Source organism: Emys orbicularis, chromosome 22, assembly GCF_028017835.1.
Source record: "Emys orbicularis isolate rEmyOrb1 chromosome 22, rEmyOrb1.hap1, whole genome shotgun sequence".
Taxonomy (NCBI): Eukaryota; Metazoa; Chordata; order Testudines; family Emydidae; genus Emys; species Emys orbicularis.
Genome location: NC_088704.1, coordinates 13678834 through 13750144, shown reverse-complemented (window position 1 = coordinate 13750144; position 71311 = coordinate 13678834). Strand labels below are relative to the sequence as shown.

Genomic DNA, 71311 nt, shown 5'->3' with positions numbered 1-71311 from the left:
ATTGCTGCAGATGAGTCTGGATGAGACTAAATGATGCATGCCTGCAGCCAGGCATATTTGTCACTTACAGATTATATAGGGTAATGCTAATATTCTGGCTCTTAAAAATATTAGATTTCAGAAGGCTACTGCTGAAACAGACTTTTTTTAAACAGTGAAGAGATTCTTAAACATCCAGCTTTTTAGGTAAGCATTTATTTTAAAATAAAGCTGCATCTGTTTAAGTGGTGTCATTCCTATCATACGTAGCTAATTTAAAAGTCTAAACACACCTGCACCTTAAGAGGGAAATCAGGTAATTGTTTAAAAAACCCACTTGTGGCAGCAATACACCACAATGTTCACAAGGGGGCATTGTCACACTCTCTGCATGGGTAAACAGTTTTCAGTAATAGGTATTTAAATGTGCTGAAATTGAGACTAGTAAAACAGTCATTAAAGAGAATTGGTAAGGAGATTTATCTCCCCCCTGCAAGCCAGCCATTAAGAAAAATAAAAGTTGCTCAGAGCAATCCCCCCTCCTTCCTGTACCACCTGGTATGTTTTTGCAGTCTGCTGGGAGGTTGAACAACATTGTAAAATCCTGCTCTGAGGGCACTGTGCAGAACCAGCCACATATAATTAAAGCATCTAGTTTTCACTTGCTAAACCTGGGAAGAAGGAAACCAAACCCCTTTTCCTCCCAGCAATAAATGTCCTGCCAGGAAGATAAAGCAGACACACATTTTGCTAATACTGCCATCATGTCTTCTCAGTGTCAAGAAGGCCAAGTCACCCTGTGCAGAAAACTACAGGGGCTTGAGAGTTTAAACAAATATTTACCAAACACTCTTCCTTGCAAGAAGATGAGAAACTACATGGATTGGTGGGAAGGGAGCCCTATGAGCTAGGGAAGTAATGCCTTGCATCAGTGCTAGGAGACACTGGGGAAAAGGACCAAGCAACTGCTATTACATGGCTAGTCCTGAAAGGTGATCCTTATAGTTTCAAACAAACAAAAAAATCAAACCAGCTGAAGGAAGGTGGCACACGAGGACTTATGGCCACATTACCAGGGGCCATGGTGGACTATACAAGTTAGATGCACCTGTGTTTCTGCTTAAAGCTCACTCTGCTCTCTCCAACCCCCTACATCTACAGCACCCAAATGCAAAACAAAATACGGAGGCACTGAAGAGGTTTCGGCATATGAAGCCTTATTGACCTTTGGGCATGTAAGCAGTTTGCACGGAATGCTGAAAGTAAACAAGCGAGTGTAATTCTTGTATCGGCTGTCAGGGATGGGAGAGCAAGAACGTCCACGGTAAGAGATGAGGCTGCGGCGGCAAGAGTTCAGAGAATGCCCCAAAGCTTTCTCCTCATGAGTGAGCTCTATTTTCAAGAGGGGCTAACTTGGCTAAGTGAACGCCCAGCAGCAGCACGGCACATCCCTAGATAGATCGATGTGAAGGGCAAAGGCAGCTAAGCCGCAGCTTTTTGTGGGGACAAACAAACACCAAGCATGCCACTAGCCAGGACCTGCAATAGGAGGGACTGGGGACAGGGAAGGGGTGCATGCCAGTGAGACGTCCCATGGAATAACTCCAGGCAACACTCACTGCTGGGTTGTTTGATGCTTTTATTTGCCTCACATAACAACACTACTATTTCTGTTTGCAGGAACCTCAGGTTGCACTGCAAGTTACACAGCTCCACACACTTAAAACAGGGGGAAGTATGTTTATGCCCACAGTCAACAAGGTCAAAGTGGGGACTTAAAACATGGTTCCAATTTTTTAATACACAAACCCCCCAGAGGGACTGTTCTACAAAAGCAGCAAAGCGCTTAAGAGCAACAGGTAGAGCTGGGGAACACTAGGTGAAATACAGTCTAGGGTGAGAGGCCCTGCAAACTGGTCTTGTTCCTTCAGCTGCCCTTCTTTCTAATACAGGTAAATAATGATCTAATCAGGTGACTAGTGCTTTAAACCAGAACAGGGGCTGTCTGACCCACACAGCTTAGTTGATACGGGGGTTCCTGAAGTTCCTGCCAGCAAAGCGGGCCTTGCTTCCGAGCTCCTCCTCAATTCTGTTTGGGAAAAGAGGGGGAACCAAAAAAAAGAAAGGAGTGTAAGCACAGAACATGGTACATCTATTTGTATGACTGCTTGACTGGACTGGCAGCAACAACACAGTGATGGAGCAAAACCCACCCAAGAGTAGTAATGTAGAGGACAGTGATCTCACCACACATGCTTGAAACCCTCCCTGTAGGGTTGACATTTCTGCCATAAAACCAAAGTTCAGCAGCCAACACAAGCTAGCATGCATTGGACTGTGCCACTGATCCTATGCTGCTTCCACATATGCAGCTGAATTTGGGCTTATTGTCTTTTGTGGGGCACAAGCACCTTGGTGAGAGACAGTATTTTCCTTCATGTCATACGCATGGAAGAGTCAAGAGTCTGCTTAGTAGCTGACCACATGCATTGCATGCTGCACCCCACCCAGCCAGGAACAAGACTTATTCTGCTGACCTTCACATGAACCGCTAACGTCTACACCTCATGCCAAGCAACGGTCTGGTATTGCAGGATACTTCCTAACTATGATCTCCCCATGGTGTATTCAGTGTTTAAGTGCAGTGCTGCCCATACCAAGGGCAGCCAACACAGCAAGCATCAGGCACTGACTAAAGTTGCTGTCAAGGCATAGCATAAGCACAGACGTTGGCTGAGTATTCATGTTTTCTGGGCTAGAAGGTGGTAGCATTTCACAGAACTAGGGTTGCCACAGGTCATGAGATAAGGGCTTCTTCATTTGGATAGAGGGACCAAGCTGTGGCTACACCACCTATGTTTATAAGCCCACAGGGGCAACATGGAAAGTTCTACAAGGGCCAGCTAGGGACCCCCCAATCTTTGAGCCACTTAGCCCTTGGTATTTGGTCAGTCCAGAATGCATGGCAGCACCCACTACAGTCTCCCTACAGTCAGCTAGGGAGATCTTAGCCAGCGTTAGCATGTGCCCTGGCATGGCAATGGAGACTGCTGTTTCCACTGGACTCTTGGAGAGTCAGCACAGCAGAGACCAAGTCATCAGATGCATTATACCCTGTTCTTAGAGCAAGCCTGCAGGCTAGACTTAGTCCCCCTCCTCCCCACTCCAATCCAGAGCAATCCTCACCTCAGGAGCTGATTGTACTTAGCTAGACGCTCAGATCTGCAAGGGGCACCAGTCTTGATCTGAAAGAAAGGTCAGGAAGTTAGTTACTTTGGGGTTAAAAACAGCTCTGCTCTCAAGAGCTGAAGGCGTGAAGACAAATGCCCCTCCTATGATAGGAGGTAAGAACAATCATGTCCTTAATAATAATGCATCGAGTTGAGCATGGTGGAAGGACGGAAGCGATCAGAAGTCTGATCGGCTAACCTGAACCTGAAGTAAGCTGGGTGGAAGTTGGATTCCAGCAGTGAATAGTGCACTCACTCATTTTATTGCTGGAAGTTACAATACCAGGAAATCCTGACACACCCACATGGATTGAGCTGAAAGATTCCTCCCTTGTTTTATTAGTGACATCACAAGGAAACAGCATCTCCACTTACTGAGGAGAAAAAGCGCCAGTATGTTTCACCATAGCTACTATTACAGACTAGCTGGATTCCTGTATAGCAATAGAGGGAAATCCTTGTGCCTCAGAGGTCATTAGGATCATCTGTTTCTTGCTACAGAATGGCTTCTGTGCTATGAAAGAAGGAAGCCAGGTGACTAGAGGGGGACCATTCCAGGTACAGATACTGACCTGTCCAGTGCAGAGACCAACCACCAGGTCAGCAATGAAGGTATCTTCAGTCTCTCCGGAACGGTGACTCACCATCACACCCCAGCCATTGGACTGGGCAAGCTTGCAGCTAAAGCAAGAGAAATAGGAGTAAGATTCTGCACCACTTGTACAAAGGATACCAAGTGCCAAGTATGGCTAATGACTGCACGATCCAGCTTCAGGTTCATTCAGTTAATGTTGATATTGGTGTTAAGGATGGAATGATGCACTGCCAAGAAGCGAAACACTCATCCAGCCCATCACTCCATGGGGACTTGTGGCAGGGAATGTTTTACGATGTTTCAGGCACAGCACTGAATACTGTTCCATCAGGAGACAGAGACAGAGAGAGAGTGTGTGCGCGGGGGGGGGGTGCGGCGATATTCAGGTGGTATTTGAAGGGAAAGTACTTAGCCACCCACTGATGTTATGAAGTTGGTCTGGGTCTATATCTGTAAGGTGACTTACGCCTGCAGGGACTCCGTAACAGAGCCAATCTGGTTCACTTTGAGCAACAGGCAGTTGCATGATTTCTCCTCCACAGCTTTAGCAATACGCTTAGGATTGGTCACGGTCAGGTCATCACCCACCACCTGAACACCCACGCTGGCAGTGAACTTCTTCCAAGCTGACCAGTCATCCTGGTCAAAGGGATCTTCAACGGACACCACTGAGAAGGTAAGCAGAAGGGGTATTTTAATTAGCAGCCTCAGCATCCAGGAAGAGTTCAAGCTAGTTCTAGCCAGGTGACGTTCAGGGTTATGACATCTACTAATGCACCTGACACCTCCCTGCTCAGGACTTTGCATTAGCAGCTTTGAAACGGCATCCTCTGTGGACCAAATCCAAAGCACAAGATTAAAGGCTTTTTAATGAAGTATTTAACCTCCCCCCAACCCCACTCAATGTCTTTAGTGCTACTCCTTTCTGTCCTCTTGCAGTGCACCACGAGGTGGTGGTGTTGGGGTGGGTGGGAGGAGGAAGACCTGCCAGGGAGTAAACCATCTGTTACTGGCTGCCTGTTAACTGAGCAGCATGTACCACTCACATGGGTAGCTCTTGATAAAGCTCTTGTACAGATCAGCCAGTTGGTCAGGAGTGATGTATCTGCTGGGGTCATCAGGAGACTTGAAGTCCAGGTCATACTTTCCATCACGATAGAACTCTGAGGCAGCCACATCCATCCCAATGACCACCTTGTCAGTGTAGCCGGCCTTGCTGATCGCAGTCTTCAGCAGCTCCAGAGCTGGAAGGTTAGATAGTGAGTTATAATGAATTCCTAGGTAACACTTAACACTTTTGTAGAAAATGCATGCTGTAGGCTTCAAGATGATCCATATTCTATTACTGACTTATCTAGGGGGTCTTGGGCAAGTCACTGACCTTTCCTCATCTGTAAAATGAGATTATTCCTTACCAGCCTTTTAGGGGTGTTACAAGGTCTTATTGACCAATGTCTGCACAGCACCTGATACTCCTGGAGCATTTTACCACTTCATTTATCTTTATGATACTTAAGAATCTTCACCCACCACTGACATGAAGCCACCTCTGAGGTGGAGTGCAGCAGCCCATATCAATCAGCGAACAATTAAAGGACAGGAAATGAATACCATTTCCAGTTTCAACTGTAGGGGGAATTTAGCTAGGCACGAAGTAATGACTTGGCCTGCTTGGATCCTGCCTAGTCTCAACTCCTGCAGAAGCACAGTCGGAGCTGGTATGGGGAAAGGCATTAACAGTCAAAGTAGTAAATTTAGCCTGATGTTGAGTGGGACAGAAGAGGACTGTTTCCCCCAGTGATCTGTCAGGGCTCCAGTTACACACTTTCCCTTGGAAATGAGAGGCTATTTCTGACAGGAGGCATGGCTGCTGAATCCTCTAAAACATGATACCACTTGGCTGTCTGAAGAGCAAAGCGCTGGGTGATCACCACAGAAATATGACCCCACCCCATGACCCCTCCCAGATTTAGAGCCAAGTAGCAGCTGGACCTGCCAGACGGTGTACAGTAACAACTTTGATCAGTACTTTTTAGAAAAGAAAACAGTTGATATTAGAGTAGGGCGAGCTGCAAAAGCAGCAGCTGGTACTAACACAAGTCTGTGAACTGACCTCAAAGAGTTCAGTTAATTGTTTGCTATTTATATTTAAACAGCAGCTTCATATTAAAAAATGCCAGTGTATAAAGCCAATAGACTGTCCATTCAGTATCATGAAGGGGAAGAACCTGCCTGTAGATTCAGAGACTCTAGTGTTTGCTCAAGTATCTCCAGTGTCGCTGAAGGGACTGCTATGTAGAGGTTGGACCGTTATGCACCATAGCGGTTACAGTGAAAACTGTCAGTTACACTCAAAACTGAAACAGCTTTCTGCTGCTGCAGAGGTGTTCAGTTCCCCTGTGGCTCAGAGGCTGCTCCCCTGCCACCCACTTGGCAGACACACAGCACTTGCTGTAGGCTCCTCGGTGACTATTTTCCATGTTGCTTGAAAGCAGGTCCCCTTTCCTGGAGGTTTGTGCTGTCTCAGGGACTGAGGAATTGGAACAGAGGTCACCTTTGTTCCACTTCCCCAGCAGCTTTTATTGCTCACTGACTATTACAGGGCAAGCTGTCCCTTCTCCCTGGAGCATTAGGAGACAGACCAGCCCCAGTGAAGTCTCTTCATTTATTTACTTTTGAGCAACAGCGACCTTAGGCATAAGAACTAGAAGAGTTTAACCACACCGCTAACTGGCACAGGGGTGTCCTCCACCCAGTGTACACGGCAAATGAAATTTATGGAAAAATCAAGTCACCTTGTTAATCCACGTGAATTCATGGAATGGAGCCACTAGTTCCTACCCGCACATGGCCAAGTTTGTCTCTGTCTCCCGTTGGCAATTTAACCTTCTGGAGTCAGGGATAGGGAGCATTCAGTACAGCAGCTTTGCATTGGAAAGCCCTATGGGACTGGACCGGGTCCTCTTGGGTGAATGGAAGGGGGATGGAGGAGTATTTCAGTGACCATTAAGAGTTAATAGAAAGGAAGAGATCCCTCCCCCAGAGATCAGCAAGACTTTTAGGCCAGTAGCGGACATATTTGGAGTCCATAATGGGCTGAAGCAGCTGAGCCAGTTACACAGCCTTGCACACCAACTGGTGGTAAAGTTCTAGTTTCTCCATCCATCTCTGCTTTGTACCTTCTTTGTTCTCCAAGATGTTGGGTGCAAAACCGCCCTCGTCACCCACATTGGTTGCATCCTTTCCGTACTTCTCCTTGATGACGTTCTTCAAGTTGTGGTAGACCTCAGCACCAATACGCATGGCTTCCTTGAAGCTCTCAGCACCAACCGGGAGGATCATGAACTCCTGCATGGCCAGCTTGTTACCAGCATGGGACCCACCATTGATCACATTGAAAGCCTTGACACAGGAGAACAGAGGCAGAGTTAGCTGCTGCACTTCCCCCTCAATCTTTACCCATGATCAATACAGTATAACTAAGCAGTGCAATGAGATATACCCATTTCCCTTTCCACCAAACAAGCTGTCCAGAACACCCACTCTTATCCTGGACCTGTGGAAGTCAATGGAAACACACCCACCGTGTCACAGGTTTGGATCAAACACTTGATTGTTTGGACCCCATGCACTCACCCTGGACACAGAATGCATTCTCATTCTTCATGAAACCTGTGCATGCTCTCCCTGAATAAGGAATCAAGGGAGAGTTGCACCTTAACTCTTGTGTCCCTTGAGTTTACAGTGAAGACCACCATGTATAGGTAGGTCTACTTCATCTGTGCTTTAAACCAAGGGTTACAATCCAGAAGGGTTCCATTAGAAGACCCTCAGACTCCTGAGGCCAAGAGATTACTCTTACTTGGGAGAACAGTGCCTGTGCTAATAGTCTTCCAAAGATAGGGAATGGGATTTTTAAAGCACACACGAGTTAGAAGCAAGAGGCCCTGTAAAAGTCAATGAGACTTCTGCTCCTAAATCACGTAGGAAAATGCCACCCAGGCAGATAAAGTCTCCAAATGTTCGACTCAGGAAACCTACAGGAACTGGCAGGATGACTTCTGGGTTTCCCGCAAGGTCAGCAATGTGACGATACAGGGGGACCCCCTTCTCAGCAGCACCAGCTTTGCACACAGCCAGAGACACACCCAGAATGGCATTAGCTCCGAACTTGGCTGAAACACAAAAGGGAAACATGTTTACATAGACAATGCAAATCCTCCTCAAAAAGCAACACCTCAGAAGCGCTATTGTGATAACCATTCTTAAATGCATGAGCCCCAAAGTAAGCTCATTGCAACTCCCCTTTCCTCCACTCCCACTCTAAGACTGCATGAAGTTCAGAGTATCTTACAATAGTTTAAACATGAAATTGTCACGAAAGCCTCCATGGGCACATGCACTGCCAGCATACATCCTAGTAGGTACACCATACCTACAATCACAGCAGCAGAACTGATGTGAAGTGGATGCCTCATTTCTTAACAGCTATCCCTTTACTCAATTAGAGATGGCCATCAACTACTTCAGCACCATGATGGAGTGCACTTCTCTTGGCCCCCCTCAAGCAACTTCAGTTACTCTGGACGACAAACCTGGTGCTGAAACGGTACATCTGTGTGTTGTGCAAAAAGACACTTACACTTGTTTTCTGATCCATCCATCTCCAGCATCAGTTTGTCAATCTTCTCTTGCTCCACAACATTTATGTTCTGCAAAGGGAAGAAGAGTGAAACCAAGAAATAAAGCCATGCTGTACAGTTCAAAGCAATCCCCCTTCTCCCGTGTCACCTACCTGTGGGTTCCCCCACAATTTCAGCTTCAAAAACTGTCACTAATTTGAGGTCAGAAGATATCTAGTGTGTATGTCTGGCAGACATGAAGAACTGCATGAGGGTAACTAAGAAATAGCCGAGCTAAGAGGCTAGACATGCATTGTGATTGTATGTGAATTTCAGTTTCTAGCTAATTATAGTAGGTCTTGAAGTTGAGTGGATACACCAAAGAGCCAATAGGAAACTCAAACCCTAGTGAATTCCAGCTGTCTTACTCCTGAACTCTGAAGGATATCCTTAAACATGCCTCATTGGAAGGAAACTGCCCTTGCCCTCATCCTGGCCTGACAAAGGGGCAACCAATGAAGGTTTATGCTCCTCCTCTAGCCTGTACAGAGATCCTAGCTCAGCAAGACCTCTACACTCAGAGTATGACTTCAGAATAGCTTTAATACAGACGGACTCTGTCAGTCAGACTGAAGCTACATATGAAACCAAACCCTGTGCAATAGCTGTCAGAATGAAGTGCCATTACATTTTCATTTTGAATGCTGGACACTAGGAATAAATATGCACTGAGTTCACCATTTAGACGGTTGTATGCAGCAACACATGCAACGTTACCCCAGACTAAGTTGCAGATGACCAGAACAAGTGATGCTATTCTGGCTAAGGTAGGGTTACATTTGCACTCATTAATGGGAGCAGTTACTGGATTCAGAAGGGAGTTATTTTAGATCAGTTTGTTCTCATGCACTCACACACAGGCCAGCTACACATCAGGAGATATTCTCCAGCTCCTTGATTTTTTTTTTTTTTAAAGGGACAAAAAAAATAGAGCTAGAAAACGTACTTGCATTAAATAAGGTTAGTTAAATAATGAATGCTCCTACCTTGCTAATCAGTGCAGGTGCAATTGTTTTATTGATGTGCCCAACAGCTTTTGAGACACCTGGAAGGAACAAGCAAATCAATCACCGATCTAATCAAACACAGGCTAAGCAGGCATTAGTAGACGATCACTTGAAAAAAAATCCAACCCCAATCACCTCTCATCCAGCTTCTCCCCCTAACCAAACCTTAGCTTTCACTACCAAGGCTAAGTTCTTTCAGAAGGTGATCTCAGGTGAGTGGCAAGTTATATCATGGAAATAGCCATCCTCTAGGAATGCCTGCTGAAAGGTTAGTTTGCAAGACCATGCACTGGAGGAGTCTGTCCAAGTGACAGGTTGCAATAAACACACATGACCATTACCTGAGTACAACACGCTGGAGCCAGGAACTCGTTAACATATTTAACAGCTCTGGATACACCTGACAGAAGTGAAATGGACAAGAGAGTAAAGGAAGAGATGAAGGCCCACAGAAGAACACAAAAGCAGACTGTGCAAATGAAGGAAGGACGAGGTCACAGGAGTGCAGAGAAAGTGTCGCAGTAGTTTCAAAGATGAGCAAAATGCTGCATATTAAGCAATAGAACAGAAGCCAGCGGGTTCACAAGATAGTGCAAGTTGCTGCATCTCCAGCCAATCAAGGTGGATTGTTTCCCCAGCAACGTCTCAATTCTAGAGTCCAGCCTTGAATTTGCAACCCTTCAGGTTCCTATTGGCTGAACATGCCAACTTCTGGATAAGGAGGCCATTAGGACACTTAAGGAAAAGGGCTGCTCCTGTAAGTGCATGTGGGGTGCCAGAGGAGGGGAGGATTTTTTCTTTGAGGGTTTAAACAGACAACTGGGTGTTTAATATCTGCAACCCTGTCTTGTTTGACTATTGGAGCATCATCGTAATCCAGGTCTAGCTGAGGCAGAACCACTTTGCCTTTACATTAGAGTCCCCAGTTGGAAGAGTGGATAATGTTACACTGAACATCACAGCCTACGTGCAGATATTAAAGCTTTGTCTTTTGCTGAAGCAGTTGGTGCCTGTACAAAATGCTGCATGTCAGCCAACATTAAAAAAAAAAAGAGGATGAAAGAGAAATGGGGGTTCTGAACACAACGCCACACCAATTCTGTACATAACACTGCGCATCCCAGCTGTTCAACCTGCAGTCAAACACTCCACTGAGTCTATTGTACCTGCCAAGTACACAATGACAGAAGACCAATCCACTCCCAAATCCAGGTAGGTTCTGCTTCTTTCCTCCATCAGCCAAGACCATAGTAATTAACCAGTCAACCAACACCAGCCTAGTGACACTGATAGCCTCCCCTGTGATGAGTGTTCTCAAAGATGATCTGAGCAGACAAGGGCTTCAAAGGTTCCTTTGTTCAGAACACATGGAGCAGGTGAGGTAAAAGGCTGCTAAGCCTAGCAAAGCCCGATTAAATCTGCATTATTAAACAGCCTCTGATGACTTACAGAAGGCTTTCCAAAGCAATCTGTTTGGAAATATTTCTATTGTATTTCCTACATTCCACTCCTCTTTGTTCTTTATTAATATCTTGGAGTGTCTGTTGGCTCCTGCTGCTTATTCCCTACCTGACACAAATAATGAAGCAGAGGGCTAGGATTCCAGATGCAGAATACACAGCAGGAGCAGATAAGCCCTTAAAATTCTATTTGAACAAGGAAACTCCTAGCCACATGAAGTGTTTATGGGACTGCTTCCCAACACTATATAGGCTGTTCTGTTAAGTTGTAGACAGCACAAGCTCTTCAATTCTCCTAGGAGGCTTTTCTTAACCATCCTGCCCAGATCAAGCTCTGCTTTGGTAATCTGGGCATATCTGAAGTTAATGTCATCTGAGTAGTGAGATAGTAAGGACAAACAGTTCCATCTCGCCAGACCAGAATCGAAGAAATCTTTACTGCAATGGAGTTTGACGCACCATAGAGGCCTCCAACCTTTCAATTTAAAAATACCAGCCCCTCAAGAGTCACGGGAATATCTTCAGTGTTATTTGATCACACTCCCATATAACCAGTCAATTTCCCTAGTGATTTACACAATGAGAGGAAAAAGGGAGCTAAATCTAGCCACTCTGATGAACCTTGAAAGCAATACACTGAGAAGCAAGATGTTTTAGGATTACAAAAATGTGAAATTGCTCAAGAACTGTATTACCTAAATGCACAGGCTTTCTATACTATTTGATAGGTTCCCTTGGCACATTGGCCTTCACAGTGGTCGTGTACGGATGTACTTTTGCAGACCTTTCCCAAAGGTCAGTTTAAAAAGGCAACTATGCTTTCTCTGAAAACTGAATTTGATCTTCTGCCCCAAACAGGTCACTGCAGCCACGAACAGTTGCATTTAACATCGGACAGCATCTGCAGACAATCTAAAGCTCACATGCAAGCTCTTCTGAGCTCGGCTCAGGACTGCTCTACCAGATGCTCTTAATTTTAGATTCCATACATCATCCTCATTCTAACAGATTTCCTCCTAAGCCTGGCAGTACATTACACCAATTGTTACCAAATGGTTCAGGGAAGAGCATGCTTCAACCACTCACCCTACAAGCAGTCTTCCATCCCTATGAAGGATCTTTGTGATTAACTGGCAAATAAGGATAATGGGCTATTGGGGGTGGGTTGTTTAGATGCCCATTAGCCTGAATACATTACGATCTAGCACAGAACGAGCGCCCTGAGGTGTGTCAATATTCAGTGCAGCAGCAAAGTGGGGTAATGAAATAGCCTACTGCATATTGTACTAGAATGCCATGACCAGCTAACAAAAATGACTGAACTCTATATACTCAGGCAAATACAAGCATCTCCGTCTCTTATTATGGCTAATTTTCTGAGGAAATAGGCATCCACTGCTCCCATTGTTTTCAAGAGGAGCTGTGTGGGTATACTACACTTTTGAACAGCGCTTCTGTGCAATGGGTCAACTGACTTGCTGTTAAGGGATTGCAAGTTAGCCTGTAACAATGAAACATGTGCTCAGTGAAGGGGGATGGGATGGAAATATAAAGATGCCAGCGTACTACCTCTTGCAATAGCACTGGTGAATGAGTGTTTGCAGCAACACCTCCCGCAGAACCTGGACACTGGAAAGGAAAGACTGGATTTACCTTTTCCCAGGAAGCGAGTCTTGTCATTGTCACGAAGCTCCAGGGCCTCATAGATTCCAGTGGAGGCGCCACTAGGTACGGCAGCTCTGAACAGACCTGAGTATAGCAGGAGAGAAGAGAGAACAATCTCAGCATGGCAGGATCCAGGGAGGTTCTGCCTGTTCTTCATCCCAACCTAAAACTATTAATATTGCAAGCACAGGGAATGCTGCGCCTGCCACACTTTGAGGTCTCTCTCCTGGATCAGGAAGAGAGTTACTCTTCCGAGTCATGCTTGGGCAACACAATAAGCCAACGCAGACTGCTCAACGTGCAGATGGGCTGAATATCAAGACTGACAGCTTGCTTCCTTCATACATATAGAAGGCATGAGTCAGGAAAAGCCCATCAGTCATCTGAATCAGCCACCCTTTCCAAGATGAGCTAGGAGTTGGAGGTATCTAGCTTAACAGTGGTATTATTTCCTAAGTCCCCCCCCCCCTCAAAAAAGAAACCCAAAACTAAAAAAAATCCACTGAATTCCCATCAAAAAGCACCATTGCCAGGGCTGGCCCACTAGTTCTATGCAGAGAATCTAAGTTGGATCACTTGCTCTTGGGCAGGCAGGTGTTTGGAGTGGGGCTGTGGGGGGAAGAGGGCACCGGGAAGATAGTTTGAGATAGCAGAACAGAACACAGAGCACTAGAATTCATGCAGTCTTTATTGTGAGTGAGGTTCCAGCTTTGATCTCTCTAGCCTTCCTCTCTCAAGCAGAAGTCTGGTATGGAATGTCATTAAGAGAAGGAATTGATCTTTCCAGGCCCAGAGCTAAGCTGTTTGGTTAGTGCATTTCAGCTATTCTGATTGCTCATTCCAAGCCACGCTCGTATGGGTTTGGACAATTGAAGTGTCTGATCTCGTAAGATACGGAGCAATAAGTAACAAAAACCCAATGAGTAAGGGTGGAGGGAAAAGGCCTTGCAGCAACCAAAACAGATGAAGGATGTTAGATATACAACCACAATTACAGCTAAGCAGCTGTCTAGTCATGTCTGTGTCCACATTAAACAGCTACACAAAGTTACAGCAAAGGGAAGGGTGTTGGCAGATGTCATTAGGCAGGCAGTGCAGCAAGGGACCTGGAGCAGAGCTAACTTCAGCGGATGAGAGACAGCCACAACTTCCTGTAATTAAGCAGAGCTTCTAGAGGGAAAACAAGAATGTACAGGCATAGAGCTGAGTTTGCCAAAGCCCAATGTTGTGGGAGTTGAGAGAGCACAGAGGAGCAAGGGACACTGGTAGTTGTTAAAGTGGGGGGATAAGATCCCTGCTTACACTGGGATTTTGCTCCAGCGACACCATCAGTGAAGCTTATCCTAGTTTCAAGCAGAAAGCCCCATTGATGCAAACGCTAGAGGTTTGAATTACTGAAGTACCAACTGCTGGACTATTGATACATCTTGTCCTGGGGCTCCTACTCATCGGTGGTTGGGAAGCCTTACACAGAGAGGGAAGGTCCCAGCTCTGTTCACAAGACATGACCATGAGTACATTTGAAGGAAACTCCTCACTGTCCATGCTCAGGTTAATTATGCCACTGAATCCATACAGATAAAATAGGATAAAGATCTTTCTTGTAGCTTCAGTCATCACTGCAGCTTAATGTATTCGGTACAGAGTTAGATGAAGGGAAATAGAGAATTTCACTCTCAGTTTGGGTTTGCACTTTCGTATCAGTGCTAGCTTAGGAAACGTTCCGATTCTGAGACCCATTCACCTGCCATTTGTTTCTCAGGCTGAAAGATTACTAGTTATGTTTAAAGTAGAGCTTCTCTCCACCACCATCAGCTCTTCCAGCAGCTGAACCTCAATGCGGCACTTCACAGTAACTCCTATGGCTATAGATACTCACATCAAATACATGATTACAGGAGCATGCAGAAGAGGCTGGGAGAGGGAACCCCTGAAGTGCACACGTTGAGTGCCAGAGAGAAAACAAGTGTATTGACAGGTCATGTAAGGTTTGTATGGTTCTCCCATGCCTCAGTGCGGCTTAAATGCAAAAGTTTCTGGCCCTAATCTGGGGGTTAAAGTTCCTCCCTGGAGTTGCACTAGAGATGAATTTATCCCCTATTATTCATGAAGCCTGACTCAAGCAGACCACTATTGGTCAAGTAATTTGCGGTTTAAATCATGCTGGTGTACATCAGGTTTCTAACAAAGCCACCAAGACCAATAGCTAAAGATAGGAGACTTCCCTTGGCAGAGACATACTGGACTGAGATGTGTTCCTTTCTATCACAATATGGCAAACCTGGAAATTTCAGCTTTTCCCATTTAATTATCTCATCCATCCTAGGAGACCGAGCAGACTGAAATATATAGGGCTTTAAAGCACCACTTTTCACAGACGTTTTGGCTGCTATCATAGTTTGTTTGCATCCCTCTCCTCTAAATAGCCTCCCATATAAGTCAGCCTCAGACCCCGCCAGCAAGCAGGAGCCCCATGAAGAGTGAAAGGAGAGTTCACCATAGCACGTGCGCAACACTGAACTCATTGTTGGCTGTGAGGTTCTGTACCAATCGTCTTCCTACTTCAGACTGATGTAGGCAGCCCATACTGATATGTGGCAGGAGTAGAGGGACCTAGGCAGAAACAAGACTCACCTTTGCTGGTATAGAGGTCTACCTCCACAGTAGGGTTCCCACGTGAGTCAAAGATTTCACGAGCAAAGATCTTGAGTATGGACATTTTGAATATCTGCCAAGAAAAAGAAAAGAAAAAGATTTAATATACTGAAAGACAGACACATGGAACAGGAACCCTTAGTACCACTAAAGGTCACGTACGCAGTTCCATCAATATTGCTAGTCACTTTTTTTTTTTAAGTTCCTGTTGGCACAGGAGAAAGCCACCATCAAATCTCTTCCCTCTGCTAAGGTATCAGTTATGAGTTTCAGGTAGTATAACCTGTTCATTGAGGCTGGGATTTTCCAAGGAGCCTAAGGGAGTGAGATGCGCAATTCCTTTAGGCTCAATTCCCTTAGACTCCTTAAAAGATACCAGCCTTAGATAATAATGGAGCAACCTTGACGACTTTTGTTGAGAGAGACTTCAGTGCAGGAGCTCCCATTTAGCACATGTAAGAGCAGATTCTGGGAGCTGGATGTAACCAAATCCTGAAATGGAAAGAGGCAGCTATGTGTGTTAATTAGTTATGTTTCCAGTCAAGGGCAAGTTACTGTATGGCTAGTTTCCTCTGCATTTGATATGACGCATGTTAATGTTCTCCTCCATTTGGAGGAAGAACTTTTGTTTCACATCTAGTTTTCTGCATACACTTTTTTTCCTTGTAAAACAACACACCACCCAAAACACACCCAGCAGGAAGTGATCCTTCAGTCAAGGACCTACTAAATTCTTACTGAGCGATACTGTGCCTTTACAGTGAAGCTTGGAGCAATAGTTCACTAAGCAGATCAAGGGTTCAGGATCAGTTTTTATAAATACCACTCTCACTTCAATTACCAGAGAAGCCATAATACACTCTGAAATCAGTTTCCATTTCAAGCTTTTTTGGTACCCAGCCATTCAGCTAAAGCCAGCAGCACAGATTAACTAGGGCAGACTACAGAGAAAACACCCTTCATATCTACCTCTGCTGCATTTCCAAGGTGAACATCCAAGAAGGATATGCTGGCATGTCATTTCCTTGCATGTTGTTGCCTATTATAGGCCTAAGCTACCTGCTTTGTAACACTAACATTGCTCTAGCTGTGATGCTAAAACCTTTGCAAAGGAGATCATTTTTTGGGAAATAAATGTTTTTCCATTTTCAAGGTTAAAATTTTTTTCAAATGTCCATTGTGCTCCCTATCACTCCACTGACTGGCGGTACTGTCAAACTGGCGGTGTTCCTATTAGCTACTCCCCTCAGCCCATTTGTTCGAGAACAGGCATTATTTACTGCAGTTATAGAAGCTTGGCAATGTTTTAAAGCAACTCATGCAAGTGCCTGTATGCCATGATTTAGCAGTGAGGTTAGTTTCTTTAAAGAGAGCAGGGCTTAGTCTCAAATAAAAAAAATTGCATTACAGGGAAATAATTGCAAGCTTGTTTGTTTAGCAAATCAGTCATACAGGATACAGGAGTGGTCATGAATCTGCCTTTGAGATGACATAAAAGGCTCATGGGACAGGTGTTAAAATGCTGTGATTACAGGTATGAGATTGATTTTGCCTTCCTCTCTTTCAGGAGCTACCCCTCTTCCCAAAATTATGTCCTTAATCTCTCCCCACTACAAGGTAAGACAGCAGCTTTGTTTAGTCCCTTAACTTTCAGCCCTCTCTGGTTCATTTGGCAGTGAGGTAGTAGAAAACCTGGAGATGAAAGGATTTTAAATCTATTTTTCTGCTCTATCGTAAGAGCCTTAAACTGAGACATCGATTTTCATAAACAGGTTTGTATGAAGAGTCCTGGAGTATTAGAACCCTGACCTCTAGCCCACCCTAGCAAGTATCCAGGTAATTAACATTCCCCCTTTTCCTTGCTGTTTTCCAGTGCACAGACCTCCTCGATGCTGTTTAGTGGCTAACATGAATTATTGCCCTTCCTTGATGCAGGAATCCCTCCTTTATCCTAGAAAGGCTGCTTTTAATGCAAAACTGATTAGGCTCTTGCATACGCTGCCTCTTACTTTCATTTTCAGGGCTGCATCTTGATCAGAACGCATCAGATCAGATGCCCCACCCTTGGCAGGATATGCCAGTTTACAGGGGAATCTAGTTGCATAACATATAAACTGTTCCTTTTTTTAAAAAAGGAGACATGCTACCCCAGGAAATACTCATTTCCCACAGTTGCAATGATAATCAGGCATTAATATTACTCTATTACTCAAATGTCCTTGAGAAGTGACCTCCCCAGAAGCCCCTCCCCTTCCTTAGCAGCTATACTCAGTTTACAGCACTGCAGTATTTCAGACCTGCACCAAACCAGTTTTATTTTAACCCTTGTTGAGCCTCTTCACTCCTGTCTTCAAAGAGTCATTTTGCCCAGGGATGGTTAGTAGGAAACAGCATCTGTCTACAAGATACAGTCTAACTCATCATGAGTTCAGCATAAATCATTTGCTTCCATGAACTGCCTGCTTGGACAACCATGATTCAATCAACCACAGCTATAGAGGGAAAAAGGAGAACAAGCACGAGCATGTCACAGCTGTGCTTAGGTCTGCTTCTGTTCATTTCATTGGTTACATAAGTGGGGAGACAGGGCTGTAAAAACAGGAAGCCTCCCCTGAGAGAGCATTCTGGAAAGCAGTAAGCTCACATTTACCATTCCAAGCCTCCAATGCTTCATGACAGAACTAACCAGAAATGAGTCAAACCTGTGGAGTGGCTGTCTTATAAGTGATTTTCAAGTTACATATATTCCCCCATTTATTTCTGTGATCGACTCAGTCAGTGGTCCCCTGTAAGATATGGGGATATCTGCACCCATTTAGAGAGGTGTGGTCTAGCATCTGGAAATTAAGGAGTCCCAAATTCTAATCCCATTGACAAACCAAATCCCTCTATCCCTCATCCCATACTGTATATGGGGACAACAAACCTACCAGACGGATAACAAGTATTATATGAATGCCTGGTGTACTTTAACTATATGATTACACTGATTGAGAGAGAGATTATTGGGCCAGCTCTTCAAAGGTGGTGTTTTTAAGCAAGATGACTTTAACTACTTACATAGAGATTAAAAATAAAACACTGTCTCTCACCTCCACTAGGCTATTACAGCAAGATATCTCACTGGAGTTCACTATCTTGCTGTAAAAACTCCCTTTTTTTGGCAGTGATATCAGCCTAAAGGTAACGGACAGCCTTTGCAGATGCACATAAAAGGCTATGGGACAATGAGATAATCCAAATCAGGGGGGGTACCCACTGCAGAACCTCGCATGCCTTGCCACTGAAGATGCAACTGTACAGAATGAGGGTTGCAAGCTATTTGCTGCAAGTTCCATTTGGTGCTGAAAAGCACATCCTGGTGAATTCTGCAGACTCGCAAGGCTCCCCAACCTTATCTTCCTCTCTGGATAAGACTGACAACATCACATCCAATTATGAACAGTTCCAGTAAGATTAGGCTCTGACCTATTACTTCCACTCTTTAGCATTCCAGAGAGGATAGATATGGGTCACCAAGGAAGGTGGTACCGTCAGACCAACAAGGGTACCGTCAGATTCCATCCCATGTATTCCTCATTCATCCCTATGCCCTAACTGTGATGCAACTATAAGAATGCTGCTTGGCATCTATCATAGCAGGGAATGCAGGAAGTCAGGAAATAACAGACTATTCAGAATAAGTTTTTTAATAAAATGGAGATCAAGGACTGAATTGCCTCAATTCGTGGTTTTGGAAATGAAATATCAGTACTTTCCGTACAGCTCAAAACCCATATCCCTGCCCTGTGACTCAGCATGTTAAGTAACGGAAAGAAATCTCTGAAGTCTGGATGACTAAGAACTTCTCCTGACCATCTGCACAAACCCCATGAAAGTCAAAAGGAGATTTTTCACACTCAGATGAAGACTGTGGTAACCCCTGGCAAGTATTAGGCAGCCACCTTTCTTGCAGAACTGTTCTACAGATAAAAGCAACGTTTAATTATTTTCACTGTTAAGATTTCATAGAAACATAAGAATGGCCATACTGGGTTAGACCAACAGTCCATCTGGGAACATATATTGGTCAAGAATGGTGATCTAGAAATAAATTAAATATTTGAAAAGCAGAGCTGAAGGACAGCTACTGTTACAAAAGAGGGAAAGGTTCAAAGCTGTAGCATACTACACTGCCGCTGTTAATAATTAAAGCCTGCTGCAAAATACTCACTAGTTTGTACCCATCATCTTAACAAACGGTTACTGAACTAAGAAACCACTCCTTTGCATTGTGACTCACCTTTCTCAGTAACACTCCTACTAAAAGTCTTATAAGCATCACGAAAAAAGGGAGTAATAGGTAAGCACATAGATTAGAATACTCTTGTGAGTCATAAGAAGCAGGTTGGAAAAGGCACCATTCCCACTGTGAAACCACAGGCTGATTGGCCTGCAAGAGTCCTGCAACCATCAGCATGGCCCAGAGGCCTACAGGCCTTGTAAATCAATACATCCTCCTGCAACATAAACCTGCGCAGAAGGGGACTTGGTATGTGAGGCATGAAAGCTGCTGCTATGCCAGCTGCTTAACCCTAATATTTCAGCAGTACTGGCTTTCCCTGGGCTCCACATGGCTTTGAACATTTGTCTGTAGACACTGTTAATAAAACCCACACAACCAAGTGAAGTTGGGGCGTTTTTTTGGGCGGGGTGGTGGTGGACAAGAGAAAGATGCAGCAAGGGGTGGAAGGTGCAAAGAGGAAGAGGGAAATCTCTTACCCAGAGAATATTTATTTGTAAACTGGTCAGTTTCACTGCCCCCCAGCAAGAGATCCCTCAGATTAACCCAGGGCAAAATACACACAAAATCTGATATAACTGCGGATTGAATCAAGTGCCTTGTGGGGGGCCAGGGGGTTTAACATGCACAAATGTGGAAACCAGGGCAGGGGCACGTGTGTAGCCTCTGGGGGCCTGCAAAACGTAGCAGCAAGGATCCCGTTTGAAAGAGAGAACGGACCATTTCTGCCCATCCCGCCTCTTACACGAGTCACTGGGGTCGAGTTATTTTCCCCGATTAGAGGGTACCCGCGGGGCTGGCAGCAGACTCAGGCGGGGGCTGTAAGGAGGCCTGGTGCCCCGGCAGCAGCAGGGGCAGCTGGCAGCGGAGCCGCCCGTCCTTTTGCAGGCGCAGACGGCTCCAGCCCGCAGGCCTGGGCTGCAGGAGGCCGCGAGCGGCGGGGCGGGGGGGAGCCGAGCCGAGGAGCCGGAGGAAGCGGTTGCAGCAGCGCCGCGGCGAGCAAGGCCTCTGCAATGGGCACCAATGCGGCGCCCGGAGCCGGCAGCATTTAACAGGCGGCGCCGGCCGTGCATCCCCCCCGATGCACCCTGGCTTTGCACGGGCCGGCTCTGCCGCACCCTGTGTGGGTTTTTTGGGGGGGGAGGGGGAGAAAGAGATATTCCCTTTCACCTCCCCCCCACTGGGCGACACAGCCCCTGTTGGTGCCACGCACCCCGTCCCCTGGCCAGCGCAGCCTGTTGAGATGGAGGGAGACCAGGGGGCAGCAGCATCCCCCCCGCGGACACCCCCCGGCCTACGGGCATCCTCCCCCTCGCTCGATGCGCCCCCGCCCGGGGGTGGGGGTTGCAGCCAAACCGCCCCCCCTCGCTCAATGCGCCCCCGCCCGGGGATGGGGGGGTGCAGCCAGACCGCCCCCCCTCGCTCGATGCACCCCCGCCCGGGGATGGGGGGGTGCAGCCAGGCCGCCTCCCCTCGCTCGATGCACCCCCCGCCCGGGGATGGGGGGTGCACCCAGACCGCCCCCCCCCCGCTCGATGCGCCCCCGCCCGGGGATGGGGGGGTGCAGCCAGGCCGCCCCGCTTACCTGAGCCGCAGTGGCGTTAGCAGCGGAGGAGAAGGAGGAGAGTCACGCTCAGCTCGCGCTCTAAGGCAACTGGGGAAAATGCGGCCGGCTCGCACTGGGCTATAGTCCATCCCATGCAGATTAGGAGCTGCCAGCCGGCTCCGCATTGGCTGGCCCTGCCCACTCGCCCGTCTCTGATTGGCCGCGCGGGGGCTCGCGCCAGCCCCAGCCCTTAGGCACGAGCGCTACGTGCCGGCCTAGCCCCGGCTGGGCTTTTAGTCATGGAAAATCCCATCGCGAGGCGCGGGGTGCAGGCCTTGCGCTCTCCGCCCGACGCTGCGGTGGCGCTAGGCAGGAGCAGAGTGAGCAGTTGCATCGACCCCCAAGCTGCTCAAGGGGCCCCCGCTTTACTGTTCCACCCAAATACCATTCATCTCATTGAGCGTGGGGTTTTGAACAAGGGCATTCGTGTGTGTCGTGTTGGTCCATTTTTTTGGTTTGTGGAAATAATGCAATTAGTCCTGGATAAAGGGGGAGCCCTCAAAAGATTCCTGTTTAGGGGCCCGCATGGATGGATGGACGGACGGACGGACTAGCACCGCTTTTGACCAAATGCACCAGGCAGCAGCTTGCAGGCACCGTGCAACCCAGTCACAGGCTAAGCACAAGCATTTAAGGAGTACACAGCTCGGGAGGAGAATAATCAAGGAAGGTGGAATGAGTAGGCCAGTTTGCACCACAGTTTTTGGTAGCACATTATTATCCACTCAGAAAGCTACGGTCTCAGCTTTAGCAAAGCCAAAATAGGTACCAGACAGTGGGAAAGTGCAGCTCAGGGGAACAATTGGGGGCAATTGCAATGACTTTGACAGTACTAGGTTATATTTTGAAAAATAACTATTTTCCGTTCATAAAGCTGAAGTCAGCTCTAGCAATATGATTTATCCTGGCTGAACCAAAGGAACAGGACCTGGGGAAGAGCAGCTAAGGGTAAGATAACTTATGGAGTATGCAATATGTTTGCCAGTTCCTAGCAAGAATTTTCATTCATCCTCGCCCCCGCAACATTTTTATCCATTCCAAGCTCTAGGAAAGCCAAAGGATCAACCATAGGAGAAGCCACATACAAAAAGTTGGGGGAAACGAAGGCAGGTGGAAGAATCCATGAACCCAGCAGACACATTGATGGGGGACAGCAAGACAACTACCAAAAATGTCATGTCTTCCTGTTAGTGCTTGTTCCAGTAGGACTGAGTACTGGAGAAGTGTAGCTAGAGGTAATGCTAACCATGGAGAGCATTCAGTTAGGGTAGCAGTTCACAGCAAGGCATTTTGTATTTTATTAACCATTCAGAAACTCAGGCCCTAAAATCTGGGAAGGCCAAAGAATCAGAGATTGGAAAATGTAGCTAACATATTTCATTTGCCACTTTGCAACAAGATTTCTGTGGCTGGAAAGCAGTGGTGATACTGAAAGGGAAAGGGGATTTCCTTGCCTCTCTGGAGGTTTCACCCCTCATCCCTACCTCTAGATTCAGCTAAACCACCCCTCTGGGGATGACTTGCAGCCCTGTCTTATAAAGAGATTTGAAAAGCAATTTTCCATTTTTACATAGAGAACAAACCAGAACATAGCCCCTCTTGGTGTGGCATCCAGGCTCTGTTATACCAAATATTTTAAAAATACAAATAATACAAAGCTACCCTCTGTAGGTAGCACAGAAACTGTCACCCATGCTTTAATTAGTTCCCCTTCCCCCCTCCCCAAAAAAAAATCTCTGGAAGAGGATGTCCCTGTACAGTTATATCCCCTTTCTACAGATGGCTGGGAGAACTGTTCCTTGTTAACAACGTAGGTCCCAATCCTGCAAACGGTTATGGGCGTGAGCTCATTGGGACTACTTGTGTGCATAAGGGTCTGCAGGATCAGAGCCACCATTGTTAACAACAGGCGTTTTGGTGTCTAAAGAATCCCGGATCCATGCAAAGGGGAGTTTTTTGTTCTGTGGCAAAGCTCTCAGGACTAGATCCACAAAAGGGACTCAATGCCTAATGCTGAGGCGCCCTGCCGCCAAGTGGAATCCACAGCCATGAGTTAGGTGCCCAGGCTCCCTATACAATGCACGTGGAGAGTTAGGTGCCTTTAAGAATGGGATTCACAAAAGCCAGCATATCAAGCGGGGAGCCGCTTAAGCTGGCCAATAGCAAGTGCTGAGGAGGAGAGGGATGTCCTAAGCCCCGCCCCTCAAAGGGCTTTATTTCATGATAATGACTGTGCAGCAGTGTAAGTCGAAGGATTTAGGTGCCTACATCTGGGCTGGAGGGAGGCGCCTCCCTCCACTTAGAATTCACAATCATGTACCTGCTCCTGGCGTTAGGTGCCTAAGCCCTTTCTCACAAAAAAATGAGGTGACGCCCCACCCCTTTAAACTTTCAGCCCAGTGGTTAGACCACCCACCCTGCATTGTTTTGTGTGGAGTCCAATCCGGTAGGCAGCTTCTGAGAATGCCTAGGGGATCGGGCCGCACAAGCAAGATAGGTGGGTGATGCCTAGATTGAGGCTTCTGCTGGGGCTTAGGTATGAGCTAGGCACCCAAGTGCCTAGACTGAGGCAGCTGTGCATATGCTCACTGGCAGATTTTTAGGGGGATTTTCCAGTGGAAATTTAGGTGCCTAGGGACTTTAGGCACCTACACAGTTAGGCAGCACCTGAGCAGAGGTTTTGAGAATCTACGGTTTAGATTTAGATGCCTAACGAGGCTCTGCTCCAAAGGCCATTGAAGTCCATGGGAATATTTCTGTTGTTTTTAATGGGCTTTGGATCAGGACCTGAGTGGCTTTATATTTGAGAAAAAGGCCATAGATCTGTTGGTTTCAATATATATATAGGAGGGAGGGATTTAAAATGTTTACTGATGTTAAAATCCAAGCTAGGGCCCTGATCCTGCAAAGGTTTATGCATGTATGTAAGTTTACTCAGGTGAGTAGTCCCACTGAAATCATGTGAAGCCTCACCAGAGTAAACTTACATACATGCATAAGTGTTTGCAAGTTAGGGGCTGGTAGCAATGCATAAAATAGGAATCATGGCTACAATGCATACACAAAGGGAAAATACATTAATACAAGTATCAGGGGGTAGCCGTGTTAGTCTGTATCCACAAAAACAACAAGGAGTCCGGTGGCACCTTAAAGACTAACAGATTTATTTGGGCATAAGCTTTCATGGGTAAAAAAACTCACTTCTTCAGATGCATGGAGTGAAAGTTACAGATGCAGGCATTATATACATTAATACACACACCTAGCAAAGGCACCAAGAAATTGTACGGGAAACAATTTTAAAGTATTGAAATTGAGATTTGGAAACGGAACAGTTCAGACAATTATATTCATTGCATTTGGTCACATAGTACCTCTTATGCACAGATCTCGGCGTGCTGCACTGTCATTAAAATGAAATAAAGCACAAGAAAGAGGGTATGTCTACACTCGGCAGCTATGTGGGCATAATTCCATAGTGCAGATACAGCCTATACCGACAGAAGGGGCTTTTCCATCGGTGTAAGAATACCACCTCCCGAACAAGCACAGCTGACAGGGGGTTAGGTCACCATAGCTACATCGATCAGGAGTCCGGATTTTTCAGCCCTTGACCACTGTAGCTATGTTGACCTAAATTTTAAGTGTAGGCCAGGTCTTAGTTAAGATGCCAGGCCAAATACAGACTTTGAAAGTCAGCCAAAGTCAGAAAAACAAATATGAGTGGGAAGATAACGGATCCCATTGGTGAGAAAATGAGTCTTAACTTTATTATTCGAGGTAGGTGAATATTGACAAAAACATACTGTGAAATTTCACTTGGATTTTGAAACAAATCCATTCGAACTGTCCTCACACCTTTTTGCGTTCACCATCCGTGAAAGCCAAGAATCAATTTTCACCGGCAAATGTTTGTGGAAGGCAAATTTCGAAGTCATGTGTACACCTATTTGTGGGAAATGTGCACGCAGGAAGTGCTCATGTACTCAGCGGGTCAGGGCATTCACAAAAATCACGTGACTTATCTAACCTATCGCAACTAAGCAGCACAGCTAGAATAGCAGGTTTCAAGTAGCAAATAACGGTTCATTACCAAGCCACATAGTAAAAAATGTTTGACAGAATTACATGATGAATACCTTTGAGGAATTGCAGTATGTTCAGACATTCCATGAAGAAACAAATTCATCAGATAAAAGTATTAAATGAGAATTATTTGCTCTGTTATTTATTAGTAGTTTAGTCTGTAAATGAACATAGTATTCACAACAAATAAAATATGCAGAACAGAATCCCAGCTCTGGAAATTAGTATGTTGCTTCTGTGGAGCCAGTGGTGATCCCTCCTTGGGGTGTTTAATAAGAATGTGATGATTTACACAAGTCATCCCCCACTGAAAGGGCCGTTGAGAGATGCTGTTCCTCTTTGGATTCACTGAATCATCTTTCACTATCAGCTGTTCTCAGCCTACAGCTGGTGAAGCCCTGCTGGGTCCATTGCTCCTGTCCATCATGCTAAAGGTTTGGCCAGAACCAGTGCGGGCTGGTGAAGGAGCGACATGCTCCAATCCATCTGTCCCACAGCCAAAGCTGAGTCCGCAAGAGTATTTCTCCAGGCTTCCTTGTTGGACTTGGTGCTCTGACTGAGTAAGCACGGTCTGGATATTTGCAGTTAAAATACGTGGGTCTCTCTGAGTTTATTATGGGGAGCAACTATACTCAGTCTCCCCATAGCCCCATGGTTTTCTTCCAGATTTGGGCATTAAATGATGAGAAAACAATGTGCATTGGTGAGAGGATCTCAGATTTTAAGTATTCCTGCAGGGATAAAACAAAACAGGTGGCTAATATTATACTGCTGGGATCACAGCTGATGCAGACTGGAGAAGGATTGGCAATCCCTTGTTCTAGCCTACTCTGCCCCATCATCACTATTGGATATTACCACACCTGTTGGGATCAGGGCTTTCTATAAGGCTATGTGAAAAATGCAGCTCTGCATAGAGACGGATACTTCCTTTTGCTTTACACCATACAGGGTACTGGCACGTTAAGTTCAATAAATCCTGACCCATGAGTTCTTCCAGTTCTAGGGGTTGGTTCTGCCCCATTTTTCTCACAGGCCTGTATGGTTTGTGTCTTGGCTGTCTGAGTGAGTGGCGCTCTCTCTCCACATTCTGTGACAAGGATGGTGCAGGAGTTAGAGCCTTAAACTAGGATTTGGGTGGCCTGCATTCAATACCCTGCTCTGCCACAGACTTCCTGTGTGACCCTGGGCAAGTCACTTACCTTCTTCGTGCCTCAGGTCCCCATTTGTAGCATGGAGATAATAGCACGACCCTGCCTCACAAGGGTGCTGTGAGGATAAATACATTAAAGATTGTGAAGTGCTTTTGACATCCACTAATAGACCAATGTTGGAACTCATTTGTAACAATACAGGTATACATTGTAGATGTCTCACCACCTAGGAATATAATCCAATTTCCTTATGGTCTAAAATAATTTTCCTTCAATGGGATTTTTATAGGCAGCCAGCCTAGTTATTCTCCTTATTGTTATGGACTGTGATAAATTTACAGACGGTATGCATCTAATCATTTATCCCGTGCTCATTACTCTAGTATCTGAGGGGGCAATTCTGCTTCCACTCCTGTTTGAAATTTTTCAGCACGAGGGTTAAGAACTGCAACTTTGCCATGAAACACCTGGCTGAGATTATCTGCTGAGGATTCCAAAGCATGTAAGCACAAGACCACAACCTGCACAGATCAGGACTTGCTAGTCAATTCATTAATACAGCCAATAGCCTATTACATAAACACAACATACATTCCAGGGTGTGGGCTTACAGCACCTTGTATGCACATCCAGAGTGCTGCAGGAGTGGGGGATTCTATTTAGGACCTCACAACACACCTGAGGGGCGCGAATTTGACCATATTACTGCTTACAAATCATCCACATCTACCATATCCAGCAGATCTCTTTGTGTGTGCCTGCCAGCTCGCATTTTGTTGACGTGTTCCCACCAAAAGCAGAACTTCCAGCTGAGGATTCCTTTCTGGGACCGAGTGTCCTTGTAATCAAGGCTTCCTGATCGTCTGGCCTAACTCATCACTCTGCATGGCTAGGGTGTTGCTGGTCTAGAGAAATGCTGTAATGGAAGCAGCAGTCAGCACTCTGATGCTCTGATTTCCTCCCTCTATCGACTCTACAGACCGAGCTATTTAAGAAGCAGACTTTAGAAAGGTAATGGTGCACGTTAGACTAATCCTGGTTTGTGGGCTTCTTTTAAAAACCTTAAATGACTATTTAAATGTTTATTCACAGTTGCCTGCCTGACTCCTGGTGCTGAATCTCAGAGCGTTTCTCTCTGCTGTCATGCTTTTTGCAGCCATTGAGCCATTGATTAGGTTTTAATGCACCAGGATAATGAAATGATTTAGCATGATGGTTATTTTGAAATTCTTATGACCTTTGTTTTCCACTTCTTCCCTAACCCACCCCATCCCTTACCCAGATTTCTTAAGGACAGACAAGTGGAAGTACTGTGAATGCTTCCAAAAGTCACCTCCTTCGCCAGCACTGAAATGCCAGATTGAAACTCATTGCCTGAGGGTAATTGTCAACCCATAACACCCCAGTTATCCACCCACCTGTGGCATAATTAGCAGGGTTGTAGTTGAAGGTCCTATACAAAGTTTGATCCTTTTAGATCTAATGCAGGTACTCAGGCACCAAGATCATGAGCTGATATCAATACCTAGATAGTGTGTAGGTGTATGTGTCTGCGTGCTATCGTCCCATGTGCATAGGCAGGCCAGAATCTGCTCTCAAAAAACCGAGTTACAAATCCTATATGACTGCAGTGACCTCAATCTGCCATCTGATCTGATTGAGAATCATGCACATTGACTAGGGGTCTTATCCTGACTTCAATGGGTTTTGGAATAGGTTGTTGGTGTGGAAGTCACTCTTCCATAGTTCATTATCCAACCAGCTGGGATGGGTTGAGGGGAATTATGGATCTTGATAACCAGGCCAGAGATTGTGTGGATTAGGTTCCCCCATCTAAGAGGTTCTCAAGGGGTTTATTCAACCAGATACATGGTTTCACTGGTACTTTAAAATGTAATAGGTAAAATGCTGACTCTTAGAGGGTGATAGTGTGGACTTTGGTTTGGGCATGTCCATGCATAAATTATATGCAATGCATCAGTCTACGTGTCCATATATGTAAATGCACCGTTGTGTACACATGCACCAATGAGAATAATGGGGATGTACCTTATTTAAAATCAGGGCTTTGGAGCGGAGCCTGGAGCTGGAGTGCGGAGCAGCTCCGGAGCAGTGGAGCTGCAGGTTTTTGCCTGGAGCGGAGCCGGAGCACAGCTCCAAAGCCCTGTTTAAAATATAATGTCAATGCAAGTCAGTCATTAGTCCTTCTAACCAAAAGTGGGCTAACATGCCCAGAATGAGAAAGGGAGTAATTTTTATATATAAAATGATCACATGTCCATTTTCAAACTTCAGGAGAGAGGTATTTATAAATATATCCAAGCCGCAAGGAAGGCTGAAAAAGTTAAAACAAGCTGTCAGGGTTCCCTCCCCACTCTGAACTCTGGGGTACAGATGTGGGGACCCGCATGAAAGACCCCCTAAGCTTAGTTCTACCAGCTTAGGTTAAAAACTTCCCCAAGGCACAAATCCTTTCCTTGTCCATGGACGGTATTGCTGCCACCACCAAGTGATTTAGACAAAGATTCACCACTTGGAGTTCCTATTTCCCCAAAATATCCCCCCAAACCCCTTCACCCCCTTTCCTGGGGAGGCTTGAGAATAATATACCAACCAACTGACTTTAATAAAAGTACAGACCAGACCCTTTATTTTTAGGACACTAAAATCAATCAGGTTCTTAAAAGAAGAACTTTATTATAAAGAAAAATGTTAAAGAAGCACCTCTGTAAAATCAGGATGGAAGGTAATTTTACAGGGTGATAAAAAGAAAAACACAGAGGATTCCCCTCTAGGCTCAACTTCAAAGTTACAAAAACTGGAATAAACCTCGCTCTTAGCATAAGGAAAATTCACAAGCTAAAACAAAAGATAATCTAACGCATTTCCTTGCTTTACTTACAATTTTTGTAATCTTAGATGCTTATTTTAGGTATGTTTTTAGGAGATGTTTTTTCCTGCCCTGGTCTCTCTCTCCTCCAAAGAGAGAGCAAACAAAGAGAGCACAAACAAAACCTCCCCCCACCAAGACTTGAAAGTATCTTCTTTTCTTATTGGTCCTTTTGGCCAGGTTCCAACCAGGTTATTTGAGCTTCTTAACCCCTTACAGGTAAAGGAGGGATTTTATGCTACCCTTAGCTGTATGTTTACGACACAAGTGAAGAGGGAATTTCAAATGCAATTACCTGACGAAGAGGGTTTGAGGTGAAAACAAAGGCTTTTAATCCAGCCGATCATGAACTGGCAAGAACGGTACAACCTGAAGGAAATTGCTGCTGAAGCAAACTATGACAAGAGAAAACTTTTATGAACAATTATTAAGTAATCACCTGGGTAGGTGCTGACGTGCTGAATACTGTACTGCTCCTTGCAGTAGATTCTGGGTTCTTTACAGCTCTGATCTTTTCCTAGCATTTAAAGTCTGGTACAGTTATGAACAAGATGTCAAGACCAGGAACTGACTAGTCATTAATTGACTTGTCGTTAAGGAAGTATATTTGCAATTTAATTTAAAAAAAAACAACAACGAATATTACAATCAATTTGCAGTAAATTAATCAATAATTCACCTACTTGTTTCGGTGAGTATTTAATGCTTGTGAAAAGCACCAGATTGATAGGACTGGACAGAAACATCCTCTATGCATGGAACAAGTACAGCATGGGCAGCAGCAATATGAGTTTCCTTTGCATTGCCCCCCACCAATCTCAGCCTTAGCCTGAAAGAATCATGTTTAGCTCCCATACCCTCACACATGCTCTCTGAGCCAACTCAGACTTTGGTCTCTCTGCTTAGACTGCCAGCAAGGGAGCCCACTAGTGCCCAGTGTTTTGTTTTGTGGTGAAATATGCACCGGCTGAACAGGAACTGGGCCGAAATCACTCACTCAGAGGCCCCGACCAGGAAATAAGGGAGGTCAGCACTGCTTTCAGGAGCTGTGATTGCAGTACCTGTAGACAGGTAGCTAGATCAAAGCGACTTTGAGTAACAATAGTATTGAAATTGCATGGCCCCTTCAACCATCTGTGCTGCCGCAGCTTCTCTGCTATTGTTACTGGAGATAGCTAGATTAAGGCTACCTTTGGTGTGCCGTCTCCAGACTGCATACCCAGCGTAACCGTTTTTTACCACTACTAGCCTAGGCTGGATTCAACTCAGCGAGCTGGGTGTGCAGGGTCTGCCACCCACTTTAACCATCCTTTGGACTATCCAATCCATTCCAGTGTTGTTTTTCTGTCGGTTTCTCTTTTCTGATGTGCTATTTGCAGGGGCTTTCTGAATACAACTGCGGAATGTAGCAAGCACATGCTAATCCATTAATTTAGTTCACTGAATTCTGATTTGAAGCAAGGTGAACAATAGGAGTGAACACTGAAGCTGTATACATCTGACCCACAGAATAAATACTGCACCTAAGCCTCTGATGGAGGCTTTACATCCTCCTTTTTCTCCCTCTATTGCAAAGTGCCTAAAGGCTTTGCTCTTGGTCCCTTCTGGGATGATCTCTGCTAGCTTCAGCCTTGGACATCCCTACTTTTGGATAGTGGCCAACTTTCCATTCCCTGATTCACTCTCCTATCACTCTATTTCCCATATATTTGCCTATCTTGAAAGTCAGTTTCTGGTTACACTGTCACATCCCACTACTAAACACGTCAAGAGCAGGGCTGGTGGAAGGATGTTTCGCGCCCCAGGCGAAACTTCCACCTTGCGCCCCCCCCGTCCCTGAGCCCCGCCCTGAGGTGCCCCCCCCCCGCGGCAGCTCCCCCCCTCCGCCCGGAGGCACACACCCCCCCCGCCCCAGCTCACCCCTGCCCCGCCTCCTCCCCGAGCACGCCGTCACTGCTTCACTTCTCCCGCCTCCCAGGCTAGCAGCACCTAAGCTGATTGGCACCGCAAGCCTGGGAGGCGGGAGAAGTGAAGCAGCTCACCCCTGCTCCGCCCCCCCCCCCCCCCATTGCTGCATGCGGCCCTCCCCGCGCTCCACTGCCCCAGCTCCCTCCGCCTAAATGCCGGCGGCGACCGGGGCGGCCGAAGATCCGGCCGCCGTGGTCACTGCCAAAGAAAATGGCGCCCCCCAAATCTTAGCGCCCTAGGCGACCGCCTAGGTCGCCTAAATGGTTGCACCGGCCCTGGTCAAGAGGCCTCTTTGCCCTCTATCTTTCATTCCACCACCACGCTCTTGAATCCAGCCTCAGTTTGCTCGAACTCTGAACTTCCGGTTTCTCCCACAACTTCCACGGCTGCTAGTTAGTCTCATCTGCACCTTCAGAACATCACTGGGAAAGGTATTTATTTAGACCTGGCTGTTGCTGAACTTCTTATTCTTGAACCAGTCACTCTCCATCTCCACTACTGCAATCTCCTCTTCTATCCACACTTCTCTCTTGATCCAGGGACTAAGAACACATCCCTCCCATCACTTGCTGCCTCCCTCTGAGGTGCTGTATTAGTCTCAGTTGATACCTTTTGCCTTACAGCCTTCCTTTACTCCTTATCTGATAGCAGATCCTGTCTGTAAGGAGGGGGTGATCCACTGAGCACACCAGACTGGGAGTGAGGAACTCCTGAATTTGGCTCTGTGGCCTCTTCACCTATCCCAGAAGTGAATAAGGCAACTACTGCACTTCATAATTAATTATCACCATTACTATTTGTTTAGGGCCTAGAGTGTAATGTTTCCCCATCTTAACTGTACAATTAGGTTGATCACATTCATCTACCCTGCAGGGCTGTGGCAGGGGTCAGTTAGTTACTGTTTGTAGAGCGCTTTGAAGCTGAAAAGTGCTATATAAGGGCTATGTTATTGTTTCTATGTATGAAGGACTCTATACAAAACTAAACTGGATTGTATTTGGCCACTGGATGTCACAGCTGCTCAACATACAATACAGTATGGGGAGGGGAGGGGGGGGAAAGAAGTGCTTACCCAGCGACAGGGTAACAACGGCATTTCCAGAAATTGTTTTGTTCTGCATGGAGTATGTGTTTGTTAAGGGGTTTGGGAGTTTTTGTTTCTTTTTACATTGTTTTTACTGATTTTCAGAAATACAGAATAGCAGGAGTGCTTTCTCTGCACGTTATACAACGGGGAGTCAGGAGCAGTAGCTACAAGCGACACACAAATGCAGCCGTGTTGTCCCCATGCAGCTTAACCACGTTCAATTAGTTTAGACAGATTCATTACAGGAGAAAAGTTAAATCTAATTTCGGGCATGTTTACAAAAATCTGCAAAAAGAAGTGTGCTCTTAAGTAAGGTTAGCTAACCCGTGTTAACTAACCTGGGTTAAAACAGCGCTGATGCAGCAACTCAGCTTTTAACTCGGGTTAGCAGCTCAAATTCAACTCCAGATTTCCCCATAGGCTTTAATTCGAGCTGCTAACCTGAGTTAAAAGCCAAATTGCTGTGTCTTCACTGCTATTTTAACCCAAGCTAGCTAACTGGAGTAAAGAACACACTTTTTTTTTTTTTTTTTTTTTTAAATGTAGACATACCCATCATCTCCTTTTGCCCTGAGCAGGAAGGAAAAAGAGAGGGATGGTCACCAGTATGACCTACCCCTGGAGATGACAGGACTCAGTGGGTGACAAAGGGTACGTCTACACTGCAGTCAAGGAGTGTGAATGCAGCTTGTGTAGATGTACCCGAGCTGGCTTTAATCGGGTGCCAGCAGCAAAGAAGCCCGGGGCAGCACATGCTTCTGCATGGGCTGTATATGCCCACCAGGGACTCTGGGTAATAACTTGCGCAGCTAGCCCACACTGAAACCCGTGCTGCCGTGGCTTCTCTACAACGGTACCTGAGCTAGCCAGATTAAAGCCAGCTTGGGTATGTCGACACAAGCTACAATCACATCCCGGGATTGCCGTGTAAAGGCTGGATTACTAATGCCATCACAGCCCCAGATTTGGTACAAGGAGGCCCTTCACAAGGGAAGGAGAAGGGGAAATGCCCTCAGACGGGAGGAAGAGGCAGAAACCCTCCTAAAGGAAAGGAAAACCCTCCTAAAGGAAAGGAGAGCCCTCCAGATGTGAGGGCTGGGAGAGCCCCCGCCAGGGAACTGAGGGCATGTTATAATCAACACCTTTGATTAGAAAATGAACACTGCGGCCAGGACATGTGTGCTCCATGTAGCGACTGGTTTGTATATAACCATAGCCGCAGTGGGGCCACATGGAAGGGAGAAGACAGCTATGAAGGCTGTCCCCTCGCACTGGGTCGCTGCCTCCATCCCATCCACAGAAACTCCAGGTAGCCCACTGACCACACCGAGAAACAGGGAGGGGTAGGAGCTGGATAACAGTTAATCTAACACAGCATGGCTGCCTTCTAAGTCCTGACTCCCAGGGTCAGGAATTAGTTAATGCTGCCCAGAGAAGAGCTGGCGAGCTCTTGGGAGCCCAGTATGTAGGTCATGGCTCTCGGGTGCTGGTTGCCAGTCAGTGCATCTATCTGGGTGGCACTGCTGTCTGGGGAAGTGTGCCGAGAAGGCATGCAGGGACAGCCCCTCTGGGGGGATGCCTAGGGATCTGCTGGGGTGGGTGCCAGGAATTCCTGGTGATCCTCAGGATGCAGGGCCTAATCTGCACCTGTCCCATCATAGCACCCCTGGCCTCCCATGGAAGAGGGGAGGCTGAGCCGAAAACATAGTTTCCCCCAATCCTATGCACTATCTGGGGGACTCATGGCTGCTAGGCTGGCATTGGGGGTAGGGGGTATGCCACAAATGAAATTTGTCACAGGAGCAAGTTTTTGTTAAGGGACCGGGGAAACTATTGGGAGTGGGAGGAATGTGGTTCATAACAATAGTTTTGTTTCCCCAGAAAATTAAGGTAAAAATAAATCAAATGATTTTTTTCCACCACAGCAATCTGTTTGGTTGTATAGGTCCAGTGCAGAGGCCTCCCCATGCCATTGTGTCTGTGGATGTTGTTGATATTTTTGCTGACTTGCCACGTTTTAGCAGAGCTGTTGCTTGCTATGCAGTAGGCAAACCTAACTGTAAACTAGCTGGCATCAGCTAAACTGAGATGTAGCATGAAACAGCTTAATCAGTAACGTCCTTATCTAAGCCACAGTTCCAAACCTCTGACGCTTGGGTCAGTCCCAGGAAATATGGCCATGTTCACAGGGAGTCATCTGGCCCATGTGAAAAGCGGGACACCCCTAAATTTAAAACTATTTGTCCTGCTGCACCAGTTCTGATCATCCATCTGAGTGTGTAAGTGAAACACGGGCATTTGCATCATGTCCCTGCTTGGAAGCACAGGCAACTCCTCGACCTGACCCCTCCTCTTACTTCCCAGACCACAGCTAAACAGTGCTCCACCCTGCCTCCCTCACATCCCACCCTTCACACTCCCCTCACACCTCAGTGATGCTTCCCAAAAGTCCATGCAGTCTTGTGAGGACCCTTCCTCCAAACTCCATTCAGAACAACAGGAATACGTATGTAGTGCCCACTGCTTAATCTAGAGCCATGGTTCTCAACCAGGACTACGTGTACCCTTGGGGGTACGCAGAGGTCTTCCAGGGGGTACAGCAACTCATCTAGGTATTTGCCTAGTTTTACAACAGGCTACATAAAAAGCACTAGCAAAGTCAGTACAAACTACAATTTCATACAGACAATACTGCTGTATATACTATACACTGAGATGTAAGGACAATATTTATATTCCAATGGACTTATTTTATAATTACATGGTAAAATGAGAGAGAAAACAATTTTGCAGTACTAGTGTGGCTGTGACACTTTTGTATTTTTCTGTCTGATTTTGTAAGCAAGTAGTTTTTAAGTGAGGTGAAACTTGGGGGTACGCAAGACGTAGAGGGAGAGCAGGGAAACACCATTCACTTTCGGGAGAGGCCCACAAAACGCCCTGCCTTCCTCCAATCTCCCTCATTCAGAATAGCAGTTTATGGAGAGGAGTGTTTCCTACAATGCTAGCCCATGCAGCCTTTGCAGGCATTACTCCAGGGCTGGGACCTAGCCAATCTGCAGCTCCCTTGGCTGGCTTTCTGTTTTTCACAAACAGCTGTCAAGAAGTATGAATATTTTACTCAGCCCGGCTCCAGCAGGAAAAACTCTGTTTGAAGAGGCATTAGCCTCTATTAACAAACACTAAACATCCAGGATGAGGGCAATCTGATTGTCTGGAGTCAAACGACTAGCTCCTAGCCAAATGTTCCTCAGACCTGGGACTGATCCAGCAAACTCCCATTGACTTCAATGATTGAATATGTGGTGTCCTGGACCAAAGGGGCACTAATGAAGGGTCTGTCTATACTGCACACTAGGCTCAGGTCTGTGGGGCTTGTGGACCCGAGTTTTCCAAGCCTATAGTTGAGCATGCGCACTGCACTGTAAACCTCACGGCCACACTAACAAGTTCACAATGCATGACGTAGACCTTCTGACTCAGGTCTGTGGCTCAACCTGCGTCCACATTACAAAATGACAGGGCTTTAGACCTGAATTTCAGTGGGGTCCTATGACCCAGGTTCTGAGTGCTTGCTGACATGAGTCAGACTGATTTGTGCGCGTACAGAAGGGGGGCTTGGGTTCAAACCTGAGTCAAAGCCTGGTCTTGGTGTGCAGTATAGATATAAATTTAGATGCTGAGCCAGCTACTCCAGTGCAGGATCAAGGCTGCTGTGTGATTATACACATTCCTGACTGGTAAGGGGGATAGGATAGTGGCATCGTCAAGGATGGGTCTGAAATTGGAACCTGACCTGAGTTCTTTAGCTGCCTGAAATAGAAGCAGCATCCTGGCTGAAGCCAAATTTAATTGATGGTACAGAGTGAGCATAGGGGAGAGATGAAAATAAGGAAGGACATTCAAGCACGGGTGTCTGGAAGCCAAGTCTGTGGGGTAAAAGGCTGATTTCCCCCTCTACTTTGTGGGGCTGGAGTCTGTATAAGTGCGTCCATGGGCAAGCAGCCTGCCTTTGTACCAAAAACATGCTAAGAACATTTATGCCTGAGCTATCTAGACATAGAATTTGCTGTTGACCCAATTCAAGGGTCGAGATGGGCCCAAAGCACAGTCCTGCCAGCTCCAAACACTCCTGGCCCTTTGGTAGATGTTTGAATCAGAGTTTTGCTATTGACTCCTGCCCACTTTTTTTTTTTTTTTTTTTTAATAATAACTGACCAAACTAAAACCCCAGCTCTGAATACCTCATAACTTTGGCTCCAAACCGTGCAGCAGAGCCCATCTCTCATCAAATGTATCATCAGTTTAATATCGGTTACCTCCTCTAATGGGGGAACTAAGTCCTCTCCTTGTAGGAGATGGCTCCTAGGAGCTAATCATTCATCTTCATCTCTAGTTACTCCATTGCTGTAACAGGTCAGACCACTGGTCCATTAAGTCTAATATTCTGCCAGTAGAGGCCACTACCTGATGCTCCAGAGAAGGGCAGAACCTGCACATAATGCACTTGCCCATCTGTGCAATGCTTTACATAGGTAGAAGTTCCTTCCTGACCCTTGTGTCAACCAGCTTGTACCCTGGAGCTTGAGATTTGTATATGCTTAGCATGTACAATTACAAAGGTTTTGCTAAGATGTATCTTCAAAGCAAATGCTGTATTGATTGAGCTGTAGGGGGGTAAAGTGATATTTAGGGCAAAAAAAATTTCCACCCATCACTGTCCACCTGCCCCTTAGATACTAGAATTTGCACCTGGAATCAGCACAAACCCAAGGCCAACATTTTCAAAAATGGCTACTAATTTTGGTTGCCCAGCCTGAGACACTTAAGGTCTGGAGTTGCTGAGCACGTGCAGTGCCTGCTGATTTCAGCTAGCGTTTTGGTGAAAGTGGGCATGGGATGTCTCAGGTTGGGCTCCAAACAATGGAAGTTCCCACAATTAGTGGCCACTCTTGGCCTAAACTGCTTGTTTGTCCTCCCGAAAACTCCAAGTAAATCCCACAGCTTGGGCACCGAACAGAACAGCTCCATGTAACATGAATTCACCCCACCTCCAGCAATCCTGGCACCAGCACAAGCTTGCAATGGGCTTCATTTCAAAACCTCTGTATAACCAACCCCTAGGGAGCTGATCAATAAAGGACAGGCTAGGGAAACAGATTGTCCCAAATAACATCCATGTTCAATGCAAGTCAGGCTGGGTGACAGAAGAAAACTAGATAAATTCATGGCGGTTAAGTCCATTAATGGCTATTAGCCAGGATGGGTAAGGAATGGTGTCCCTAGCCTCTGTTTGTCAGAGAGTGGAGATGGATGGCAGGAGAGAGATCACTTGATCATTGCCGGTTAGGTTCACTCCCTCTGGGACACCTGGCATTGGTCACTGTCAGTAGACAGGATACTGGGCTGGATGGACCTTTGGTCTGACCCAGTATGACCATTCTTATGTTCTTAAGGGATGCTTTGGTGCAGAAGTGACCTCCTGTCTAGTTTGTCCTCAGATGGGGTCCTGTGCGGAATTCTGGAGCGTAAACAGGTATAAACCCCTAAAATTTCTCCCTCAGCTAATTCCAAGGACTATTTACCCAACTGGATACACAAGGATTATGAAATGCATTGCAGGACATGTTTGATTAGTTCAGTCCTTACACAGTTCAGTGCAGCTGTCAGAATAAATGTCTTCGGGGGGAGGGGGAGAGTACACATCTGATTAAGTAACTCAATAGTTCAGCAGTTCCCAAACTTTAAACACACGTTGTGTGGGATAAAGAAGCAGGAAGGCCTTTTAAAATTAACCATTCATGGACAAACAATTAGATTAAAAACAAAACAGCATTTCCCATTCTTCAGCTTCATGCAAGCCCCAGAAAGCCAAGTTTAAGTGAAATCTGCAACTCCCGTACCTGTTTTAGCTGTAGGATGACCAGACAGCAAGTGTGAAAAATCGGGACAGGGAGTGGGGGGTAATAGGAGCCTATGTAAGAAAAAACCCCAAATATCGGGACTGTCCCTATAAAATCGGGACATCTGGTCACCCTATTTAGCTGTGGCTTTCTTAAGTCATCACTGCTAGGCAGCGGAACATTATTGAAACTGGCAGAGACAGCGAGGGCTAGAAGTACTGGAGATTTTATTGACATGATTGATCTATCTGGCAATTACCATAGTATCTAAGCACCTTCAATGTAAAATCCATTGCAATAGCAAAGTACTTAGTGGACTTCATGGAGTCTCTGGCATTTCTCCCTTTTTGGGGTAAAACGCTTCTTGCAAGAGGCTCTGATTTTATTATTCATTTTGGTTTGGGGATATTAGTGGTAGGGGTTTATTAGGCAGGGAGGGGGTGCAGGTTGCCAAGGTTGTTCTTACAACATTAGCATAGTCTAATGAACAGGACTGCAGCATGGCAGACAGGAGACCTGGGGTCTATGCCCAGCTCTGCCACTGACTTGCTATGTGACCTTGGGCAAATCACTTGAGGCCAGATTTTAAAAGTATCGAGGCACCTAAAAATGCAGCTAGACACCTTAGTGGGATTTTCAAAAACAGTTTGGTGCCCACATCCCATAGATTTTAATGGGGAAAATCTGGCCCCACTGCTGGGAGTTGAGTACCTGTAGGTCCCATTGATTTCAAATATAGCTGTGGATACTCAGTACCTCTGAAAATTAGTCCCTTAACCTCTTTCTGCCTCAGACTCTGCGAAACGGCTCTGCTTTGAGCTCTGAGGCAGAAGAACGTTAAGTGTTAATATTTGCAAGGCACTGTTGTACGGAAGCTCACTTCCCTGCCAGACAGGAAAAGTGGGCAGAAAAGTATAGATCAGGTGCATGTCAAAAGGTGACCTCAAGGGCATTAGTGGAGTAACCTTCTGTTTCATTAGAACTAGCAGCCTCTGTGAGCAGATCAATAAAATGCTTTTAGCATTTGTAGCTGGGAGCTCATGTAAAATATCCCTGGTTGTGGCAATTGTTTCAGGAGGGAGGGGGCAAGGATGGGACAGATAGTGGAAGGGCTGGACTTTGAGTAAATTGTTATTTACACTTTCTGGGATTGTCAAAGAAATGCATTGCCCAGCTCGGTTCTGATTTCAGACATTGCAAGAGCCATGAGGATTCCAGCCACCTTGCTGCACCTGCTCCTTGTGCATCTCAGCGCCTCTCATACAATACACTGGACATACAAAGGTAATGAGTACAAGCAACAACTGCTTTTTAAATGCTGCTGGCTCCACCAGGCTGCTAACACAGTCACCTGTGGTTGGAGTTAAAGCTTGGCTTTTCAGCTTATCTATTAAAAAAACATGGCAGCGAATTAATTTCACTTCATTGAGGATCGTGTATCTTAAACATGGTTCTTTTCACTGCCAACCTTCTCGATTCCTTTGTGTGATTGGGACACATTGTCAGACAGAACAATAGGTTGCAAACAACGAGAAAAATCTTTACAGGGCTTTAGAATAAAAGCTGACCTTTTGCTGAGCCGGGAAAGAAAAGAAGAGCTTTCCCTTTAGATAACTGCTTGCTCACTATTTTACTTTCACAGCCTGCGGAACATGGATACAGAGGCAGGGGGCTGCTTGTTTGCATATTTGCCCTCGTGAAATTTTGCTTAATTCTTAGTTCTTTTCAGAATCTGATTCTGTTGAAGTCAGTGGGAGTCTTTCCACAGATTTCAATAGGCTGGGAAGCAGGCTGCCACAGTGGGGGAAACTAAAGTTCTTGATTTAAATTTTTTTTTTTTAAATTGCAGTTAGCACACTGGGCTGCTTACAACAATTATCTTAAAAATCTTTTCACCAACATCTCCTGAACATCTGTGCAATTACCTCACTGATGCATGTCTGGGAATTAAACTACAGTACCTTCAAAAACTGACTTTCCCAAAGTAAAATGAAAAAAGAAAAGGTCTCAGATGTTGAAAGAGGTTTATAACGATGCAGTAATAATAAATAAATAGAAAAACATTGGGCAGATGCTGAAATAGCTTTGAACAATTAAAAGATTTTTAAAAACATGGTTAAAAAGCCAGGCCATCACCCTCTACTGTTGAATTCTCAGGGGGAGATTTCAGCAACAGCTTAAGGCTTTACCTTGGCTGTGGTATTCTGAAATTCTGACTCTGAAATAGATCAATGTGCTATAAATGGCAAAGGGAACTGCTGGAAAAGGAAGAATGGATTTCCATATTGATTCTAAGCCAGAGCAGTGACAGAGGACATAAAAGTGCCATAAAGTCCTGAATACAACAGTACAGCGAGAGCAAAGCCTCCAAAGATTAAAGCAGTGCTTAATTATTTGGATGGCACTGGGGTTGGGGGGGGGGGGAAGAAAGGTGTTAAATACCTAGATTGAATTGAAGTGGAAATTGAAGCGGAAATGTTATTGCTTTATATATTAAAAGGGAGGGAATGTTAGCTAGTGATTTAGAGCAGATGAGTGGCAAACCAGGACTCCTGGGTTCTATTTCTACATCTGTGACCGACTCACGAATGTGACAAGACACTTAAACTCCCCCATGCCTCAGTTTACCAATGTATAAAAAGGAATTAATATTATTTACCTACCCTAAAGAGGTAGTGTATGGTTTAATCAGTGAGAATAAATCGGTTTGTTATCCTCAAATGAAAGGTGGCACTGAAAGTGCCAATTCTTATTAGTAAAGCATTGACCAGTTACTTTCTTAGCAAAGAGCATTCAAGGGACCAAAGAAGCTCTAGCCAGCAAACTAGACAAAAGTTAGGAAAAAAACACGCAAGAGGTTTAATTTATTTGAAACCCTCTCTCCTTTTCCATTCCTTATTTCCTTGATAGTGCCTATATAATTTAAAAAAAAAAAAAAAAAAAAAAAAAAAAGAATTTGCTGACAATCCTCCGTGGGCCCCCACCTCCGAGAAACTGAGGCCTGGTCTACACTAACCCCCAACTTCGAACTAAGGTACGCAACTCCAGCTACGTGAATAACGTAGCTGAAGTCGACATACCTTAGTTCGAACTTACCGCGGTTCAGATGCGGTCCACACGCGGCAGGCAGGCTCCCCGTCGACTCCGCGGTACTCCTCTCGCCGAGCTGGAGTACCGCAGTCGACGGCGAGCGCTTCCGGGATCGATTTATCGCGTCCAGACCAGACGCGATAAATCGAACCCGGAACTTCGATTCCCAGCCGCCAAACTAGCGGCTGGGTGTAGACAAGGCCTGAGACAATTGGCTTAGCGCTGTTCACAGCTTTCATTGTAGAAGAACCCAGACTTCATGCCTCTGGCCCCTGGAATAGCTATAAACATCACGGTCTGTATAAACACCACTTCTATTTCAATACAGGTTCAGCCTCCAGCCATTAGTAGAGATGGGATATTAGGGGAGGCAGGTTTCCTGCCTGGTGGTGCAGTTGTCATGCAGCCAGAATGATGCATATTGTCACACTAGGGAAGGTAGATCAGCCTTTCAGGCACGCAGTTCCTGGCGTTATAATAATCAGAGGGGGATGCTCTGCGGCCCTGCTGCTGAGCAAGGAACAACTCATCGCCAATGAGCCAGCAGCACTCATGCCGCTTTGTAAGAGCCTGCACTGCTTCTCCTTGGCCTTGCAGCAGGAGAGCTGGATGAAGTGCACTGGGGAAAGCACTTTGCAGCCTGCGCTGGCAAGCACCAGTCCCCCATTGACATTCAGAAGAGGAAAGTGAGGTACAACCCGCAGCTGATGGAGCTCGAGCTGAGTGGTTACGATGGACCCTTGCAGGGGAACTTCACCATGACCAACAACGGGCACTCAGGTAAGCAGCAGGGGCTTGTCCAACTACCTTCCCTGCCCCAAAGAGGAGGGCAACAGGGCTGTGACATCACTGCTAATCTCAGGAGGGTGGCAGGTTACCGCCTCAATACAGAACATAAGAATGGCTGTACTGGGTCAAGCCAAAGATCCATCTAGCCCAGTATCCAGTCTACCGACAGTGGCCAATGCCAGGTGCGCCAGAGGGAGTGAACCCAACAGGCAATGATCAAGTGATCTCTCTCCTGCCACCTATCTCCACCCTCTGACAAACAGAGGCTAGGGACACCCTTCCTCACCCAAGCAGGGACTGGAGCATCTCTCCTTCCATAGCCATGGACAATTGACACTACATCTAACCCTAACCAGAGGCTGTAGAATTACCTGGAAACTGAGAACAGGCCTTGGGATTTTCACCTTTACTACCTCATGGAATGACCTAGACAGTCACTATGGCCCAGTCCTGCTCCCCCTGGAGTCAACAGCAGAACTTTAGACCTCTTGGCCTGATCCCAAGAGGTGCTGAACCCTACAACCCCCATGGGCTGCACTGGCAATTACGAGGGTTTGGCCATTAATTCCCATTAGGTAGGGAACAGTAGGCTCTATGCCAGGTGCCAAGCAGCTGTTGGGCGAAATTCACCCCTTGCCGAGGCCTATCTGTTGTAGGCTTCACAGGGACTCAAGTGGTGCTGAAGCCTTGGCCTCCTCCAGTGCAAAGGGGTGAATTTTACCCCATGCTGTCTCTTTCAATGCAAGAAGCGATGCAGCAGGCGGGCAGGTGTAGGGAATAGATCTTTACCGAGTGTGCAGATAGTCCAACGTTACCGTAGAGAGGCCCGTTTGTCCAGTAGTAGCCTGGCCAGTTGCCTTCCATTCCTGAAGGCCAGATGTCACACCCAGCAAAGTCCCTCCTGAAAACTGACCCTCTTTCTCCAGTCCCAGTATCATATCTGCAGGATTGGGCCCAATGTTTGTGATTTGTTCATGGGAAGAGATAGAAAACCCTCCCTAGGGTATAGATATTCATTAGTGGGGATCACCCTAATCACACACTGTTCCACCTTTAAATAGTAAATACGGCCGGCCTGGAATACATGCCCTTACATTTCAAATGTTGCCAAGTAGGATGGATTCATTATTACAGTATCGTCAGTGTATGCTTAAAACCCCACTCGCACATTGGTAGAGCAGAACTTTGTCACATATTCCCTGGCATATGCATTGGCATCTTGCCATGGCTAGTCATCCCATTATTGGCCCATCACACCCTGCATCCCTTTTCTGGTAGGCTAGGTAGCAGGCATGTGCCATGAATTAGCTGGTTGGCAGCAGCATGGATTCCTGCCAGTGAGGGGAGAGAGTCTCTCTCCTTGCTGAGCAGATACTTTTAGAGAGAGTTATTCAGGGCACATGTGTGCAGAAAACCAATTAACATGTGGGGAATATTTTTAGCTGACAGAAATCCTACTCTCAGACAAGGTTGTTTTTCCGAGCTCCACTGTCCTGATCTTGCTTATTTCAGTTTCCCGCTTTGTCATCTCATTCTGGTCTCCTAATTTTGCCGATTTCCCCAAACTGCTGGAAAAGCCTGTCAGCAACACATACAATCAAGAGAAAGAAGAGTCTATTTGCATTTCTCTATGAGACATTGGTTGGGGGGGAGAGAGAGAAGGAGAAGAGGGATAGAGGGCAGATTCAGCATGATACACTGGCATTTTGTTCGTGTATACGAGTATTAGAACTACAAAACCTTGCATTTTGGGCCTGCTTCTCCCTGGCTTTGCAGAGTCATCATTTGCTCCTGTGCCAGGTGAGTGTAAAATAGAATTCTGCACTCACATAGGGGATGATTTGCAACCTCTGTGCACAGACATAAATGACAAGGTACCAGGAGTGAAAGGGGAAATCAGACCACCTGTTTTCAAAACCACTTCTAAAAACCCTTAAAGTAATTCACACAACAACCCTCCTGTGAGGTTGGCAAGTAATATCAGCCTTGTTTTACAGGATAGAAACCCTGAGGGGCTTGATGTCAGAGTTAGGTGCATGCCTGCCTACCTTTGAGGTGTCTGGACCTATGTGAGTTGCTTGAGGCCCCTTGGTGAGTCAGAGCTGGCTTAGAATTTGGGAGTTCCTGGCTCCTAGCCCTCTGCAACATCCTACCTAAATGATGCATCCCTCAGTAAAGCATTTCCTGGCATTGGGGGCGGGGGGAGAGATATTTCAGTCTTCCATCAAAGGCAGCTGGAAGATAAGAGATACCCCATCTTCTGTGGAAGATCTTATTCCAAATGGATATTCCTTCACTCCATCTGCACAGGGAGAAGGGACAGATGCAGGGGAGGGACACAAGTGGTGAAACATACTGTCTCCTGAGCGAGACCGCTCTAGTTGTACCTCTAAGAATCATAATGGTTAAGAATGCCTATTTATCACACTTACGCCCAACCGTTCACTTGAGGCTTCTGGGGTCAGTGTTATCTGCTCCACTACCTGCAAATTAATTCTTGCAGCTTTATCTTTCAGGGCTCTCACCATTTTCCTACACTCTCGTTAACATCGAACTACTGACTTGCCAGCCAGGCCCATTTTAATAAGGAACGTGAGCTAAATCCCGGAGTCCTTATGCACAGCTGTATTGTAGTCAAGCAGAATTTTGCTACAGACTTCATGGGGAGCGGGAAAAGACTCATTATAGTGCTCTCAAGCAAGAGCCTCAAGCCAGGTCTACACTCAAAGTAGAGTCAACCCAGCTATGTTGCTTAGGAGTGTGAAAAGTGCATGCCCCTAAGCAATGTAGTTAACCCAACCTAACCCCACCCCATCCCTTGCGTAGACATCTACCTACTGCCTCCAAGGCCTTGTCTACACTTGAAACACTGCTGCAGGCTGCAGCTTTGCTGCTCTCGCATTTCAAGTGTAGACAAGCCCCAAGTGGGCCACAGCAGGAGAGGTTCTGCACATCTTAAGCTGATGGGAGTGACGATGTTTAGCAGGTTCTTTGCACTAGAGTAGGGTAAAGTTTGTCAGACAAAAAGTTTTTTTTGGGGGGGGGATAAAACTAGTTTTAGGTTGATGGACAAAAAGATTTTTGAACTTGGGTTGAATTCAGGGACTAGTTTAGAGAAAAAAATTAGAAAGAGGTGAAATGTTTTGTTTGGATGGCATTGGCCTGCTAAACCCAGGGTTGTGAGTTCAATCCTTGAGGGGGCCATTTAGGGATCTGGGGCAAAAATCTGTCTGGGGATTGGTCCTGCTTTGAGCAGGGGGTTGGACTAGATGACTGCCTGAGGTCCCTTCCAACCCTGATATTCTATGATTAAACCTTCAGTAAAGATTGCAGCATTTGGCTCTTTGGTTTTTAAAGGACTGATCCTGCATGAAGCTGAAAAATGTGAGTTGAGGGTGCTCAGAACTGGAAGGATTGAAGCTCACATTGGTCAAATTCCAAGCATCTCTGGAACTTCCTCTCAGAGCACATGGTACATTTTAGTTCCCACACAATTCCAAGTACTTTTCTTAAATCCTATTAGCCTATTCCATTGAGGTTTAAAGAGCAATTTATTTAATGTAGGCTAAAAGCGAATCTCCATTAGCTAGTGATAGTAGCAGTGTTAGATGTTTGCCCTTGTTGGAGACCAGTTCCTAGAGCGTAACATTGTCATAATTGCACACTGCTCTGACCTTTCAGCCAGTAGAAGGCAGTGGTACAAGTTACACAGTGCATACCATCAGCTCCCATCTTACAGTGATGTAGGGCAGTATAAAACAAAGGTGCAAAGCAGCAGAGATAATCAGGCCTTCTGTTTTCATGCTGTCTGCAGTACATTCTCAAAGCACCCTGAACAGGAATGATCCTTGGCATGAGGTTCACAGCCAGTGTTTTGCAGAGCATACACACTGCAGTAAGCTGTTTGGTAAGGCAAACAATCCTAATTATGAAACAGTCATCTACCTACACAATAAGTGGCCCTACCAAGTTCACAGTCTGTTTTGGTCAATTTCACAGTCATAAGATTTAAAAAAAATTTCAGCTATCTGAAATTTCACAGTGTTGTAATTGTAGGGGTCCTAACCCCAAAAAAGGAGTTTTTTGTAAGGGGATTGCGGTATTGCTACCCTTATGTCTGTGCTGCTGCTGCCAGCAGCAGCGCAGAAGTAAGGGTAGCAATACCATACCATGCCATCTTCTGCACTGCTGCTAGCAGGTCACCGCCTTCAGAGCTGGGTGCCCAGCCAACAGCTGCTGCTCTCCAGCCGCTCAGCTCTGCAGAAGTGAGGGTGGCAATACTGCAACCTCCCTAAAATAACCTTGTGATCCCCTGAAACTCCCTTTTGGGTCAGGACCCAAAATTTGAGAAACACTGGCCTCCCCTGTGAAATCTGTATAGCATAGGGTAAAAAAAAAAAAACACACAAGACCAGATTGCACGGGGAGACCAGATTTCATGGTCCGTGATGTGTTTGTCATGGCTGTGAAATTGGTAGGGCCCTTACAATAAGCAATGTAGTAGCTTATGGTACACTGTAGACTTTTTGGGCCTGTTGTAAAGAAACATGTTTTCAACTTGGCTGCCTGCAAATTGCTCCTGCACAAAAGAACCCTCCTCCTCAGGCATTCAGAACATGGCATTATAGATGGCATCTCATGTTCATTTTTAAGGACGGACTTTTTTGGTAACTCCTGATTTACAGTTAGGAATGATGAGCCCGTTACCTCTGTGGGTTCAGTCTAGGGGTGGTGAGACGTGGGTACATTTTATGAATATCATGTCTGACTACATCAGCAGGAAGGCAAATATCCTGGGACTAGCACTCCTCAGAATAGAATCTCGGTGAATATTGCATTGAAAAAGATAATGTTTGCTGTAATAGCAACCAGCAGGAGTCGTGTAATTGTCTCTATAAATTGTCTTTCAAGGGTCTAAAATCATCTTTGCAAACTTCCTCACCTGTAAAAAGAACGAAGAGTGCTTGTGGCACCTTAGAGACTAAAATTTATTTGGGCATAAGCTTTCGTGGGCTAAAACCCACTTCTTCGGATGCATGCAGTGGCAAATACAGTAGGAAGGTGTGTATATACACACAGAACATGAAATCTTCCTACTGTATTTGCCACTGCATGCATCCGAAGAAGTGGGTTTTAGCCCACGAAAGCTTATACCCAAATAAATTTGTTAGTCTCTAAGGTGCCACAAGTACTCCTCGTTCTTTTTGCTGATACAGACTAACACAGCTACCACTCTGAAACCTTCCTCACCTGTGTGATCCAAGCCAGAATAATTACCTCATTCCTGCATGTCCTTATGGGATGATGTCCACTGAGCCTGGCGATTGCTGTAATAGGTTGGACAAGCCCTTTTCTTGTTGTGTGACCTTGGGCAAGTCAGTGCATTTCTCTGTGCCTCAGTTTCCGCATCTGTAAAATGGAGATAAAGAGGTTAACCTGAAGAGCACTGAGATGAAAAGCCCTGTGTAAGTGCCAGGTATTAATTTATTATTAGTGCCAGGTGAAGAACCTGCCCAATGGGATTTCTAGATACAGCAACCCTACCATTGAGAAGTTGGTGGGGCAGAAGGATTTATCATCTAGGGGTTACAATTTTTTTTTTTTTTTTAAGCCAAAGAGTCACCCTAGTTATGATAAGACCTTTCTGAGAAACCAAATAGAAACATAAGGCATACGTCAGACAGCCACAGCCCTGCATGGGCTGGCACCAAGCAGCTCCAGAGAGCTCCAGGTGTCAGGTAGGTATAGTTTGCGGCTCCATACTCTCAAGTTCCCTCTCAGGTGCTAATTTAGGTCATTTGTTTCCAGAAGATCAAGTGCATGTCACTAATTAGGCTTGTCAACAACGTAGCATAGGTCAGAGTCGTTTCCCTGTGTACCTTGCAGCCGGTCCACTTTCGAACCACGCCTAGGGATCAACTGTACACGCTCGTGCGCCACACATTGCATTTCCTCACCCTTGTGTCCCATCCCGACACCAAATGGCAGGACTATCTTCCACCTGTAGAGGGTGAGAAGCCCTGGTGGGCCAGCCTCTATTCCAGCTTGGCCCATGGCCTGCCGGGGACATCGGTTAGAAGCACCTTCACGGAGCCGTGAGCACAGGCGTGTATCTGGCGCGATTCACCCCCATTCCCGAGGCCTGCCCCTTCTGCGGCGTGAGGAAGAACCTGGCGCACGCCTACCTTGAATGCGCCAGGTTGCGGCCCCTATACTGGCTCCTCCAGAATCTCTTGCTGAGGTTCTGGGTGTACTTTTCCCCCACACCTGTTCATTTTTGCACACCCTATCCGTGGCCCCAGGGCCAGCTCCAGCATTTCTGCCGCCCCAAGCAAAAAAAAAAAAAAAAAAAAAAAAAAGCCGTGATCGGCGGCGGCAGTTCAGCGGCAGGTCCTTCGCTCCTAGAGGGAGTGAGGGACCTGCTGCCCCCGAATTGCCGCAGGTGCCGCCCCTCTCCCTTGGCCGCCCCAAGCACCTGCTTGTTAAGCTGGTGCCTGGAGCTGGCCCTGCGTGGCCCCACAAAGTCACGAGACCTCCTAGTCAACCTCCTCCTGGCCCTGGCCAAGGTCACCATCTACAACACCAGGAGGAGGATGCTGGACGAGGGGGTGCTCTGGGACTGCGGGGGCCTATTTCCAGTCTTCCCTAGTCTCACGCCTCCAGGCAGAGTTCCACGGGGCAGCGTCCGCTGGCTCCCTAGACGCCTTTGAGGAGCAGTGGGTGCTGTCCGGGGTCCTCAGCTCGGTGTCCCCATCTGGATCCCTCATTTTGAACCTCTCACCATCACTCCCAACCCTGTTTTTTATTAGTTGCCTCAAGTAATCATTGGGAACCCGGGTCCAGTAGTCCTTCCTGCTAGGCTGGGGGAGGGGCCTTTAGAAGTGATGCTGTACCTCCCAGGTTATTCCAATAAGGCCCTGTTTGGGATGGTGTATCACTCCCTTTCCTTACCAGTCATGGATGGGGTATGTTCACCTCATCATGCTATTTCTACTCTAAGCCCTTAGAGAGGTTTTAGCCACCAATAAGCAATTAGAGAAATCTGCTATAATCCTTTCTGCACTCATTGGATCTAACATATTAAAATCAGTTGTGATTTTCATTCACTGAACATTGTCTGGGTGGAACTGAAGATGCTCATACGATCACCCTTTGAAAATTGCACTTGTGTGACATGTGCATGCTTAATCTACTCTCCTCCCATTCTGGAGCATTGCAGAAAAAGTCAGACACGTACAGATTTATGTCAGGTGTGTTCAACTCAGTGTCCAACTGTAGTTTGCAGATGCACCAGAGTGTGCAGCTCCATCTCACACTCATTCAGTGTGCAACATTGATTATCTGACCTTAAACAGTTTTGCTTTAGAAAAGAGATTCAGAGTTCAGGCCCCAGGATCCCAGCCACAAGAGGCAGTCGTTAGATCAGTTAAACCCATCTACAGAGATCATACAAACCAGCATGCCTAAAGTCACGCTTTCTCCTCATGCGAAGGCTGCTCTGGACATGCCAGCATTCAGCGTGGCTGACCTTGCAAACACCCACTACAGAGCACAGGCCCCAGATCAGGAAATAACTTAACCACCTGCCTAACCCTAAGCATTGATATCCCACTGACCTCACTAGGAGTACTCACATGCGTAAGTGCTTTCCTAAACAGAGGCTAGGGAGATAACCCCACCAACAGGAGCAGCCCCATTGAATTCAGTGGAACTGCTCTCCCCACTAAGCCTTATGCACCGTATTAAGTATTTGCAGCATCAGGACCAGCTGCATCCATTTCTGTTAATCTCATGTCATCTTTTTCTCCTGTCTTGCAGTCCAGATTGATTTACCACCCACCATGCGCATCACCAAAGGGCTCCCAAGCCTCTTCACCGCTGTCCAGATGCACCTGCATTGGGGCGGGCTGGACCTGGAGACCAGCGGCTCTGAACACACAGTGGATGGAATGAGATACTTTGCGGAGGTACCTGTTTAAGGGGAGACATGCGTCGTCCTCATAAAGGAAGGGGTTGCCTTCTTCCCCCTCGTGGAAAAAAAAAATATGCAGGAAAATCCCATGTTAAAAGAAAACCTCTGTTGGCAAACAGCTCCCTGTGAATTGCTTTAAGTGTAGGGGGCTAGAAATCTGGAGCAACTCCACTGAAGTCCATGGGCCTGATTTGCCACCACCTTGGGTAGTCACCTCCCCTCGTTAGAGGAGAATGCAAAGTGGATGTAAAATGCTACCACTGATGTGAGCGAGAGGAGGATTCTGAGATGGTGCATTTTACACCCATCCTGTCCAGATGGGTGCAAAGGAGGTAGAAAATTAAGGCACAACAAGCAGCAAAATTTGGGCCATGCCTTATTTCTGGCCAGGTTCCATCCCTGCATGCTATGGGCAACAGAGAGATGGAGGCAGGAGCGGGGCCAGCTCCAGGCACCAGCGCAGCAAGCAGCTGCCTGGGAAGGGGCGGTACATCTGGGTCTTCAGCGGCGGGTCCTTCAGTCCCTCTCGGAGGGAAGGACTTGCCGCCGAAGAATGAAGCGGCAGCGGTAGAGCTGCCGCCGAAGTGCCGCTGATCGCCGCTGGAGCCAGCCCTGGGCAGAAGCCCCTATAGTTTGATGTTCGAGTCTGATCAGGCTGTTCGGTTGCAGCCATTGCCAAAGAAACAGACTAATTGACTGAGGAGGGGGTTATTAGAAGGAAGTACTAGCAAGAATAGAGAGAGAGAGGGGTGAAAATCTCTGTTGTTCCACTAGCCAAGGCTCTTCCATGTTGTTTAGAAATAAGACTCCAGCCCTTGACTGTCAAAAGTTCCCCGAGTGCTTTATCCACTGTCTTCCGCATGGTTGCTCTTTGCTTACAGTGGCAGGCCAAAGTTCACCACATGCATTGTGATGTGTTTGGGGGGGGGTGGGGGTGGGGGAGAAATACAGAGCTAGAATTAATCTCCATCTTAGCTGTTTGCCCCAGGGCCCATTCTGTTACAGCCCAGTTCACAAAAGGGAGCTGCCAAGCCTTGGCAGACAAGATCATGTGCAGCAAAGGGCCATCCCTCAGAAAGCAACAGGGATGGCAAATGCTTTCCCCCGTCTGATGCTTGCAGCTGCGGAGTTAGCAAAGGCAGTTTAATAGGAGCTCAGGGATACGTTAATACATTTTAATTTTTTCCTTATATTAGGCCTGATCCTGAACACAATTAAATGAAAAGGAAAAACAATGCTCATGGCAGCCAAGGGGGTTTGGATCAGGCCCGTAACATTTGTTTTCTCCAACTGCTCTTTAATTGCAATCATTGCAAGAAGAGGCATCAGATGTTTTTCCTTCCTACTTTTAAAAACCAGGAGGGAATCCCGATTACTAGTAATACAGAGTTATTGGCTCTTTGGTCAGCCCTCAGGCCAAACCACCTTTGCAAAACCACGGTTTGCTGCTGCACAAGGACTCTCTTCAGCATCTGTTCACGAGCCTCAGCTCCACAGGCAGCAAGCACAGAAAGGTCTCCTTGCATTAAAGGTCAATGGTGGGACCCTAGCTGCAGCTAGTAGCTTTAAGGAAGAGGAGGAAAGTGGGCATTGCACTAGCACATAAAGGCCCCAAATGTGAGGAGGGACCTACTATGCTAGGTGCTGTACAAACACAGTAAGAGTCAGTCCCTACCCTGAAGGCTTTGCATTCTAAAGAAAGAGATTAAATGACTTGGCCAAGGTCACAAAGCAGGTCAGTTGCAGAGCCAGGATTAGAACCCAAAGTATCTAAGTCCAACACACCAGCTACTGTGGGCCATGCTCCTGCTTTAGTCACACCTGCACAATCCCAATCGAACACAGGTTTGTGATGAAGAATTTGGCCCTAAATGTTTAAGTGTCACAGAGGATAGAAATTTGGTCCTAAAATATTTTCCCATACCCATGTTGCCGAAGCCTTGGGTGTCTGCATTCAGGTCAGCAGGACCAGGAGACGGTTGGGCACTGGCTATCCCTTCAGTCTGAGACTATTATTTCAAGAGCTGGAGGCAGCAAAACCACAAGTCCCCAGCCTCTGACTGACCTTGTCTTGTTCCCCACAGCTGCACATTGTCCATTACAACTCCGGCAACTACTCCAGTTTTGAAGAGGCAAAAGACAAGCTGAACGGGCTGGCAGTGCTTGCTTTCCTCTATGTGGTAGGTTGTAGCTCTACAGGGAGAGGGAACAGGTTGGTGAGTAGGTATGGGACATCATTAGTAGTAGTAATAGTACTGCAGTAACATGTAGCGGGCCTAACTGAAGTGTATTTGTTGGAATTGTAGGCGGTCACTTTAAGAACAAGGGTAAGAACTAGCTTGCAGGCTAGGGGGGCTCTGATCGGAGTCAATCTGGAAAGAACCAGCTTAAAGCTAGGTGGGGTGAATTGTGCCCCTCTGCCTTAGGGAGCAAGCCTGTTCTCTCCCCATTTTGGGGTGCTTGTGTAATTCTGAATGCTAAGGAATAGAGCAGAGTGACACTGCAGCCTTCCAAGAGGAGTATTTAGGTTTCCATCCGATTTCTGCATGCATGCTGTGAACACAACACCAACCAGTGCAGAGCCCCATTGGGCAAGGCACTGTACGAACACATAGTAAGACCGCCCCGTCCTTGCAGATTGACCAGACAAGGGGATACAGGGGCACAGGGAGGTGAAAGGACATGCTCAAGGGTAGTAGCAGTTAGAAGACAGAGTTGCAGGGAGAGGGAGAGAATCCAGATCTCCTACCCTAGTCCAGTGCACTATTTTCTGGACCACAATGGTGGTGGAAGGTGCTTGCTATAGACATTCCTTATGCTTGCTGTAGGTTAGGCTTTTCAAGGGTCACCGACTGCAGAACACTACTGAGATGGGTCATCACCCCTCAGCTCATGCAGCGGTCGAAGGCGGACAGAGAACACCACCAGAAGCTCAGTTTGGCCAGGAGGGCTTTTGTGAAGGATGGGAATGGACATTAAGAGTTACCATCCACAGGACATGCCAAGGTTGTTCTTCTGAACTATTTGTTAGACTGTCACTGAGCGCAGGAGTGGGCTAGAGTCTCCAGAGACAGGGGGTAAACCCCAGCAGGTGCAGAAAAATCCACTCACCCCATTCTCTAGAGCAACATGAGCGCCACAGCAAAAAGCACATTGGCACAGGGGCAGCTCTGCAGCACCCAACACAAAGGAACACAAATTGGAATGGTCACCACAACGGAGTTCACCTGCCTGGTAACAGAAATAACATGATCCGAGTCCTTGCAGAGACCCTGCTTCATGCTTGGAAATATTTCCAGAGTAAGATTTTTGTGAGAGTTCCATGCATTTGAAAGGTTTTGGAATTAAATCTATTTAGGCACGGAACACACATGGCAGGTTCTGCTCCCCCCACCCCCAAAGTGCCCCTTTTCCCTGCTCTGGGCAGAGCCCTGTTTGGAATGAAATAAGAATTCATTCCCCATGGCCCAGTCATTGGCCTCTCTGCCGAGACTGCCTGTGGCCAGAACACCCTCTCCCTAGCTCTACCTCATGGCAGGGGATGGCCTTTCAAGCACCCCACCTTCCAGGAAGACCCAGGTGGGAAATGAACTTTCCACAGTCCAGACTACCTAAAGCAAGACTTCCCTTCAGGGTAGGGTTGCCAACTTTCTAATCATGCAAAACCAAACACACTAGCTACGCCCTTTCACCGAGGCACTGTCCTGCCCTTTCCCCGAGGCCCCACCCCCCTGCTCATTACCTTTCCCCTCCATCCGTAACTCACTCTCCCCCCACTCTCACTGGGCTGGGGGGTTGGGGTGCAGGAGGGGATGAGGGCTCCCCTGGGGATGCAGGCTCTGGAGTGGGGCTGGTGATGAGGTGTTTGGGGTGCAGGAGGGGGCTCCAGGCTACAGCCAGGACATTCAGAGTGTGGAAGGGGGCTGTGGATTGAGGCAGGGGGTTGGGGTACAGGAGGGGGTGAGTGCTCTGGGCTGGGGCCAGGGATGAGGAGTTTGGGGTGCAGGAGGGGGCTCCAGGTTTGGGGGGCTCAGGGCTGGGGGGGTTGGAGCTCAGGGTTGGGTCAGGGGGTTACCTCAGATAGCTTCCAGTCAGCAGCATAGCAGGGTTAAGACAGGCTCCATGCATGTCCTAGCTCCACACTGCACCCCAGAAGCATCCAGCAACAGGTCTAGCTCCTATGTGGGGGGAGGGAGGTAGAGGGCAGGGCAGGGCAGAAGGCACCACACACTGCTCTCGCCTGCAAGCATCACCCCCCCAGCTCCAATTGGCCACAGTTCCCAGCCAATGGGAGTGCAGAACTGGTGCTCAGGGCAGGGTCAGCACACAGAGCCCCATGTCCCCCCAACCCACAAAGGGACCTGCTGACTGCTTCCAGGACAGAGCACAGTGCCAGGACAGGTAGGGACTAGCCTGCCTTAGCCCTACAGCACCAAAAACCAGACACCTGGCAACCCTACTTTAGGGGTCAAAATTTTTAAGTCTTTCCACACAATTTCTAGTGACCTTCCAGGCCCAAACCCTTCCTTCTTAGCTAGGGGATTATACAGCCCTCCTTTCAGAGCTCACACAATGCTTCTCCACAGCCCTTTTAAGTTTTCCACCACCAGTTTCACCTAGGTAGTCAATAAGATCTTTCAAAAGGAGAAAACTCAAAACAAAGCCTTCCCAACACAAGCCCTCTCTCCAAGGCCCCTTGCAGGGTATCATGCAGCCTTCTACTCTATCTTGGAAACCAGCTGGCAAGGAGTCTTCCCCTGCTGTTTCAGGAGATCTTACAACAACCTTCCCACACCTCTAACTCAGTTCTTTGTCTCTCTGTTCATGCCTCTCACTTATCTACCCCTGACCTGATTGGTGGGTCATGTGATCTATCAGTCATATGACCTTTATTTTCCCCACCTGGGGAGAAGAGCTGGCTGAGTTACAGGTGAGGCTGACATCCAGCTCTTCTCTGTGGACCAGCCAGCTGCTGATGCTGCCAGACGAGGTGGCCAGTTATTGGCAGTCGTTTTTGTGATGTAGACACCTGCCCCCTGGAACTGGGCAGAGACCCACTAACTTCATGTCACACAGGCTACCAAACACTCCCGAAATGGCCACTGTGGATGAATCTGAACCAGCCACATTAATGGTGAAGTCTTCATAGTCTATCACCAATCTCCGGAGCCATCCTGACCCTTTATTAATTTAAATTTGCTTTTTCCTCCCATTGTAAAAAAAGCTCAGCTCCATTTTTTCCCCCCGAAGACCTTGAGCACAAATTCCCCCAGCTAGAAAGTGACACCCGGACTCTCATGGAATGACAACCAGTCACTCCCTCCCTGGTCACACTGGCAGTTCTATACCAAAAAAAGCGTATGCCTCTCTTTCCTTTGTTCAGCATGTTTACTTAGTGCATCAAACCCCCAATCCTCTCCCCAGCGCATTGCCGGAGCAGCCAGGGGCTGATCTTTCCCTGCTCAGAGGGTAGCAACTCCTCCCTGGCTCAGGCTTCCAGTCTGGAGTAGCCTGGGGCACATGACTGGTGGATGTGCCTAATGTATTGCACAGAGTGAGCCCCTTGGAACCTGGCTCCGGGGAATGCATGGGATTAGCGCTCCCTGTGCCACCCTCATGCACTGCCCTCTCCTCATGTCGCAGAACCACACTGCTTCCATTGCAGACAGGGTCCGACTCCTTTGCCTGCTCTGGAGGATGAGTAAATTTTTCCTCTTATGGCCTCTTCTCTTTGCTGGGGGGGGGAGCGGAGAGAGGTGAAACACGCCTGTGGACCATGATGAGGCTCAGCCTTTCATGGTCCTTGGAGGGGTCCTGTCCCCATCTGAGATTATTTTGAAGGCCCAGGCTCCTCTGGCCAGCAGCTCCCTTCTGCCACGTGTATGGGCTCCGTACTACGGGCAGCTCCCGCTGGTACAAAGAGCAAGAGTCTGAGATCAGAGCTGTTTAAGGGAGGGTGTCCTAGCCCAGGAGCGGGGGGAGGTGAGCTGATACCCTACCCCTACCACTCTACCCACACCCTTGCAGACTAAGCTGGACAAGCACATAGTACAAGCCCTGGGGGAAAGCTGCAAAGTGGCAGATGTTAGTAGGTAAAGCAAGGGCCCCGCAGGCACATGGATGTGAGAGAGGGGAGGAGGAGCAGCATCGAGACAAACAGAATAGAAGCAGCAGAGCTGGATGAATGACCGAAAAGAAACGTTACTGGTAAATAATAATAGTGAGGAGGGATGCTCATTTAGGGAATGGGGATGGGATACAGGAGAGTTGGGCTCAACTCCCAGGCCAGCTCTGCCACAAACTCCATGGGTGACCGTGGGCAAGTCATTTAGCCTCAGATTCTCAATGGTATTTAGGCTCCTAGCTTTCATTGAAATCAGCTGCCTGGCCCTCAGTCTCCTCATCTGTAAACTGGGACCAATAATAACACTCCCTTTCGCCCACCTGTCGTCTCTCTGGTCTGTTTAGACTACAAGGTCTTTGTGGCAAGGAGCATCTCCTGCTAGATGTATATACAGCATCTTGTACCATGGGGCACCAGGGGCACTGGAACCATTTGTATAGTGAGGGTGCTGAGACCCATTGACCCAAACTGTAAACTCTGTCTATGCTGGAAACCATTTCAAGTCAGGGGGTGCTGTAGCACCCCCCGCATCCCTAGTTCCAGCACCCATATGGGGCACCCCTCTGATTTGGGGCCTCTAGGTAGGGTGACCAGATGTCCCGATTTTATAGGGACAGTCCAGATATTTGGGGCTTTTTCTTACATAGGTGCCTATTACCCCCCACCCTCTGTCCCGATTTTTCACACTTGCTATCTGGTCACCCTACCTCTAGGTGTTATTGTAATAGGAAGAAATTATAACAGAATAACTATTTGCTGTGGGGGCAGGGAAGCCCAAATGGAGGAGCAGGAGTGCTGTGACCGGCTTTAGGTCATGGAAGTGGCTGAATGTCTGTATGTTCACCGCTCTTACTAACTGGACTCAGAGGTCTGGCTCTCTGCCGGGAAAGGGTCACCCCTCCCTCTCTTTTCTCGCTCTGGGAAGCACAACTCAGCTGCCCACCGCCAGCAACAGAGCATTGTTCGTCTCCTCCAGGCTCCAGCCGCTTGAGAGCTTCGTGCTAATTTCAAAGGCCTGAGCGCTGCTTCGTGTTGACAAAAGCTTCAGACAGGGGTCTGCAGTCCTAGCGAGAGATGATTTGACATGGCAGTTGAGATCCCGTTGTGGTGCGATAAAGAGAGGCATAACCTTGCTCCATTCCAGAGCTCCTGCTGACAAGACGCTTCCAGGCACTGAAAAAGGGCATCTCCCTCTCTTCCTCACACTTCGCAGTTCATGAGAGGCATTGATCAGAGGCTGAGGGGATCAAGACTCCTGGATTCTCTTCCCAGCTGTGGGAGGGGAGTAGTGTCTAGTGGTTAGAGCAGCAGGGACTGAGTCCGGATTGCTGGGTTCTGTTTCTAGCACTGGGAGGACAGTATGGTCTAGTGCTTAGAGCAGTGGGGCCAGAAGGGGCAGGACTTGTGAGTTCTACTCCCAGCTCATACACTGAGCTTAGGGGACTCATTTAGGGCCAAAAAAAGTATAGGACCTTAGGCCCAAATTTTCAGGATGTGGTTGCTTAACATTGGGCATCTAACTCACTACTGAGACACTTCCTGAGTCATAACTGGCTTGATTGTCAGAGGTGCTGAGCACCCACAAATCTTATGGAAGTCAGTGGGACCTGACAATCAAGCCAGTTATTTAGATGCCTAAATACAGACTTTGGTGCCCAACTTTACATGCCCAAAGTTTTAAAATGTCAGCCTTAGTATCTCTGTGCCTCAGTTTCCCCCATCTAACACACAAGAGAGCACTAGGATGCTTTAGTGTGTATGTAAGAGGAGGACACGTGGGAGGAGCCCTGCACCCTCTAAGGCTCCAGCACTCTTGTGCAATTCAGTGCAGGCTTCTAGCTTGAGGATCCATAATGACAAGTGTGGTTATTACTCATGAAAATATCCAGTCCCTGAAGAAATCCAGCGCCAGTATTTGGCTGTGTGAGCTCCTGCCTCAGTGAATCTCACATGCTGAACTGAGCTAGAGCTGGTGCTGGGTTGACTTTTACATATTTTATTCATCAAGCCCTATTCTCTTTCTAGGATGGGAATTTTGAGAACACCTACTACAGTGAATTCATTTCCAACCTGGCCAAAATCAGGTTTGCCGGTAAGTCCCTGGCACCCCTCTCCATTCTTGTTGCCCAAAACGTCAGTACTTGTAAATGCTGGGTACATCTGGGCCGAAAGGGAGACAGCCCAAGGGGAGAGAGGGCAGGGCAGGGCAGGTGAGCTCACTGGGAAGCTCTGTTTCATTCTCATGGATAAGGTCAGATAGATCTTGGCCTGGTTGGTGAATGGCATGGGAGACTGGGATTATTATTTGCCTGGGTTTAAGATGCAGTGACCATTGCATGGGAGACTGGGATTATTATTTGCCTGGGTTTAAGATGCAGTGACCATTGCAAGGTCAGATGTCTCATGAGCCAAAGGTCACATATCGCTATCAGAACTTAACATGTTCTTCCTTGTCGTGCATGACAGGACCCAGGTCTGTTACTGATCCAGCCAGAGGTCCAAAGCTGATGGGGACTTTCCCTTTCAGTTGTAATTTACCAGCCCCACAGGTGCCCCATGCATTAGCTCATTGGGATCCATGGGCTTTGCTGGACCCTGCAGTTGTTACTGGGAGAAGGGGGGGAGGCTAGTAGGCAGCTTGCTGCATTTTTTTAAAAACAAATTACCGGTATATATCAAGTTGCAGTTAAATAACTAGGTAACTTCAGCCATACCCCGATGCACACCTCTGCAGCATCTCTCCTTCCCCACACATGGAGGAAACAATGGTGCTGATTGCAGAATCATCCTTCCATTCTTAAGCAAGCCATGACATCCTGTTAAAGGGAGGGACCTCTTCCTGCCTCCACCAGAGCTTGCTACATCGAAAAAAATAGTCTCGCAAAAAACAAACAAACAAAAAACCACTACAGCAACCCCGTATTAACACAATATGCTGGGCTGTTGGTTTGGGGCTGCCCTGGGATTTCCTGAGCTGATTCCCATGGACAGGTGAACTCACCTGTGTAATCAGGTCTTTCTAGTGAACACCAAACTGGTTCTCAGTCCACAAAACCCACCATTGCATTATGTATAGGGCAAATTCCATAGGGAACTTGGAGTGTCTAGAATCATAAAAAATATTCTTCTTCTTAATACCTGGCCCTTATATAAAGTGGTTTTTATTTTCAAAGTGCCTAGAGCAGGAAAAGGGTTATTAAATCAGCTTATCGAGTATGATTATTGTTATTTATCTCTATTATAGTAGCACATATAGACTCTAGCCCCACTATGCTAGGTGCTGAGGTGCTGTACAGACTAGAGGTGGTAGAAAATTTTCATCAAAACAGGTTTCCATCATAACGTGTCCTTTCAACAAAACTGAAATGGTTGGGTGAAAGTGAGTAGCCATTTTGAGGAAATTTCATTTAAAAAAATTGGAGAAAACCTATTTTAAAAACATCAAAACATCTTTTTTCAACATTTTCAGAACCGTTTTGACTATTTTTGTTTTGAAATTTATTTTGTATAAAAAATCGAAAAGGGTGAAAAATCTAAACAAATCGTTTTGCATTTATTGAAATGAAATGTGTCAAAGGACCTGAAGTTAATTTTAGTTTTTTGGAAGGTCATTTCATGAAAAATGTCTAAATTTTCATCTTGATTTGGGATGAAGATTTTTTCTCAGGACAGAAAATCTGTTTGCAGTCAGCTCTAGTACAGACGTAACAAAAAGACAGTCCCTGTCCATCTGCTTTTGCTTGGCTCTGTCACTGGCCTAGTTCCTGGTGCATTTTGGGAAGAGATTTGTCAAGTGTCTGTCCACAGCAGCCAGGACCAGTCTTGTGCTTTCCTCTCCTTGGTCATCATGTATCTGTGTTTTGTTGCCTTTTTAGGGCAATCAACCAAGCTCAGTTCGCTGGATGTCCAAGCCATGCTACCCGAAAACCTCTCACACTTCTACAGGTATCAGGGTTCACTGACCACACCGCCTTGCTCAGAGAGCGTGATCTGGACAGTTTTTGATTCTCCCATCATCCTATCACACACGCAGGTAAGGCCCCCTCTGCTGCTTGCCAGATGTGATAGCCTTTCCTCCTTCCAGGCAGCCTCTCTTTAATTTTCTCCACACCTCCACTCTCCCTTGTCTGCTGCTTTCGAGGGGACTGGGGCAATTATTTGCCACGTTACAGGGCCATGTGGAGGTGTGTGCGTCTATGTGGCATTTTGTAAAGGAATGAAGTCACAGAGAAGCATGAAGTTGTAGTGATGTCTTGACATAATAGTGCTCAGTCCTTCTCTAAGGCCTTCCATCCAGGAAAGTCACAGTGCTTTACAGACAGGAATGAATGTAGCTTCCCTTTATGCAAGGTAGGTCAATAACATTATCCCATTTTACAGCTGGGGAAACTGAGGCAAAGCAGTTAAGTAACTTGCCCAAGACCACAGTGTTAATCTATGGTACAGAACCCAGGCCTCCTGATTCCCAGTCCCCTGCTCTTAGCCACTAGTTGTAGCTCTTTCCTGATGTAGGGGGATGATTTTCATCCTTTCCCACTCTCCTGTGTTCTTGGGAAGAGTAAGGTGTTTACCCCTCTCTGTCCCTTTTCTGGCTGCACAAGAAGCTGGGGCTAGATCCAGGTAATGCTGGGCCATTTGCTTAGCGCTGCGGCATAGCGAACAAGCCTATGACCAATGCTCCAATTGCTTTACCTGGCACTCACATGTGAGACTCTATGACAGACCCAGGTGGCTGATCATTGGCTCATAGATTTAGGGTTATGAATGCTCAACCAGTCACACTGCTTGACAGAGGCAGTGTGGTCCAGTGGTTTGAGCATGCTGCTGGGTGCCAGGAGCTCCCACATTCTAATCCTGGTCCTGACAGTAACTCAGCATGATAATACTTACTTGCCTCAGGGGGTGTAGTGAGAATAATATTTGCCAGGCCTTTGAGGGTCCAGTCCCTGCTCTGCCACAGACTCCCTGCATGACCTTCACCTCTCTGTGCCTCAGTTTCCTACGCCAGCAGCTCTCGACCTTTCCAGGCTACTGTACCCCTTTCAGGAGTCTGATTGGTCTTGCGTACCCCCAAGTTTCACCTCGCTTAAGAACTACTTGCTTACAAAATCAGACATAGAAATACAAAAGTATCACAGCACACTGTTACTGAAAAAAACGCTGACTTTCTCATTTTTCTCATATAATTATAAAATAAATCAATTGGAATATAAATATTGTACTTACATTTCCGTGTATAGTATATAGAGCCAAGTCACTGTCTGTATGAAACTGTAGTTTGTACTGACTTCACTAGTGCTTTTTATGCTTTTGTAAAATTAGGCAAATATCTAGATGAGTTGATGTACCCCCTGGAAGACCTTTGCGTACCCCTGGTTGAGAACCACTGTCCTAGGCCATCCAATGGGTATAGAAAACACTGACCATGACTATTTGAGAGAGCGTCTGTGTGAGGATCCATCTATTTGCAAAGCACTCTGGGCGACGTGATGCACTGTAGTGCACATTATTGGTGTTTGGCTGACCACTCCTAACAATCGTTGTAATCAAAGATGGCGGAGAAGCTTCTGTGATTTATTATTTATAAACGGGCACGAAAAGAAACCCAATATAGAAGTGTCATTAATCATACGACTGTGACTGTACCTATTGGAATTAGCGAGTGCTGGCTCGTATTCTCTCGTCTGCTGCTTAGACCTCCCCACTCAGCCCAAGACAGACTGCTAATTCAAAGGGTTTATAGTCTGAGGTTATTGAATCTCTAAACTCTCTAGGCCAAATTCAGCCTTGGCATGAACAGGTGCGTCTCCACCCAGAGCGACTCTCGGCCTTTCCCCCAGCCAAACTAGCGGTGCAAGAGTGGCAGCTGCAGCCACAACTTGCAGCCACAGTGGTTTAAGCTAAAATCTCTGTACAGTACAGCACAAATTAGCTGATGTCTGGTAAGCGGCAACAAAACTCCCTGCTCAGTTAAATGCAACAGGGCCAGAACCCAGCAAAAATAAAAACAGCAAGGAAGACCAGCCAGCAAAACTGCTGAGGCTGAGTCTTTGCTGGATACAAAGCCAGGAGCATAACGAACGCGCCCACCAGCAGGTCCTTGGGACCAGATTAAAGATAATTACAGATTAATAATTGTTATTTTTAGAAAAGTGACTCTCTCTTGTTTATATTGGCCGTGTGTAAATAGAGGCGTTATTTCAGCTAGGGGCCGGTGCAGGTTTTGTCTGCATGCCAGACGAACATTGGTCCAGACTCCAGCCTAGGCATTAGGCTGTGCTGATGACTCCATGCTGCACACAAAGGGGAACTGTTGATGAGTGATTACAGGTGGCTCCTGTACACCCAAGAGTGATCAAACCCCTTCAGGAAGGACAGGACGCTGCCTCTTGTCTAGATCTGCCAGGGCATTTAGCATAGGGCAGAGACCCAGCATAAGCAACATCAATAAGCTGAGAACACCAAGGAGCTTTAAATGATGAATTATTTTCCTTAGGTAAATAATGTGTGTAACCTTCTCTTTAAGACACAGCAGAGACAGGAATGGGGTGTGTGTGATTGAGGTGAATTTGCATCTAAATAAGGGGCTGTGCATTCTAATGGGGACAGTTCAAAGGCCCCCTGGCAGTTGTCGTTAAGCAAAATAATAGGACTCATTGCAAAATCCCCATCACATGCATAGCCTGGGTAGGTGTCAGAACAAACTTCCTCTTCCACTTAGTTCAGCCATTGCCCCTGAGTCTGACAGGGGCCATGCTCCTGTTCTACTCCGGTGTCCCTTCCCCTTGCTCATGCACCTCAGTTCTGACATTGCAACACCCTGATTCTGGGCCTCTACACACTGCTGCTGGGAACGAGCCTCCCAACCCGGGGAGCAGACTCACGCTAGCGGGGCTTGAGGTAGCGCACTAAAAATAGCCCAGCTGACCCCGTGAGTCTGTCGAGCTGGGGGGGGGGGGGGTAGGCTCACTTCCTGCGACAGTGTAGACATACCCTACCTAGTGCTGCAACTGCAAGGACTCATTCGGCACGATACCACGTTATTGCTCTGGTGAGGGGTGTTTTTTCTTTCAAAGAGCTAGCCACCCATTTCCCCCTCCATAACAAGCCCGTGTTGCTTAAAGATCAAGCTGCTGGAGAACACCTTGCTGGACTGGCAGAACAACACCCTGCGGAACGACTATCGACACGCTCAGCCGCTCAACGACAGAGTGGTGGAATCATCTTTCAAGGCCAAAGGCACCAAAGGTAAGAGTGGGGCTGGGATCGGGTGCCTGGGGTAGAACATAGCATCAGAGGGGTGGCTCCAGGTAGGGCACAGGCCTGCAGGCGAGGAATGAGAAACCATTTGAAGTGAGTTTAATTTGCAATCAGTTAAGCAGGGCAACCCAAGACTCACACTCAAGTAGGGGTTAACGGTACCCTCGGCCTATGGGTAAGGAAAGGTGCAGGGGTGTAGTGTGTCCAATTGCCATGACATCTCCAATATCTACTAGCAGAAACAACATGATCTAAGGTACTTATGGCTCTTATTACTGTAGTATCTGAGCGCTTCACAATCTTTAACAGATTTATCCTCACAAGCACTGTGTGAACTAAGGAAATATTATCCCCAATTTAGAGACAGGGGGCTGAAGCGCACAGACTAAATGACTTGCCCAAGGTCACGGAGTCTGTCTGTGGCAGAGCAGGGAATTGAGTCCCAGGCTAGCGCCTTACCTACTAAACCATCCTGCCTCATCACAGGCAAGGATAAGCATGGCCAGCATGGCACCACTGACTGAGCGCCCACAATCAAGGGATTTTTTGAGAGAGAGAGAGAACTTTTTGCATGTTGAGCCCCGTGCAACATGAACTGTCTGCCAGTCCAAAAGAGGCGAGTGCTAATGCTATTTTAACAGGAGGTGCCTGGAAGTGAGACCTGGCACAACTCTGGGTTTGTGAGAGTTTGGAGTCTGTATGATGCATCACCACTTGTGCAAGACCCAGTGTGTTTGCTGGAGCGTAGGTTTGGACCTTTCTCCCAGCACCTTTGACCCCCAGTGGGAAGAACATTAGTAATAAACTAACAGGGACATAATTTCAGACACAGGCAACCTAACATGTTAAAAATCTCTCTCCAGGTTCATAGGCCACTAGACAAATTACCTTTGCTCAGTGTCTTTCATACAAACCATATTGTGGAATGCTTTGTGGAGTTTAACAGCAGGAAAGAGAGAAGGGGAGAGAGGGACACACACCCAGGGAGAAATGATCACAAGCCAAACCCAGGCTAAGTGTGGACAAGAAGGGTCAACCCATGGGCTTAGTCTACACTACCAAGTTTTGCCGACATAGCTATGGTAACTAGGAGGGTAGGGGAAGGAATCGCACCTCCTAGCCAACCCAGCTACGCTGACAAAATCCCCAGTGTAGATGCAATGATGCCAGCAGAAGAGTGCGTCTGTCAGCTTAGCTAATGGTTTATCTGTGCTGGTCGAACGCCCCCTTCTGTCAGCTTATGCTGTGTCTCCACCGTGGGGCTCTGCCAGCACGGTTGTAGCAGTATAGTTATACTGTACTGGCACCTAGTCCCATGGAAGTCTGTGGTAAGATGCTCACTGCTGTCAATGGGACTAGAACTTGGCCTGTTGGTTCCTATCAAATGGTGGCAGTTTTGCCATTGTTCGCTTAACAGATGGCAAAGATGAGGCCATGTAGCCAGGAACAACTGCCCCTCAAACAATTCCCCACCCCAAGTGGTGCACAGGGGAAAGAGACCCCAATTTAAAAGGGAGGCACCCCAAAAGCTCCTGGTGTTTGGAAGCTGGAGAAATATCCCAGCTGACCATGAATTGGTGTGTATCAGTGATTGCTGTTCTCTCACTGATCTAGAACTCTGTCTGCCAGAAGAACTCAGCTCAAAACTGGAGCAAATACAGACTCAGCTCCAGGAGATGAAGAAGCATCTGCTGGCTAGAGTGGGCCTGACCGGTAAGAAACTTCCAGCCACTTCTATTTCCATGAGATTCACTTGCACAGGAAGTCACCATCTATATCTCCCCTTAATGGGGAGCCCACAATGGCTCTGCCCGTGGATGCCTCAGCGTCAGCGGGTGCCATGTGGACATACGAGTAGAATTTGGTCCTTTATTTGGTCCCACTGGAGAGCTTCCATCAGTCGTAGCATAACTAAGCTTACCTTAAGGCCAGCTGTTAGACAGCCACTAACATCCCACTGCCCTACTCTAGTGGCTCCAGAGATCAGCACATGAAAGAATTAAAACTCAGAGCATCACTATGGTAGCATGGAGTATTATTATCCCCATTTTACAGATGGGGGAACCTGAGGCATTGAGACTTAAGTGACTTCCCGAAACAAGTCAGTGAGAGAGCCAAAAAATGAACCCAGCTCTCCTGACCGCCATCCTGGCTGTGACAACAAGACCATCTTTCCTCCAAAATCAGATCCATATTTTGGAGGATATGAATTTAATTTCCAGACTCACCTCCTCATTCACAGATACCCCCGCGTAGAAATCGGCTCCTGTGCATATATAGGTGGCATCTGCTACATTCATAAAGTCATGGCTTCCAGGAATCACGTCCCCTTTAATCCTGAGAGGCTCATTTGTCAGGCATTTAGAACCAGCAAACTAGTCTCGTATCAATTGGAAATCTATCAAGAAAGATGGGCCACGCCTGGACCTTGTCATCTGAGCTGCCTGCCCCACACAACTCTGAACGTTGGGAGTTCAGATTAATTGGGACCTGGATCCAAACAACTCCTGGTTTTGATTTACAGAACTACATATCAATGACATCAAATTGTACCCAACTCTACCTGAAATAATCATTATAGCCGGGGGGGAAAGGTGCATTGGACCTGAAATACACTTTACACCCCCAAATATCTGTCCACATGCACATACGATTCTCCCCCCAACCTCACCTCGTTTACTGGTACCTTCTGGTATGCTGGCCTGTTGCAATGAGAAGTTATTCTAAGAGAAGCCTTCTGAACCAACGTTGGAAGGATAGGCCAATCACAGCAACATCATTTATGGAAAGTACCACTCTTTTGGGGGGGTCAAGGGGAGGGAATCTTAAGGATTGAAGAGAGAAAGACGCATAGTTGCAAAGTTCTCTGCCCCAAATGAAGGTCTTTCACATTCTCCTCTCCCCCTGTGCTCCGTTACATGATACCATCCAGAATCTACAACATTAAACGCCTCTTTTCTTCTTTCTTTCCCAATTTTCTGAGGGATTTTGTTGCCCAGGAAAGTGAGGAATCAGTAGTCAGTAGTGTATCACCTCCTCCTATGCCTGTCCATTCCCAATAGTCCTGTGTTATCCTCTTGGCCACAGTCTCTCTCCTCTTCCTCTGAAGTCTCCTCAAATCCAGCCTTAACGCCCAGTGCTTTTGTGCTCCTGCACTTCTTGGACCACTCACAGCTGCTTGCATGTGAATTAGTGTCAGGCCTGATTGTACTGGGAGGCGGCTGAATTTCTTCTAATACAATTTTTTTAAACAAAAAAACACCTTTATTCAAAAATGAAAAATTGTTAAAAACGTGGTTTGCTTTTCAAATGTTCTGGAGGTTTTTTGTTTTTTTTTTTTGAAATGACACCTGAAAATGAAACTTTCCCTTTCTGCCACCCTTCCTTTTCTACTGGCAAAATGGAAAAAAAGGCATAAAAGGCGGAAATTATAAAAGAGGAAGGAATGAAAGGAGTGGGAGAAATAAATCCCCCAAATTGACTTTTTTTTAAAAACATGTTTTTGCACAAATTTTCAAAAAAAAATTGAATGAATGAAAAACAAAGTGTTCCTTTTCAAAATCTGTGGAACAAAAATTATTCACATTTTTCTGGAATTTTTAAAATGAAAGATCTTTACCACTTTTTGCTCAGCTCTGATGGTATCAGTCCACCTTTCTCAGCGCTTCTGGGCTGGGTCTTTGCATGTTAAAGCCTTTGGGGTAAAATGCTGCATGCACTTTCAAGGCAGTAAAGATAATACAAGTAGAACTGGCTGAAGCCAGCTAAGACTCTGGCCTAGCTCTGTCAATGCAGTGGGTGCTGTGTCCACACCTGTCCTTGCCCTCTGTAGATGTAGGAGAGCATGTCTTTAAAGTTACATAACGGCTGGTTGATGTTTGGTTTTTTCAGGCCTTAAAGCTAGTGCTTTCCCAGCTTTCTACTTCCCTGCTGAAAACATCGCAAGCTACGTGGCCGTCCGGCCCCTCCGTGACATGAAGCTCCAGGCCTTCACCTTGTGCTTTTGGATCCAAGCCCAGAACCGAGGCAGTCAGACCATTCTCGCCTACTGCACCCAGGAAAGAGACAATGAGCTGGTGGTGACTGTGGGCTCGGCCGTGGGGCTGTGGGTAGGGGGCCACTTTGTTGAGTTCCCCCTGCACCACAAGTCTGAGGAGTGGCTCCACTACTGCGTGGCATGGGCTTCCCACTCCGGGGCAGCAAATCTATGGCTCAACGGAGCGGCGGGGAGAGAGAAGCACCTCCAGAGAGGGTACGTGAGCCAGGCCGGAGGGACGCTCGTCCTTGGGAAGGACAGAGATGAGCTCCTGGGGATCTTCTCCAACGGATTCTCCGGGTGGATGAGCCACGTCAGCCTGTGGAGCTGGGTCATCAGCCACGCCGACATCCGGGCGCTCGCCTTGTGCAGACGCAGTGAGCTGAAGGGGGATGTGATTGCCTGGGGGGAGACCCCCATGAGTCTCTCAGGGGGAGTGGTGCTGGAGTCAGACCCCAGTTGCCAATGACAGCAGGTTGAATGGGTCCCCTCTTTCTGAGCAAATGGGGAAGCACGTTTGTACAGTGTGTGATTTTTCTAGAGCACCTTGAATAACTGGCCGTTTCTCCTTCTGCTTTAAGTTTAGAGTCACTAAACACGCATCATAGTGTGACACGCAGGGCCCAGACACCCTGAGGGGAGAATAGAAGGTTTAAACCCCAAAACAGAGCAGTCAAACCAACTGATTTTATACTGTATTAATGTGCTATAAAGGTCTAGTGAGTAAGGTCTTTTTTGGATGGTTGTACTGTTCTTAAGTCAATGATCATTATTATGCGATATGTCTACAGCCTGTGGTTATGTATATAGAAAACTCTGCTTATAATCTATAGTACAGCTACACCTCCTCCTGACATCCAGGCAGTGGGCTGGGAGGGACTGCTGCCTCTCCAGCCATCCGAGACTAGCCCCAAGCACCCAGCATTGTACAACCCAGGGAAAGACAAGTGATGGGCCATTAGAGTTAATGGGAAGCCACAGCTATCCCGGCTAGAATTCCTGCCCCCCATGAGTAACCATGAGTCAGCATGAGGGAGGTGGTACTCTGGGGTACCGTTCCAAGTCCCCAGCAATAGGTAACTTGTATTAGAAAAGGGATTTTATCCAATATAGAAACGCAACGCCTGCAAGGGCATCTTTATGTCGGTCTACTGTGTGACTTGTATGAGTTTGCTCTTTCTTACTATTTTATCTTTGGATCTATGGTTCTTCTATTAAAATAAACTTCCTGTTTATCTCCCCCTCCCCCCCAAGCAGGTCACTATGTGGAGTGTGCGTGTTACAGTGAGCTGATCACTTTGGGGCCGCTTTCACACCTTTGGGGGTGACGAACTAGAGGGGGAAAGCCCAAGTGTCTGGTAATTATGAACTCGGGAAGATGTTTTTGGGGAGACTTGGGACCCGAAAGGCTGTTGGCGTCACCCTCTGAGGAGTAACGAGGCTGGGGGGAGTCCGGGTGAGACCTTGTGCTTGTGGGCTGCTTACTGGGCTCCAGGATTTGAATCAAAGCCCCAGAATAGAGGCCCCCGCAGTTACAGGGCAGGGGGTAACAAAACCTCTTACCGCTCTGGGTGATCCCCAAAACGTCACCCACACAGCTTTGCTTTGTTTGCAGGGAGCTGACAGGGTTTAAGCCCCCACATTGGGGTAGTGGTGAGAGGGTGAAAGGAAAACTAGAACACCATAACCACAAATGACTCTCAGACTCAAGCATTTGCCAGCAGTTTAACCTGATTGATGTAGCTGCTGCCCCTTAGACAAAAGAAACATGTGCACATATCTCTCCCATATACAGCAGCCTCACGCATGGCCTTATCTTCTTCCATTCATTCGTTCGTTCATAGGGGCTGGGCTACCATCTCTCCATCCATTACTTGCCTCCTCACCCTTCTCTGTGGTGGCTTATCACCATCTTCTCTATGCATGGGCTCCCCACTTCTCATGCCGGCATTGCATCCACTCACCCCGCGCGTGGGAACAGCCCCATCCTTGCGTGGGTTCTCTTTCACCACCCCAGGGATCATTCCGTCCCACTGAGCATGGGATTATCTCGGTCCACTGGCCCTACGCAGTCATCACCCCAGACTCCATCCCATTCCAGGATCGTCTCTCCTGGACTTGGGTTGACCTATGGGCCAAGCCAGACTAAAGCCCGCGGCTGTTGATTGCCATCAAACCCCCATTCTTTCCCTGGTCAAAAGTTTGTTTTTTCCTCTAAAGGGAAATAACTGAAAAATAAAATCTGAGCATGCAAACAGCCTGGCACCTTCTGCACATGCTCTCTACATGACTTACCCCTCCAGTGGATTATTGCAACAAGTCTGTTGTCTCCTAAGAATTTTGGAGCTACGCCATAGCCATTTTGAATTTCCAAGGCCAAGGATAAAACTCTGATCCTCCTTCTCTAGGCAACTGACAGGTTCAAAGATGCAAACTGACCCCTTTCACCAGCCACAACAAAACAACACACAAAAACGTTAAAGATTAAAGAAAACAAAATTCTATTGTTGCATCCACACCTGTACTCTTTCCTCCACCGCAGAGAGAACAAGTCGCACACAAACCCGGTATATTGCAGGGCTTGATTCTCCTCTCACCTTAATGGCCCCAGTAGCATTACTCTGTATTTGTGCATGCGCAGAATCTGGCCCCATGTATCACAAGAACATTTTCCCTCCTCTCTTCCAAGTGGAAGTAGAACATTCTGACAGCAGTAAAAGAACAGAAAACACATGATGCGATCAACTCACACTGGGGGGCCATGTATTGGACAGGTATGGTCTTTAAGCGTTTGTTTTCATGTCACAAGAAAATTTACATGCGTTTCATATATTCTTTTGCTGCCACTATGTGCTAAATAAGTGACAGTGAATAATTCTCCTCTGATTCCTTCATAACACCTTGACGTTACTAGAGGACCATTTCCCACTCATGCAATTACCACTCATGCTTCAGGTATATTTTGTTAGAAGCAAAGGTTATTTCTTCCCCTTGTAAAAGTGACAGCACAGTGCCACCAAGAGGGGACCAGATTTCAAACACTTCTGTCTGCAGCTGCGTTTGTACCTCACCGATTTGGTCCAATGCCAACAGAAAGATTAATTCCAGGACCGCTCCAATCTCTGTTGGAAGAATTCCTTACTTCTATACAACTTCTCAGGGCTTTAGGGGTTTTCGATCTTAGAAATGCTTTGCAGGAACAGTTGATTCTGGCAGCTTACACTTTATGGGCCTGATTCTGCTCTCACGACAGCATAACTCAGGCATAACTCCTGTGACGTCCATCTGTGAAACTGGTGTGGGATCAGAATCGACAGTCAGAGAATCAAAGTCAGACAGTGGCATTTTGTGGTGGGGTGTGTGAAATCTGTAGAGTCATTTCTTCCCCTTCCCCAAGAAGAGTTGAGCCGGTTCTGATGTCTACATCATGCAGATGGATTCAGATTAAATTTTCACTCAGTCCTTTGGCTGACACTTCAGGACAGGTTTTCAGGCTTCCATTTTTGTGTCAGCAAATTGTGGGTACAAATCAGGTCACCTAGAGGTACCTGCCTGCACCTGCAAAGATGGTACTTAGAACTCCAGGCCCCATCATTTACTTACATATCCAAATTATTTTAACTGCACCTGGAAATATATGTTGGTGCTAAAAGCTTAAGGCCTGGCTGAAAATCAAGCCTGCTTCCCCTTTGAACATCCAGGCAGCACAGCCCTGTATGTGTTGAAACACCCCTTTGCAACAAACAGACTAGGCCTGCAGACTTAGCCCTGCTCAGTTTCTAATTTGTTTT

The 71311-nt window shown here is 46.9% G+C and overlaps 2 protein-coding genes across 2 annotated transcripts; one reads left to right on the top strand and one right to left on the bottom strand.

Annotated features, from left to right (window-relative positions):
* Positions 1–1601: 1601 nt before the first annotated feature.
* On the bottom strand, positions 1602–21249 carry ENO1 (enolase 1). Its single transcript, XM_065421418.1, has 12 exons — positions 21141–21249; positions 15253–15346; positions 12607–12702; positions 9473–9531; positions 8447–8516; positions 7846–7979; positions 6984–7206; positions 4851–5048; positions 4271–4472; positions 3782–3890; positions 3166–3224; positions 1602–2068 (listed from the first exon to the last, which is right to left on the bottom strand). The coding sequence occupies exons 2-12, from the start codon at positions 15335–15337 to the stop codon at positions 1999–2001; spliced, it is 1305 nt and encodes a 434-aa protein (XP_065277490.1). The 5' UTR covers positions 15338–15346; positions 21141–21249; the 3' UTR covers positions 1602–1998.
* An 18250-nt stretch (positions 21250–39499) lies between these two features.
* CA6 (carbonic anhydrase 6) lies at positions 39500–67989 on the top strand. The gene is made up of 9 exons (XM_065421138.1): positions 39500–39533; positions 41937–42119; positions 49947–50095; positions 52185–52280; positions 58250–58316; positions 60100–60257; positions 63349–63472; positions 65114–65197; positions 67376–67989. Exons 2-9 carry the CDS (start codon positions 42047–42049, stop codon positions 67987–67989), a joined length of 1365 nt encoding a protein of 454 aa, XP_065277210.1. The 5' UTR covers positions 39500–39533; positions 41937–42046.
* Positions 67990–71311: the final 3322 nt, after the last annotated feature.

What these genes read in the sequence shown, in the direction of transcription:
- CA6 (XM_065421138.1), top strand. Translation starts at nt 42,047, where the DNA reads ATGGAGCTCGAGCTGAGTGGTTACGATGGACCCTTGCAGGGGAACTTC. An exon ending in GAATGAGATACTTTGCGGAG is followed by an intron (nt 50,096 to 52,184) that starts GTACCTGTTTAA and finishes TGTTCCCCACAG; the next exon opens with CTGCACATTGTCCATTACAA. An exon ending in GGCCAAAATCAGGTTTGCCG is followed by an intron (nt 58,317 to 60,099) that starts GTAAGTCCCTGG and finishes TTGCCTTTTTAG; the next exon opens with GGCAATCAACCAAGCTCAGT.
- ENO1 (XM_065421418.1), bottom strand. Translation starts at nt 15,337, where the DNA reads ATGTCCATACTCAAGATCTTTGCTCGTGAAATCTTTGACTCACGTGGG. An exon ending in CATCTTGGAGAACAAAGAAG is followed by an intron (nt 5,049 to 6,983) that starts GTACAAAGCAGA and finishes CTAACCTTCCAG; the next exon opens with CTCTGGAGCTGCTGAAGACT. An exon ending in CTTTATCAAGAGCTACCCAT is followed by an intron (nt 4,473 to 4,850) that starts GTGAGTGGTACA and finishes TTACCTTCTCAG; the next exon opens with TGGTGTCCGTTGAAGATCCC.